This window comes from Ischnura elegans, chromosome 2 (assembly GCF_921293095.1).
Source record: "Ischnura elegans chromosome 2, ioIscEleg1.1, whole genome shotgun sequence".
Classification (NCBI taxonomy): domain Eukaryota; kingdom Metazoa; phylum Arthropoda; class Insecta; order Odonata; family Coenagrionidae; genus Ischnura; species Ischnura elegans.
This window is the reverse complement of record NC_060247.1, coordinates 35500500-35572588: the sequence shown is the minus strand read 5'-3', so window position 1 is coordinate 35572588 and position 72089 is coordinate 35500500. Positions and strand designations below refer to the sequence as shown.

At 38.3% G+C, this 72089-nt stretch overlaps 1 protein-coding gene across 1 annotated transcript; it reads right to left on the bottom strand.

Annotated features, from left to right (window-relative positions):
• Window positions 1–33551: 33551 nt before the first annotated feature.
• LOC124174205 (homeobox protein Nkx-2.5-like) lies at window positions 33552–42284 on the bottom strand. Its single transcript, XM_046553302.1, has 4 exons — window positions 41846–42284; window positions 38671–38783; window positions 36475–36724; window positions 33552–34683 (listed from the first exon to the last, which is right to left on the bottom strand). The coding sequence occupies exons 1-4, from the start codon at window positions 42282–42284 to the stop codon at window positions 34004–34006; spliced, it is 1482 nt and encodes a 493-aa protein (XP_046409258.1). The 3' UTR covers window positions 33552–34003.
• Window positions 42285–72089: the final 29805 nt, after the last annotated feature.

The following is a 72089-nucleotide window of genomic DNA, read 5'->3' as shown; positions in this document are numbered from 1 at the left end:
CGGCTACTCGAAGAAAATTTATGGTTCCGAATGTGGCAGCGTGCTGAAATTTTCAAACGCGAGGTTTCCTATCGAGGATATGGTCCAGAATTGTCCTCTTAATGGAGATGTCCTTGCTGAAAAGTGATAGAGGAAATTCGCTACATCAAGTTGCGCCCTTTTCTTGTGCCTTTTCATAAGATTCATTAATCATATCTTATTCTATTTATTAAAAATTTCGAGTTTCAAATTCATAGGTATTGGGCCTGGACGTATTTGATTTTTTTCGGACCTAATTTTATGGGATCAATTAATTATGTAAACGAAAGTCAAAATCCTTAAGTTAAGTCTTCAATGAATATTCAATATTTATACTTTTGAGTTCGCGCAAGTCTTGATTTGGACATTTTCATGTATCCTCCCGATTAAAAGAGACCTACCAACCGATCACGGCTAGTCAGTAATTGATAAACCCTAAACCGATCGCAAAAAAAATTGAAAGAAACACCGTCGTTTTAATATCAGTATATGGCAGACTTAAGAAGAAGACATCACTGCGGTTTTGTATAATTTGGAAGAAATCTATTGACAATGCTAAGGACGCGAGGCACAGTTAAGCCTTTTAAGTGAGACTAAGATATCAGCTATCTATTGTTATTATTACAATTATTATTGCGAGGAGATGAATTTCTTGGCCACCTGTTCACCTTCGAACAGCTTTGTTTCGACCCACGCACCGAGAACGAAGTATGGTTGAATGAAGTCGAACTTCTCTACATATATGTGAAATGTAATGGGAAAATATTTCCTCTTATCCCCCTCCACTCAACTTCTGGGATCGAAACTTAACTACGAGGAGCGGAGTTTCGATTAATTTAGTTTCGTTTCCGTGAATGAAGTTTCGTTCCGGGTCGAAACTAAACTCCTTGGTGATTTTTATTTCGTGCGGGAACGTAACTAAACCGAGGCCTCGTATTTTCGTTTGCCTCTTAGTCGAAACAAAACATTTTCGTTTCGTTTCAATTGCCATCGCTGGGCACAAATAAAACTTTGAATTTAACTCTTTGGCTTCTGCGGTGCAAAAATTGTTAAGTTATTTTCCGGGATGAACGGAGAATTTTTTTTATTTTTACCTAAAACAAAAATTCGCTGGACCTTTTTCAAATTCAAAATGTCATTAACAATTGGGTCGCACTCATAAGTACCTGTAGAAATAAGAGGGAGTCCGGAAGTTTAACTCATGCAACCAGAAGAAGCTGGAAAAGGTCCATATCCCGGAAAAAAACAAATAACCAAATGGCCAACTATTTTGAAGGAGCAGAATTTTGGATTTTGATATTTTGAAGGCATGGGGGTGCCTAAATTGTTTGATTACAGTGCGGAATAAGGCTAAACGCTCATTGCTTTGTTATTGGCCGAGTTACGTGTCGGAATCTCGAACAATGCAAACGCGCACCACCCCTCCGAAATGAAAACTCGAAACTTTAAAAGTGTGCCTCAAAAGCTCCATCCATTTAACTCTGTTTGGTCATCAAGAAGGGTCCTCTGAAATGGTCGATTGGAAATCCGTAAGTGGAGATATATATACGTACTACCGTGGAACGTAGAAATTCAATGATGGAGCACATTGTCACCCTTTGTTGTTCCTCAACAATCACTTTAATGACTCCCCCTAATGACCTCTTGTCCAATAAGAGTCCTCCCCTTCGGATGCTCTCAAGATCGCTTGCGGATTCCCCAACCCCCCACCAACCCCCTCTCTACTCCCTAGCAGTGCACACACAGAGCTTCCATCCCCCATCACCCTCTCCAACCAACAAAATCAATCTCCTCTCCCGAACACGCACCCTCGTGAGGCAAGACTTCGAGATTCGGTAAACGGTCGGTGACGCTCCGAATATGTTTCCCGTTCACAGTTCACTGCGACCGCATATAAAAGGGGTCGAATTTACGGCAGTTCTTGTGTATTTTCTTGACAGATTTCCTTCCCCATCATAATACCCTTTTCCATTCCCCTACCCTTCACAACTATTTTCTTTCGAAGCGGAAATTTTTTTACTGTGAAATGGTGCATCACAAAAAAGTCTCACTCTCCAACAAAAAAATAGACTGGGGAGTACCATATCAAATGCCTAGGGTTACGTCAGTTGTAGATCCCTTTAATTTTTTAATGGCTATCCATTTTCATTGCTGTAGAATGTTTGTGTTTATGCATTTCTAAAAGATGCAAGTCAATAAAAACGAGTGTGAACGCCGAAAATCGTTTTTCAAAGGTCTTTTGTTCACGTTAAGTGACTCATGCGAGGAAGGACTTAGAAAGTTTCAGTAAATATGCCTAAATGAGAGCAAAGATATCATCAAATATGATACTTTCTTGCTAAGGAATAATAACTAGTTATTAGAGGTGCTCAATCAAATCATTTTTATCATGTGTGTTAACTATTTTATTTAATCTTCCTTCCATGTTTAAGCGGAGACAGTGCTCTAATATTATTTTCTTGTATAAGCTATTAAATAACCTAGTTGATTCCCCTGTCCTACTAAGAGAAATATTCTTGAAAGTTCCTTCTTATTCCACTAGAGGTGACAACCTTTTTGACAATAGCCATCACTCACGCAACTATACCAATTTTTCCCCATTGCAGCAAATAATGCGTGACGGCAATTTATGTCTCAAAGTGGACCTATTTTTTGATTCCTTACCTTCTGTAATGAGGTACCTGAAAGGATTACCAGATAAGATGTTACTTAACACTTAATTACCTATTTAATATGTATATTATTGTCATTGTTGTGAAATCTTATAGCATTTTATAAAGAATTTTAAGCTTTGTAATTGGGCTTCAGCCCGTTAATTAATAAATTATGAAACTATTTCTTAGCAGGTGCATACATTTACAAGGGTTATTAAGGACTAAAATCGTGCAACGAAATATTACATCATATACGATCGAAAATGCTGAGTGTTCCTATGTTCTCAGTGAGCATGGGACTTTTATTGGGACACCCGTCTTCTCTATCTTCTCACATTATTCGTAACCTATCTTCACCTCCAGAGTCAGGCCACCCTTAAAGTATTCGTTTATAAACATTAATTTTTTATCACTATTAATTTTGTTTCACCTCAAGTGGTATAACAGGAAACTCATGTAAATAACTCACGTGTTAAGGTATTTCAATGTTTTATACTATTATCATTTTAGTGCATTTTTCGAAAATAATAAATGGCTGCGTTCCTATGCCTTCGTTAAAATGTTATTAAGTTTAATTCCAAAGGGTGGTTGAAAATCGATAGTAGTTAGTCTTGTGAATGAGTATCACTATGCGTGGGAAGAGCAACCACCATTTATGTTGGGAAAAGAGAAAAATATGGCAATGACAACAATAAACGTTTGATGGTTTTAATGAAAATAATTAACGGTGGTTGCTAATTAATAATATTTAGTCTTATTTGTAAGTATTAGTATGAGTAAAAAGAGGAATCACCCTTAATATTAGGAAAAAGAGAAAAATATGCCAATGCCAATAATGAACGTGTGATAGTTTTAATTAAAATAGTTGACCACTCTATCTCATCGCATTTGATGGAATCGAATGCAGAAAATTCGAATTAAGTTTATATAAAGCTTGGCAAAATTAATTTCGGAGAGAGTGAAAAACTGAAAACAAGCCTATTTTTTTTAAATTGCCTGAATCGAAAGATTATTACCTGTAGTACGTATTTCAGGCTTTAAAATTTTTAAATGACTATATCTATTTTTCGCGATTAAATGAAAAGTGAAAATTTTCAAGTGCGCGAAAACGCGACGGCTAAGTATGAATGCTGGGAAAAGCCCGTTTGACGTCATTCTGGTTACAGATGCCGCTGTGTGAGGCCACCTTGGTGCGAGGCTATGAGCGCCGCTACGATGCGGGCTGCTAGGAGATATCAGAGTATCCTGCTAGCAGGTAGCGCTTGGCTTAAGTAAGGATTATTAATGCCCTATCGAACGAAGGAAACTCCGATCATAGGCAATTTTAATAGGCGATTATTAAGACATGTTTCCCTGAGCTCTGTGCCAAATGCATGCATTGGTAATCTCAGACGATGTAAAACTCCCGACTAGTCGTATAGAATCTAGGTCCCTGTGACGTTACCTGGAGTGTCATCGTATGGGCGCCAATCGGTCCTTTTTCAAATGAGGTAAAAATTGACCGTTAACATTCGTTTAAACTGGGATTTCTAAGACCAAATAATTTGTATATTATGCATACACTAATTTTGGGCACCGACGAATCGCTATCAATACCTTTCGTTTTCTTTGATGAAGGCCGATGAAGATTGTGTCCCATTTAGCAGATTTTCCGCTTACTTCAAGTGGAAAAACCCTGTACTTCGATAGTTTGGCCTCTTCCTCATCTCCCGCCTCCATTTTCCCCCTTCGTTTCTCCCCATCTCCGACCTCTTCCGCTTGAATCCATTAACTGGAAACCACGGGGTCCATGGGGGCAGAGATGGACGGGGATAAGGGTCGTTGGATGGTGCCATTGGGCGAAGGTAAAGGGAACAGGAGTGGGAATGGGTGGGGAGAGTTCGAGTAGGAGCAGTTTGGAAAGGTTTGGAGTGGGAGAAGGGGTTCAGGAAGCAGACGTTGTGTGGACCACCCTGAAATCCAAAATCCCCGCCTCCCTCCTCAGTTTTAGGCGCACTCCATGCTCGCAAGTTTACTGAAGCCCTCGCACGTGCAACTAACAAAATTCATTTCGGAAAGAGAGTGAAAAACGCCAATGAAAGCAGTGAACATGCGAAGATTTCAATTAAACTTATCAATATCTCGATCTCTTCGATTGTTGTGGACTTCAAATTTACCGCTACCTTTCAGTATAAATAGGTGCACTTTTGTTTTGCTCATTCGAAAATGAGTCCTTAAGATTTCCATATTTTGAGGCCAAACACTCATATCCTCAGGAAAAAATGATTGATTGTGATAAATGTATTTGTCGATATGCTTTATTGGGAACTCATGATGACATTGAATATTCGTAAAATGAAATTGATTATCTTCAAGACCGATGGGATGAGACCGATGATTTTTTTCCCAATAAATATTTGCTCAGAGAATTCTTCCAAAAATTTTATCGTATACCATACTATGCTAGACAAACCGGAAAGGTAAATTTTAGTTTACACTGCCACTGAAAATACAATAAAGCCATTGCAAAATGTTTTGAAAAAATATCATTAAAAAAATATTTTTCAACTTCAAACACAGTTCTCCATGAATAACATAGTATTTCGCTTATGCAATTAAGAATATTCATTAAAGATTCGAGGAACGGTAAGTTTACTACACCAAATACTTGCAGCGAGGAGAATTTATTGTAACTTAAGCTACCGGCATATGCCTACTTTAAAGGCCTTTTTACACGATGAATAATCATGCGACTATATACGATAAAATTCAAAACTCAAATAGCAAAATTCACACTTTAATATACAACTTCACTACCAACCATGGTTTCGGCACACTGCCATTCTCTAGGTAACATTCAAAACAGTGTCAAAACCATGGTTGGGAGTGGAGTTGTACATTTAAGTGCAGAAATTATTATTTTTGTTTTATATTTTATCATGGATATACCGTATTTCCATCACGTCAAGCGATTTCGTATGATCATGCGAATAGCTATCATTCGCATGATCACTTGGAACGTCTGCTTTACACTGTGAACGATTTCAGTGCAGTTTCAAGGTACATATGAAATATATTTGCCATCATTGGAGATAACTTTCTTTCAAATAGTAATATAGACATGATGTAGCTGGTTTCCTTTATGGAATTTTCTGAAAATTTTGAATGAATAACTTAAAATTTGATTTTCCGCCGAATTGTTTAATTAAATCACGACTTTTTCGACGTTTAACATTTTATAGATTGATCGTGATATAATTAAAAAATTCTGGTACCAGAAGATGTCTTAAACCATCGAAACCATGGTCATGATTTAGTGAAAGAAATCTGCAGGGGTGCCGACTTACAAAAAATATTGGGAGGCCCAAACCGGGGATCTTGCACCGGGAAATATTATAAGTAGTGAGTTTTGAGTTTTATAAGCATTTTAGAAGAGTCATATGATCAACATTAGAGCCCTGATAACTCGAATCTCGATATCTGGACACTCCGGGGAAAATCAGCAAGCCTAACACATATTTTCCTCACACCCATAACGAATTTTTGAGGGGGCTCGGGCCCCCTCAAGCCCCATGGAGTCGGCGCCACTGGAAATCTGTGAAAAAACTAAGTCTAAGCTATTCTTTCAAAACAAAAAATGGACATGATTTTTAAAATAGTGGCTATTCACAAGATGGACGCCGCGCGCTCCTTTCATGAGATCGTCCGAAGAAAATTAGAACACGCTCTAATTTTTCTGCTCTTTTTGCTCATTTCATGCTCTTAACATGCGGAATGTCGCGTTCTTCACACTGAATGATGTCCTTGAGCATGATCATTCATCGTGAGAAACGGCATTCAGCCCCAAACTGTAAAAACAACATTCTCAGTTTTGCAGTCACGTATCTTCACACGCGCTCTCTATTCCTCTTAAGCTCGCGAATTTTTTTTTCATGTTCACTCCGCTCGCTTCATCCATAGATGCTCATATACACTCTTCTCTCTTTCGTCTTCTCAGCCAGCGAGTGCTTATGGCGAAGACGGCCTGAGGAGACCTCATTCCTCCACTTCCCTCTTAAAGCATGTCCACTCCACGCTCAACCCATCTTGTGTGCTTTTCCGCTGCGGATACCAGCACCATAGCGAAAGACACAAATATTTAGGCTTTGATGACAGCTGTGTCGTACACAGCAGGCAAAGAAGGAATGGAGATGGTTGGGGGTAGCAAAAGAGATCCTTTGCTTTCCAAGGGTCCCGGCTGTAGAGATCATGAATGAGCTCGCATATGAAAAGGAGCCATTCATTTACACATATGCACAAATAAACTCTGCGGGGCCTGCGGTGGATATGGTTTTTTTCCCGAAACCTCTCCGTTTGGTATGCATTCTGGATATCTCTTCCGGAAGCTGGACTCAACGTTTCCGTCTTTATTTTGGAGAAGTAGTTCTTGAACCAAGATTTTGGAGAGGGACTGGAAATACTCACGGCGGTGACGTTTGAACTGGAACAAGGTTGCTCTGTTCCGCATGCTATCATTTCATTCGTTTTTGATGCTTCGTAACTGCTGTTTTTCAAACTATGATATGTTAGGCTATAACCTTACCCTGAATTACACGCACTTACTTTAGCCAGGGGTGAGTTCTACCCTCGCCTAGCCATAAAAACCCTCGAGTTGAATATCTGAGGCAAACGGAAAAAGTATTTATCACAATTGATTTGATATTAATGCGAAATTCTTCAGTAATCGATCCTTATTCCTACAGTGTTCTACCCAGTACGTCGTCCAGAACGCATTATTTTTTGATAGGTATTCATCCCGTATTTCACGGAATACTATGAATGTAAACAACACTACTTAGCAGTAATACTTGAGAATACTGTCATAGTTATCATATTCCTGGAATATTCCATCACATTTTGCCGTTCCATTTCGTTCAAGTTTGAGACTCTGTCGCAGTTGATTGGTTTTAATTAGCAAAGAAATAAAATATTTTCATAGAACGTTTACCCCGTCACATAAACGCTTATCCCCAACTATATGTATATTGGTGTCAGCCATCGCCACATTAGTTGAGTTCATTCATAGCTGAATATCGGATTTACAATGGACTTACATTTCTATTGTTTATTAGAGAAAATTTCGAGAGAATGTATTTCTCGAAGAAAAATGTTTCTATATTTACCACATCGTTTGGTGTTAACGGTCACTAGATGGAATTCTCCTCGCCAAAGGACTGTTATCCTGGCCGAATAACAGACGGTGCCTGTGGCTAATTCATTCCCGAACATCACACAAAAGACATTATCAAGTATTTTTCATGAACATTTTTAGAAATTTAATGTGCTTAAAGTTTTCCTTTTACGGATGCAATCGACTTTTTGCGTAATAAATACTGAATGAATACCGAAAATACCAATGAATAAGGAAGAAATAATACTGCGTAGTATTCCTGAATATCGGAAAGAATACCCTTGAAATAAAATGAATAGGAAATGTTGGACAATACTACAAGAATGCTGTTGCCGTTTATCTCAGGGTATTCAGTGAGTGACTTGATGTTAATTGATCGAGTAAAGGTTTGCTGTAATCTACTCTTCAATGACGACGGTAGTGGCCCAACTATTGTTTCAAGCGAGATGAATTCGATCCTACATGTTAAGCGTTGTTGCACACGGCCTTCTATTTTATCGGCATGGCAATACTCTTATAATGACACCAACAAAACCTTACTCACGCACGCAAATTTTCAAGTCATTAAGGTGACAATACATAGTGGTGGAGATCAGTGGCGCAGGGATTTGTGGGGAGGGAATTACCCCCTTAAACTTAGTGTTTCCACATAATTGTTTTTACTAAAGCACGACCATGGTTTCGATGCTGCAGAAATTAACGTGTTAACTTAGATATATGTAGAGCCACCATTTTAATCAGTATTGATTTTTTCTTAAGTCAACTGTGCCTACTACGTTGATGTAAAGAATGATTCTTTTGCAAAATGAAAAAAATGTAATTACCTCGGATTCGAACCCTGTACAACTCTACCGCATCTACCGCGCACAGAGTAATCCTAATTGTGTACGGAGCCACGAATGTGTGAGACGTTAATGGTGAGACCAAATATGAATCTAAAGATAGGGAAAACCTCGCCACGGAGCCCGTAAGAAAGCACACCGACTACCCAACCTGTGCGTGGACGTGAGTTTCCTCAGTGCATTCTATCCGCTAGGGCATTTAAGCCTGTAGTTTGGCTCTTGTCTCGCTAACCCGATCGCCCCCGCGTCCGTCCTCGTCTGCTCTTGGTGGTGTACGGGTGGGGAATGCAGGCTACCTCATGCGCCAGCCTTCTAAGTTTTTACCGACCCGACCACAGCAGTTAAGTGGAGCTCATGGGTGTGTACATGCTTTTGAAAATGATAGTACATTCCTCCTGACCATCCACCACCTCACCCTTCAGTAGAGTCATCACGAAATACAACCGCTTAGCTACACTCATCCCGAGCATCCGCACCGCCTCACCGACCCCATGTTCGTCATTTATGTCCTGGTGGTCCTCCAAGTCACTTCGCGAGCAGCAATCGTCTGTTACAGTGCTTTAAAAATACTAGTGTTAAATTTATAGTTACATGTTCACTCAGTGATTTGAACACTTAAATTCTCTTTACTATTTTTAAACGGATTATTTATGCAAGCTTATTTTTATTACTGACGAGGATATGCCTGCGGCACATTATAATGGAAAGTATATAGGGAACCCCAAACGGTGAAGTTTATCAGTGCGCTTTTTACTCCGTGCACTTTTTTTCACGAAACCGGCCTCGTCACCCGTGTCCCTTGGGAGAAAGTTAACTTTAGGAAGGGATAATATTGAAGTAAATGCAACCTGAAATATTTGGTATATGTATGGAAAGCGCACATTCAGCAGCCGATTTTAAACCGCATTAGCATAGGAGAACTAAAGAAAAAGTAGATTAGCCTACCTATGGTTAGGCATTGGTTAGGTGACCATAGGTTAGTTTCACCGCGGGTTAGTAATGGATTCGTTAAACGCATGGGTAAGTTAGTCACAGCATGAACCTGAATGTATAACTAAACTTAGCTTAGCAAAGTTTATCTTAAACTATCCACAACCTAACTTGATATACAAACTAACAAATATCAACCAGTTAGTTAACCACCTTAATCGTGGTGATTAGTTAACAGGCGATTGGCAAATCGTGGTTAACTAACCTGCGGCTACCTAACCGTTGATTAACCTCACGTTTGATTATACTGTGGCTGCCTAAACGTAGAAAAACTAACCTCCGGTTAAATAACCCGCTGTTAACTAAACTTTGGTAAACTAGCCTTCTATTACCTAAACTTCTGTTAACTAACCAGCAGTTACCTAACCCGCGGTTAACTAAACTTTCGTAAACGGGCCTTAGGTTACCTAACCTTCTGTTAACTAACCCGTGGTTAACTAACCTGCAGTTAACCAACCTGCGGCTGACTAACCCGCAGTTAACTAACCAGTGGTTAAGTAACCCGCGGTTAACTAACTTGCGGTTAACTAACCTGCGAGTAAATGACCTAGGGTTAACTTACCCGTTGTTAACTAACCCGTGGTTAACTAACTCGCTGTTAAGTTACACGCGGTTAACTAACCAGCGGTTAACTAACCAGCGGGTAACTAAACCGCGCTTAACTAAACCGCGCTAAACCAACCCGTGGTTAACTAACCTGCGGTTAACTTTAGTAAACTAGCCTTCGTTTACAAAACCTTCTTTTAACAAATAGCGGTTAACTAACCTGCGGTTAGATTAATTAACCTTAGGTTAAATAATCTTTGGTTCACTTACATGCGTTTAATTAACCTTTGGTTAACTCACCAATGGTTAACTGAGCTTCGGCGGTTAACTTTCCTGTAGTAAAATAACATGAAGATAATCCCCTTAAATTTGGTTAACCTAACCTTTTTAACCTGTAGTAACTTAAACCATGATTTATTAAGATAATATCCTACGTTATCTAACCTGGGTTCTAAACCACTGGTCAATTCACAGCACGCTCCTACCTACTAACGACAGGTTAACTAACTATATGTTTACAAAATACAAAACATTTTACCGTAACCAGAATTTGACTAACCGTGTTGAAGGAGGTATATTAACCACAGGTTCGTTATACTAGTTATCCATGGATTATTTAACTGCAGGTTATTGAACCACAGGTGTGCCAACCTAATGCTAGTTACCTTGCAGTTAATTTACTAAGGTTATTTAGTTAGTGATTAGTTAAAACTTTCGTCGATTTTTGCATAATTTCAATCGTTTAGCCTTTGGTTCCCCCCCGCTTTCTGGTGCCTAGATTTGAGCCATGCAATGCGCCTCATGCGAATTGCACGGCTACGGCTAACAACATCCCTCTTCCCTCCCCCCCACCCCTTCGAACGGTTAACTAGTGAGCGGCTCACTACAAACGGGCCATCTGGCTAACTACTAACTTGCTGTAACACACAGCGAATGGATATTATTTGAGTATAATATAACAGTAAAAAATTTTTCACATTATTTTGACGTCTTCGAAAGCACATTCCGGTTATTGATGTTATAACAGTTTAAAGCTAGAGTTGACAGGTAACCTATTCTCCCCAAACAAAAATCCCCAAATTGCGAGGAGGATGCTCTGGACATCATTCGTCTCGGAGAATTTATTGAAGTCACTCGGTACATATAAGTCATCTGGTCCATACGAAATCCGTTCCCGCTTGGACAAAGAACAAGCCTCAGAAATTGCCCCCTAATTACAGCTAAAATTCAGAAAATCCATCATGCCACACGAAGTGCCTAGTGACTGGAAATTGCTAACGCCCATCTTCAAAAGTGGAGACAAAGAACAGCAATCTAATTACAGACGTCCATCCTCTTATAATTATATTTAACGTCTACCTCATGCAAAATCCTTGAACGCATTTTTGACATCTCAGCATTCAAACACCTAGGCACTCAAAACTTGTTAACAAGAACTCTATACGGATTTAGGAAAAGTAGATATAGCGAAACCAAGGTAGTGCTTCTCGCCCACGATATGTTAGTCTCCGGAGAGGACAACATTGCAGTAGAAGCGACTTTTCTTGATTTCAAAAATCGTTTGATTAAGTGTCCCACGGAAAGCCATTAATGAAACTGAAATATTTACGATGTCAATTCCTGGATAAAAGAACCTTTGAGCGATTGTGTGCAAAGAGTTGTATGTATTAGACAGCGCAGCTACTCACGAGGTTAGAGTCAGCGTCCCTAAGGGCAGTGCCATAGGCCCACTTCTTCATCTACCGTAAGAGCCGCCACCAAGGTATGTGGCACGGGATGATAACATATCAGGCATGCAGCACTTATGCTAGCCTTAATCAGAAACGCGCTCGGTCGCCCGACAAAGGCCAAGCACGCAAGACAACGACACGCGGTCAGAACAGAAACTAGGAGTGTGCTAAAGTAGCGAGCATGAACCCTTGCAAATAAAGCTATTAGTTGGTAATAGAAAACTGAGGATAAAGAGGAAATTTAGCGTAGTAGCTGATTCATGCATGAGTTATAACATGCCAAGAATTTCATGCAGGGGGCTGGTATAGAAAATTACTGCAAGTTATTAACGATACATGCAAAGCTTATTTGACCTAATCCGAATTCATACATCCTAGAGCTAAACCATCGCAGATATTATGGTCCCTTATTGTGCGCGGAAAAAGCGACATCAATCGGTTCTGCAGTCTATTTCCCTAATGTTATCCTTGCGGTCGTTTTTATCATACTAATTAGGCCATTTCGAAGTATCTTGCTCATCAGGCAAAAAGTATTCTACTTGAAGTTCCTGCGAAAGGTTTTATCTAAAATTTTTCTTTCAATCGATTAGACTTTTACATTTTTAAGTCCTGATTAATTCTGTTACACTACTATATCTATCGTAGGAATTTTTAACCTCGCCTCGGTATTCGATCTATATAAGGTGCGATCTTTAAGTAGTGCGACCAAATTTTTCCTATCGCAACGGTACGCCACAGCGTGTTCTAACCTGCTGAGCCTAATGGACGGGGGTGTTGCATTCAAAACGTGCCCGGTCTCATTCGGCTGCGAGCTGCCAGAGATTCAGGACGTGCGTTCCCGGGAACCCCAATTTGGGTTTATGTAACACGGCACAATGAACCGCTCGCATGTGGAGCGACGGTGCGCTTTCAAAGTTTGCGTTAAACTTGGAAAATCCGCCACCAAAATGTTTCCATTAAATCAAACAGGTCTTTTGAGTGATTGCTTGTCCAAATCACAAGTTTCCCGATGGAAAAAGTAGTCCATGGAGGACAGTGGCGTAGCCAGGGGGGGTCCAGTGGGTCCGGATCCCCCCGAAATATAAAAAAATACAATTATTTTTCTTTTATAAAAGAAAATAAAACATTGAAAAATTATAAATTTACATAATATTTCTTTAGCAAATGAAGTTTTTTTCAATTATGAGAAGTGTTAAAATTAGTTTAAAAACCTCTACGTAGTACCCTGTTTTTCAAAAATTTCCCCCCTAGTTTTGGACCCCTCCTCCCCCCGAACGAAATTCCTGGCTACGCCACTGATGGAGGGCCGAGAAGAGATCACCAACAAATCTCGCAGTGGACGGCCATAAACCTCAAATCCATGGATTCAACCAGGATGAAAACCATGCTCATTATTTTCTTTGACATCAGAGGCATTGTCCACCACGAATTCAAACCTACCGGAAACACAACACACTCAGCTTTCTGCTCGGAACTGCTCAAAAGACTGAAAAGAAAGATCGTACGCTGCCGAAGCGACATTCGCGTGGAAAGTACATCATGACAACGCGCCCAGTCACAGCCATGGTGCCCTAAAGCAGTTTCAATGCCCAATATGTCGGCTGTGTTCACAAATGTCCCGACGAAAGTAAACTTTATTCTAGGTGAGACGTGGTCGAATCAACTTCAGAGAATATGGGGAAGAATTCGTAGCTGGATCTTTTGCGTGTTGCCGTAATGCGCCGGATAAGATTATTTCCCCGTTATAGGGGCGAATAGCTTTCAAAATTCCCGGTTGTATGATAGCATTACGGGGAAAAATTTTGGAAGACAAGTAGCTCCTAAACTAAACCTAAACTTTCATACGTAATTGAGCTTTGCGTTAATTTTTTCCGCCACTGTATATTTTCAGTATCTACCGATTCGATCGATAGATTTTTCTTCCTCATAGGAAAATCTACTAGGATTGGTAGAATATTAATTGCGTATGCTTGGCTTCGCTTATAGTAGGGCCCGCCCGCGTTTGTGACGGTGCGGGATTCCTCGTCCCCTCCCTTCCTTTCCTGTCCTTCGCCTGGAGGTGTCGTCGGGCTCTCATCGCGGCGATGCCTCCATTCCTTTTTCCTTCCTCTGTCCTTCCCCTCTAGAGAGGCACGGGCGTATAAGTCTCGGACTTGGTTCCCGGTCCTCGAGAGCGTAACCTTTGCGGGGCCCGCCCTGGGATTCCCGAACCCACTGTATATTTTCAGTGCCGAAAGCCACTCTCAGAGACCAGGACTTTTATGAAATCCATTAAAAACCAAAGAATGCGCAGTACGAGATGGCTGAATATTTCTCGGAACTAACTCAAAAAAATACCCACTACAACAGCCATTCCAAATCAATGTAACCATATTCCGGCGGTCCACAGCCACATATATATTCCTGGCACATTTTTGAAAAATTAGATGTGATTTTCGACAAGCCTACAGCCATTGTGGGTATGCCAGTTCTCGCCTACGACCTTTTCAACTTATTGAATTTACGTTTAATATTGACAGCGTTTCTCTTGAGATAGTTAATTTCATTATTAATTAATCTTTCACTACAATTGGAGTTGGGCTATCTTTACATAGCAGATTGAGCATTCATCTTTTGGGAATAAAAAGATTGCCGGCTCACATCCTGGAAGACATTTCGTGTCGCTGGCTTATCGCGATAATTTAGAGGACATTTTTCTGAAATAAATGTAAAATTATTACTTGATAAAGTAGAGTTATATGTCCATGAAAACCATCAGCATAGAAACTTAAAAACTGTTAATATGTGACAGAAAATGTTTTCTTAAGCTCTGTTTGCTTTGTACGATGTATTTTCCATAACAATTGTAAATGTAGCCTTCTTCAAAATATTTTTCGTTTAAACTTGCCAAATATTGTTACCACATAAATAATCATCGATTAGCAAGGGCGATTATGGATGACTTTTCGTAGATAATAGCCATCAAGTGATGTTCAATTACAGCATAGGTCCGTCGCGAAATTATGTTCAATTTATGTTTTCTTTCAGAAATAATTTCATGTGGATTTTTATTTATTTGGGAATTCAAACTTTTTAGATTGGTCTTAAGATCGTATTTTTCCACAAACGGAATGCGCATATTGTATACTTTATATTTGTGTTAATAAAAATAATTTTCATGAAGAGAAAATTATTACCGGTCAGTAATCATTTAATTTTCAGAGCCCTATTTTAAAAGATTATTCCTTTGCATTTCGGTTATTCGGTTAAGATCAGTATCATCGGCAACATTCTTCTATATCAGAATTTTATTATGGGGATTAACTTCTCTCGGGATTTCCACCGGGTTAATACTCCGTTTTAGCCGAGGTTTTGTGCTCCGACTTAAGGCTCATCTCCAGGGCTGCTGAAGGTCGTTTTATTTGTTCTTTGGGAATGAAAAGGTTGCCGGCTCCCAGCCTGGAAAAAATTCGTTTCTCTGGCTGATTGCGATTATTTAGAGGACACGCTCCAGAAAAAGATAATTGGGACTCAAAAAATGAAATTAAAATCTCTAGATGAATTGATTGTAATTTTTTAATTTGCGAAAGTCGAATTTATTATCGATAAAATATTATGCTTAAGGCAAGCTGATTTGAAAGTTAGTATTCATACCAATTCACATGAAGTAAACTGGTTTATAGAATTTTAAAGTAACTTTAAAATAAAAAAACAAGCAAATAAAACGACATTAGCAGTCCCAAGGATGGGCCCCGAGTTGGAGCTCGAAACGTCGGCTAAAATTAAGTATTTAACCCGGTGGGAATCCCGAGAAAAGCTTACCCACATTATTCGCCAAGAGATAATAAAATCTCATTTCTGCATGTTATTCATTTCCCATCAGCGCCGCCGGAATTGAGGGCAGGAGGAGTCCGTGAATTAGCCATTCCATTCAAAGCCTATCGTTAATAAAAGTTAAAGTTCATGTATTTCCAACTTGCTTCTCCCCTTCTGGCACACATTCTCCCTCCATCTTATTCTCTTTTACGAAATGTCACTCTCTAACTTGATTTAAAGTAAACGGCACGGCGCTATTTACGGTTGTTATACCGACGAAAATTGCCCCGGTAAAGAAGCATTGCTCCTTACGGGAAAAGTAGTCGGGAATTTAAATTCTAATGCATTCATTCCCTTTCGCGGTGTCCACCGTGAGCGTCAAGGTAGGGGCGGGCTACGAAACTCCCCCGGTCGCACGGGTGAACCATCTAGTGGCATCTCACAGAGATTTACGGAACTACCAGAACGTAGGTAAAGCTTTCTCCACTAGGTGGCAGGGTGGAAGCAACCTAGCCCCCGCTCAAAGACCCGTAGTTTGAATACCCCGCCTTTCCCGTTGTATAGCCGTTGTAGAATAATATCACTATTTAGTTTAGTTTTGCCTCGCAACATACATACCTATTTTGGTACCCTATTGTTATATTTTAATGTAGGTATTGACCCTGATGAAGCGACCTGCAATAATGAAAGCATGAGCAAAAATAAGTCATGTGTTAAAACCTTCGCTACACTATGTGCATGGCTCATTTATGGAACATTTAATTTAATATTTTGAATCTTTTCGCAACTAATATAACTCCACAATAAGCATCCGTTTGTGGAAGTTGCTACCTTAAGCCCTAATCACACTATCATTTGAATGACGCGCGAGACCGTGTCGTCCTCTATCCATGTAAACTTGGTGGTAAATAGTTGGCGCCAGTCATTTGCTTGTGCGTTATTGTATTGCAGCCGTTACTGATTTTACAGTTAATAAACAATTTAATTCTCAGCTATGGAAATGGAGTATCAAGTGATAGCGCAAATCACAGTGAGACAATGAGCCTAATGGCTGGGAATATAATTTTCCGTATTACCGTAAAACTTCGTGACAAGTTTTACACATTTTCGCTCGTACGCTGAACAATTTTTAACTTTAACTGAAACGGATGACGTCGTATGATAGTGTCAACTTTTCTTTTAAAGATAATGTCCTAAAAGTCTGTATCTTTAATATCCACAGCTATATAAGGAGAAAACGTCGTCATAAAGTCACCCAACCCACAATTTTTTTTGGGTTACAAGGTACGCTAAATGAATAATGTCACAATTTCGACAAATAAAAAACTATATTTACTTAATTTACAAGTGTTTTATGCTTTGGCAAAGCTATAGAATTTTTGAAAGCGATGAACTGGCTGTTATCTAATTGATATTTTTCACCTCAAAGGACCCTCACTTCTCCTTCTCTTGGGGGCACGGCATCCTGTAACCTCTTCTCTATTTTTGTTTAGCTCCTCTACTTATGAAGATCTTACCAACCACTCCTGGTACTGACGGCAGGCTATCTTCCAAGAGAGCCTTCGAAAGTCTTCGGAAAAATTACATTTTTTTGAGCGGAATAATTCCAGTCTTCCTGCATCCTGACTGGAGATATTTTGACTGCAGCTTTGTCCATAATATTCTTTAACAGACTATGCAGTTCGTCTTTTGGAACGGACGTGCACCGGTTACTGGACGTTGATTGTTACCAATCCGACAAAATTGCACGCCAAATCAGTTTTAGAACTCTAAATATGGCGACATATAGTGGTTGCAGTAATTTCTCTAGACACTTGCACCCCAATTCTTTTAGTAGGTCTTCATCTTCCTCTCAGTGTTGCAAATACAAAAGAAACATGATAAAATTTTCCCAAAAATCATTGTGACGTTTTGACAAGCTTACGTGTCATAAAGTTACCACATGAAGTGCATGCATTCCAGTTTTTGTCTCATATTTTCAACAAAAATGGCTTGATTTAATTGATAGTCCAGAATAATTTGCCCAACATATTCATAAACAAATTTGCATACCTGTTTAAGATGTGTCTTTAACAAAAAGGTTTTCCCAATATAAAGTTTCCCTTCTTTTCCGAGAGTGTAAAAAATAGTATTGCTAGACAATGGCGTCAGAAAGAACTATATCAGCTAAGAAGCTCCATCTAGCTGCCGAAACATGTCGCAGCATGTCTGACAAATGAAATGCCCTTCATGAGATCTCTTTCATGAGACAAGCGGTCACGGCGCGAGATAAAAAATACGAAAAATAGACCCCTTGTCACAAAGTCACCCCACTCTACGGTATTGAAAAGTGTGGCTCTGATAATCCCTGCCCTTGTGCGAAAAAAACGATTGTGTTATTCATACCCTGGCTTTAGCGGTTGGGTTTGCGCTTGAAGAAGTCTTGGCAGAGAAACTGCTGATGGTGAAAGTTTGGCTTGCCTTAATAGTAATTGTTTGTCATAGCTGTTATGTTGATTTTACAACGATTTTTCAGCTTCATATCCGTGCCTTGAGTACCTTTTATAGTTATTCTAATAGCTTAAAACTCACATTAAAGACGTTATTGCACTGCATTTTCAAAATTTACATTTATAGTCATTCCGGGCGAAACCTCTGTTTAAGGGCTTGATTAATGAAATATCATGCTCAAGGCTGATGTGAAATTATGTATCCTTACTATGTCACACAGCGGTGCAGCGAGGGTGGGGGGTTAGGGGGTATAAACCTCCCCCCCGCCAGAGTTCTTAGAAATTTTTAAGTTTAATCCATTTAACTTAATTGGATTATTATTACTTATAGAATAGTGTAAGATTTAATAAAATATCCCTCAGAAAGCAGTCAAACTCACAATTTTGAGCAATTTATCTGCAGAATTTTCTAGGGGAGTGCCCCCGATCTTCCCGCTTACCCTGGCGGGTATTCCACACCCTGATACCCCCCAATGTTAGTTGCTTCTAAAACCCCTCTAGCCTTAATTCCTAGCTGCGCCCCTGATATCACATGCGTCTTTTGGTAATATGGAAGTGAACTGATTCAGAAAACACATGTGCATGTGCCAATAGGTTTTTAAATCGTTTTTTCAATTTTCTCATCAGTTCTTTGCTTACCCATTGCATTACTAGACTATGACTATTTTTTGAATTCTGTTTCATAAGCTACGGATCATCAATACCATCCTATAAAATCAGCGCCTTAGACTTTCGAACATATTTGATGAAAATTTGAGCCACTTACTAAGTATATGTGTAGTTCTTTGGTTTATTTCATTCTTGTGATAAGAAAAGTATCCTTCAGTTTCTTCATTTATATTTTGATAACTTTTATCCCACTAAAATAAGTAGTCGGTTAAGCCAATTGCCCTTGGTGATTACAAAGGAGCAGACTTAAGGGCTGTAATGCCGCATCTATTTGCTCTGTATCTCTCCAATGATTTTTTCTGCGAATTTAATGTACGATTAATCATACGTATTTGTTTACTTTTCTTCGGCATAGTTTTAATTTCCAATTACCTCATTGGTGAAAGTTTGTCTTGAGCTACTGATGTCAGCTGATTTTGACTCGCATGCGATACCGATATTGCACAATTAATATCTGCAAAACATATATTGAATTAGTTACGGAGGCTTCCGCGGTGATTAAATTGATTATCGATTTCCGGGATAATTCCACGTCGACTCATTTTTGGTGGGCGATAGTTAGGGTCCAAAAACATTTGGACCCGAAGACGCGAGCTGGAACCTGCCCGCAACTGTCGTCCCCCAAAAATTAGTCGACATGAAATTATTCCGGAAAACAATCATCAAAATATTGAAACATTCCTAATAATCTGTTTAGTCTTGGAGGTATTTAGAATATTTACTACCAATTTAAATAATGAGTTCCTGTTGCAACATTTATTTAGATAATTTAGCGAATCAGCTACGCATCGGTTATATAATCACTTTTTTACAGTTATATTGGTATGGTATGTGGAGGAGGCGACCGACAATTGAGGTCATTTGCGCCATGAGGGTGGGGTATGGAAGGAAAGGTGGAGAGAAACCCGGCGTCGGCATTAGCCTGCTCTTAACGAAAGGCGCCAAGGGGACCACGGCTTAACGTCCCATCCGACGGACGGAGTGTTGCGCTTGCGCACACAACATTCAAGCAGGGATCGGGCATTCTCTGAAAATTCTCTCCCACTGCCGGGATTTGAACCCGAGACCGCCGGGTGGGAAGCCAACACTCTAGCCACCACACCAACCCGATCCTCTACAGTTATATTGCTCAGAATTCACATAAATGGCGTTATTGATCTCTATTGGTCTTTTAAATTTAGAAACAATTCCGGGCAAACCTTCCGGTTGCGTCTGATGAAATATTAAGTTTAAGACGAGCCAATGTGAATTTTTAAATTTTTTATCCGTACCATAACATGTGCTTCTTATAGTCAACCCATTTTTTCATAGTAAAGTTGCTTCTTTGATAGTATTCCGAGAAAATTTCATGGGAATCCTGCATTCGGTGACAGGAAAAAGGATTTCCTCGCTTAGCATTTTCCTGTTTTCAAAGGAGAATGGATTCCTTTAAAAACGCTGTCCCACCGTTTAAAGGTAAACTAATGGTTCATTGTTATTTTACGTCCTTGGAATAATAACACCCAAGATGCTAGTCATAAATTGTAACTGAAAGAAACTACCCATCCGTCTTAACAATCAAAAGTAATTTTTTTTTCTTAATTGAATTCAAAAGTAATTCTTTTGGAGGGAGTCAGAAATCTACGAAGAGCTGAAAAAGTTGTGGTAGACATTGGATTAGTGATATCGGCTTACGATGGTGATGATAAGGCTGTTTATTTGTGAACAGACCGTATAATTTATGAGGGTGCTGTTCGCGGCATGTTTGTGAGCGGGAGTCGTGTTGTCGAAACGGCGTTCATTAGCCCCTCTCCCCCCCCTGGGGATTTGTTTGCACTGCCTTTTCTAGGGAGAGAGTGAAGGGAGTTTCAGTTTACCCTGTGCACACAGTGACACTGTACACCACAGTGAAACTCCCCTCCCGTTTACATCCGCCAATATTTCCTCTCACGATCAACGTCGCCTGTCGGTCAGAAGACGCGTGGACCGTGAATTGATTTTTCATTGATCGCCCGCACGAGAGCAGATAAATAGTTACGACCCCGGATATACATATGCTACCCTCTGTAGGTTGTATGTCTATTAGATTCCATACCTCTAGACCTCAAGTAGAACCCCTTGCCTGTGTATTATTTCTTAAAGAGGGAAGGGTACATATTCAAATTAACATGTTTATGAATAAATGCATTGCAATTTCACTTCTTATTTACCGTGTTTTGGAGTTTTAATGTTTCACATCGTTCCGAAAACAATTTAGGGATTTACTCTAATGATACGACCTGCAATTATGAAATAATTGATAAACAAAATCACTCCGTGAAAGCCTTCGTTGCTCTGTATGGATGATTCATTTATGACATACATATGGCATATATATCCTCTGTATGGATTATTCCTGTTTTGAATCTTTTCGCAATTTACATTAATCCAAAGCTATTTTGTTGAAGTATTATTACATTCAATTCATTTTATTTATTACCGTGGGCCATTCTGGACATTGAAATATTTTACAATAACTTTACAATTCAGGAAAATCAATTAATAGAGGTACAAAAAACCACAGTACAATCGGTGCGTTTAGACTTTAATTTGTGAAATTTCATTTTCTGGGTATTACTTTAAATCAGGGATCTCCAAAATACGGCACGCGAAGGGCTTTCATCCGGCCCGCGCACTCGTTTCAAGAGCGCGCGATTCTCGCTCGTTTAATTCTGTGAGACGCCGCTAGGAGCATTGCAGCGCTGTACTACACGTCAAAGTCGCCTTCAAATGTTCGTAAATAAGAAATACGCCACCGGATACTTCAGTAGACGTTCGAAAAACCGATGAAAGTGGCGAGAGAAAAATAATGTAAACCGCTGTAAGCGATTTTAATCACGAACGAAGACTAGGTTTTCTCCGATTTTACAAGGGTAGCCCAAGGAAAACATGGGGAAGAACTGTTTGGTAGGATAGCTTCGAGAGCTACAACGAAGCACAACCAATCTTTTCCAAGTATGTTTTCAGAATTTGTTCTACTGATTCCAATATCCTTCTGCTGATTTATAATGAAGTTTTTAATAGTAACTACTGCGGCTCATTTTTTTAATGTTTTGAAAATGAATTACACCAGTAATTTGAATCGTTTGCAAGTATGACTTGAAAACGTAATGTCAACCGCTCCACGGAAAATCATAGATCGTAATTTCTGTGACCGCTCTACAAACGCCATAGTTTTGATTAAAATATCGACTGCTAAATGTTGTTAGACCCCTAATTCTAAATTTACGTCAATGGATACATATCCATTGACGTAAACATACAAACAAACATGCATCCATACAGAAGGCTCCTACCTCTGTGGACACAATTCAGGAAAAAATCTAAACATAATTCCTAACTAAATTAATTTGGAATAGATACTGTAACAATCACTAAAATATCTCTTTGAGTGAATTATTTCGATGTTCTACTTCATAACTGAATCATGTATTTCCGTTCACATCAAGAAAGAATCTATAATAGAAGAAATTTATGGGATTTTTTTCATCAATGAGCTCTCTTCTGTGTGGGAAACATCACGAAGTGATTGATGAATGAATTACCATCACGTCACAATTTTCTTCCGGATAAAAACGTTGATTCAAAATCTTGAAATGTATTCATTGCGCATATTTTTATTCCTTTTTCTTGGCATATTTGCCTTTTTAATGAATATATGAAGATCATAATGTGCCATCATGTACCTAGAACTCGACTGCATTTGCAAAAAGAATTACTTACACGAGTAGAAGGGGCCAAGTGCTGTTATGGCAGTCAGAGGATTGAATTCTTTCATCTATGCATGGCATTCTTCATTCTATTTTCAAATCCTATTCATCGCGTTGGTAGTTGTACAGAAGCAGATGTTGGTGCTATCTCCTTCAGGAATGCGACCTGTAACATAAGAAATAAGTTATGACTCACCGTAGTGGACGTAGGAGTAAGTATGAATTCTATTCAGTTCGATGTTCTCGATATGAATCCTAGAATTCATGAACGACTCAGTATTTGTATACCTTCTGAGTTTTCTCTTGTTGGATTGGGTATACAAGTAATAGCCATAAGTTCGATGATCATCCTTAATATAAGTTAACAATGTTTGACGCAGCTCTCTGTTTCGTTCTCCAGTCACTTGGCCTTTTCAAAATGACTTATTTCTTTTCTTTTACATACTTTATAATCTGTCCTATGCTACTCATTTGGGGCCGTCCTTTGCCCTTCTTCTTTTTCTAGTGTCCTTCTAAGATCAGGCCACCATGTCTCATTAAAGAAGAAGTTTTTAGAAGACTTCTTCTTTCCTCTCTCTTCTTTGCACTTCCTCATAACTTGAAGCGTCTTCATCTTCTTGTCACTTAGTCATCGATGAATTGATTTTTTTGTAAGAGGAGGGCCATTACACCTGTGATGCGTGTAAAATTGTGTTGCTGAACCCTCTTTTGGCATGGACAATATCTTCAATTCTGAAGACAATAATTTCTCCTTATATAATTATTTGGTCATGATTTCAAATTATGAGTGCTGCGAAGTTTAGGTGCACATTGAAGAGTTCGGCGCGTAAAATGTTGACTTCTCTTCAATTAAACTGATACATATGAAACATTAATGCTGATATTTTTACTGTTCCATAGTGTAAAAGTGCTAAATATTTTGTTGAATAGAAAATATAAATAATGATTTTTATGATACTTCTAACTGACGCCTATTGTGGAGTGATGGAAATTGCAAAAATATTCAAAATATTAAATTTAGTCTGCCAAAGAGAGCAAAGATGGTTTTCAACACGTTATTTTGTTTTATTCATCATTTCATCATTAAAGGTCGCTTCATCAAGGGCAATCCCTAAGTTGTTCCTGGAACGACGCGAAAGCTTGAAAGAAAAAAACAACGGCGGCTCAAGAAAATGACAATTGAAATTATACATTTATTCATAAATATGATAATTTGCATAATTAGATATGTCGATAACTATTACATGTACTATGTGCGGTTACTAATTTGAATAAGATCGTACGCAACTCCGCAGGACTCCCACGATTAGCTCCCTATCCATTTATTAGTGGGTAGAATTCATTGCATCGGAACAACGGAAGGACATACCAAGGCTCGGGCACAACATATAAGTCGTGAGCAGACCTCATTCCTTAACGAAGCACTATCGGAGCAGAGGCTTCAATCGCCACCTCAAGTGGCTAACTTCGGCCGCCTCGGTATAAACAATAATAACTTGTGAGGTCACTCCATCGGTCCCCTTTCCCAACGTCAATCCTTAACTTCTTCTCAAGGAGTTTCGTGAATACGGTCCTCTTATTCCTCCTCCCCCTTTGTGAACGTCGGAAAGAATTGGTTCCCAAACTCTCTCAAAGGACTCCGACATTCCGTTCTTCCTTGGCTCATCCTTATTCCACCGCTGACAGACATTTTAACAGACCGTAGTTGTATAGAACCTAAGCTGTCTTTGAAGCGTAGTTTTTTTACTAGTTAATTTATGACCTCATTGTAATTGGTTAATTTCAAGTAATGTCATTAATTCAGGATAAATTTCCTACCCTATGGACAGTTTATCGAAAAATTAGTAGAAATAAATCCATTCCAAAAATAGTAGTGGAATATTAAAAACACTTTTAGTTTATCATGGCTTGGTAGACTCTCTACAAATTCCTGAAATGGAAAAAGTTTCTGATACACATTTGCAGTCACGCCGTATTAAAATTATGGAATGAAACCTGTCCACATGCCTTGTTTGAATCTAATTCGGTAATTATTCTACTTTAATAATGTTATGTTAATTATTATTACAGAGCTTGAGCTGAGCGAATAATGTGGGTAAATTTTTCTCGGGATTCCCACCGGGTTAATGTTTTTATATCGGCCAACGTTTCAAGTGCCGTCTCGGCACTCATCTTCAGGGCTAAAAATCTAATAAATGTATACTCATCTTTAATTCATCAGATGACTTAATACTGTGAACCCTGAGATAATAATTATATGTGGTAGTAAACCCCCGTATATTCATCTCTCTCTGCACATCAGTTGACAACTACGCAATGAAAGTGTTTTATTCAGTATAATACTGTATGCACGTCATGGAAACAATTAATTAAGTCAAAGAAGTTGGGGGTTAATTCATCACTTGCTAGCCTGTTTTATTATACTGATATTACCTTATTGATTAGGGTATGCCTATTGCTGAATCAATGTTTATGTACAAGAAAAATTCCATAATTACAAAAATATTCTTTGAAATTATATAAAGGATATGATGTAGTTAAATTTTAAATAAATAAGAAGTTTTTGTCGTGACAATTTTGATATTTACTTCATCAAAAGCTGATTTCAGTAAAAGAAACCACAAAAATTATTTTATAAAAAATCATTATTTTCATCAACCCTACTCATAACGGAATGAAAATTTGGGTGGTTTACGTATATGAATAGTAAAACCACCCGTATACAGTGGGCATTAGGTTTACATGGTGTGAGTTTTTTCTTATTGCTAGAGTTGTTGGATAATAATATATAATTCCACGTAACATATGTTACAGACGCTTTCGGTATGATTTCATTAATCATCGATTACGCAGTTGGGACTTTTCTCGCATTGAATCTAATACCATATCTTTGCCGCCGTGCAACTAGTATCTTAATTTTCACTGAAAGACAGTCTGATGCTAACCCTGGAAACAATGAATTTTACTTTATTCCGTATTACTGGATTCTCATTCATGAGACTTATCAATGCAATCAAGAATCGATACAAATTACCTCTGAATCACAAGTATTGATTTCCTTATAAGTCTTATGTATGCTTAAAAATAATGACGTTTTCTTAGAGGTAATAATAAATAAAACTGTAATTTTTTGAGAAAAGCATAGATACCTACTTATTAAATTAATTTTTTCTGCATTTTTAAACTTTTCACTATGATTTTGTTTAAAATGTATTAATATATATGAATTATTTTATGGATTGGTGAAAAGAAAATCATATATTGCTTAACTATTGTAAAAATTATGAAATTTTCCTGAAGGTTATCATTTCTTGAAAATGAAAGTGTTTTTTTAGATTCATTAACTAACAAAACATTTTATCTGTTAAATGTTATTCACGTCGTTATTTTTTCATGCCTTTCATATTTCCGTGTTATTCGGGGCCATGGGCATTTTAAGCGGCCAATACCATCTGAGAAATACTCTCGCCGTTGCTCTTGGCTGCGCGTTAATTTTCCACATCCCCAGTAGTAGTCTTCACCTTCCTTCGCCGGGGGATGTTTTTATCCTCAAGATGCCCTTCTGGACCCGGATTTCTTAATGCCTGAAGGGTTATCTCGCTGCTTGTCGGGGAACCGGCCCTGCCGAAGCTTTGAGGCTATCATGCCAGCAGCTATTCCAGGAGCTGCGGTGTCTGCTTACCTCAGGCCTCTCAAGCCGCCAGCTCCGCTCCTTCCAAGCCCTCTTGAGGAGATACATGCCCAAACCCCATCTCCTGTGGCTCTTTTCTCACAAGAGCTTCCCTCCCGTCTCTGTGCTTCAACCTACGTTGCCTCCTCCCACTCAAGTGAGCGCCACGCCATAAATAATACGAATCTCTCTTATCTTCTGAGATTCTTCTCTTGACGCACGGGTGACTAAATAGTTTAAAACAGAAGCGAGTCGAACCTTTTAGCCGAGGACGGATTCCTGTGGATCGTTTATAGTACGGCTCTATCCTAGAAAATATCCCACGGAACTTAACGGGTCTTTTAATGATGGCGATGTATTTTTTCCCAGATTTTCTGGGAATAATAAAAGTTAGAAATCAAGTGAATATTTATTGTTTCCACTCAATCCCTGCCGTGTTGAATAATGGCGTTTTTTTATTCTTGATTTTCGTTATGAATCAAAGGCCATTTTTCGGAGTGTGAGTTAATATGATGACCTCGGTATAATTCAAATTTTCCGAGTTTCTATTATGACCATTTTATTCCTGTGATAAATATTCAGCATATCAATGATTTCATAATTCATAATTATTTCATTACTTACGTAGAGCTGCGAATTTTTTAAATTCAGTATCATGAGGAAACGTTACGGTGCGCACGCATTGGCCATGAAAATGTTTCGTAGAAACAGGAGATTCCGGTTGTTTCTAGTGATATAGTTGCACAGTTAGTAATTTTATTGCTTGATAAAAAATATACGGAAAAATGGAATACAATAAGATAGAGTTGTAAATTATTTTCTACTTGGTATCGCAAATCTGACTTTTAACGTAGGATTTTGATTCAATTTACCTTATGTTTCACCTTCTCCTTCATCAGTTTGCGATCCATTGTGCTGGTATTAGTCCAAAACGTTGTGTTAGTGTCCATTAGAGTCTGAACATTTGTTTTGTGAATATATGAGCTTCTAATGAACAATATTTCTCATATCGACGTCGGTGGGTTCAACGTTCAATTTAGTATCTGAAAGAAAGCATAGGTACACGTTATTGAATTGTAGAAGCAGTATGTATAAAAGAACGTAAATTGGTGTAGTAAAATTTAAACAGACTCCTACGAGAGATTCTGAAGGTTTCCCAACTTGGGTTTCATTTAAACCTGGAAATATGATGTTTATGACAGACTCTTTCTATGCAGGTTTATATCGATTGGTATGTTCCACTATTAACTTAATAGCTGCATATAGGAAATATATATTTTTTCCACTGCTGTATTTACATATATGCATGTATTGCCTTACTGCTATCGTAACATGATTCAATTTTACTTACGATCTACCACAGTACGTCACGGTGAATAATTATTAGCCCCTATGACCATCTTACTGAACGCCCCCAATTGACTTCATAAATTGGATTTGTTAATTCGATCGATATTTTAATATCATGTATGTCTATCCTTAATTTTCTTTTAATAACGATGATATAATGTAGCCCCTCCCATTTTTTTACGAATTAGGAATGTGGCTAATGCTACCGTCATATTTTTAATTGGTCATCATCCAGTTGACGTTTGATGTTACCTCATAAAGGAGGTGGGATGAACGAACCTTAGCATATGGCAAGTGATGTTTGCGATATTTCAGCCTGATAAGAAGTCTAAATTGCAGCATGGCGCGGGAGAAGGTCTCTAAGACGATGATTTTTCAAAGATTTTCTGACAATATAGTTGATAAATTAAAAAAAATATTTTTTTAAAGTTTAGTTAAAACGTTTTAATGCTATGTTAACTGACAACTGCAGGGTGATCTATATGAAATAATAATCAATCATGGCAACAAAGGCCGCTGGTATTCGGGGTGTATATGGAGAGTAGTGATATAAAAACTGACAATGCTCAAGTGGAAATGAACACTGGATTGGTAAACTTCTTTGACTTCTTTGTCTGATGTTGTTTGTAAAGGGCAATCATCCAATCCATTTGAGTAATATGCTGTCAATTATTATCCCAAGGTAGATCTGTTCCATTTATATTAATTCAGTCCAAAGAAAATTCTCCTTGGATTCTTTGAATCGTCATAGACAGTTGAAAATTAAAGTTATGCTTAATAATATTGCATTAAAGTTCCAAGAAGTTAAATTTGTATTAGAGATGCCTGGTATTTTGTTCTTAAATATGTTACTATTTTTTTCCTCTTCTATTCTTGACCTTGTTTATTACATTTAATAATATTTCTTGGAGTTTTAGGTCAATGTAAAACAAGTTATAGCCAACGTTTCGATTTATTTAAAATTATCCTCAGGGCTATGAAAGAGAAAACATGAACAATATAACAGAGATGACAACGATATACAATATTTTTACATAAAAATGTTACGATCGCGTTTTTTATACAGTAATATAATTTAAAGAATACACATATATATACACATATATATATATATAAGAACAGAATAGAATACACAAAAAATTTTGGCATACCTCTTAACTTTGTACATATTTATTGATGTTGTGTTACTAAGGTATAGCCACACCTAGTTACCATTAATTTTGGTTGAATTTAATAAGTAAATTAATTAATTAAATATGCTGTTTTCTTAGCTGGCGTAATCCGGGTAGAACAAGACAATGAATAATAAAATGAATAGTGATATCGATAATGCTCAAAAGTAGGAGGAAAACATTTTTTCCGTTGATTGACATTAGCTCGTTTGTGGAAGAATTTTATAAATTATTCTATAAGATTCGAGGTCTATTTACTTACCCTAAACGTTTGTTGGTATATATGTGTATGCAATGTCAATGTTTATTTCTCTGAGTTCCCATGCGCATCGTTGTTTGTTATTTAAAAAAAATATCAGTTTCACTTTGTGAATCTTACAACAATACATGTGCTTTTAAGATTCAAGCTACTTATTAATTTCCATCCAGCTTGAAAACCAACCCGAGACGACAGTTTTCAACTGCTTATAGTGCTGATCTTATCTTTTTAATCTCACAGCTGTTATCCGCTATAGTTTTTTCTATTTTTTCATACATTTATTTAAAAGTTATTTTTGTTGAAATGCTATCAATTTCTCGTGCTATTGCGTACAAAACTTAAAATTAATTATTTATTTTTTTTTCATAAAACTCCAGTTTTTGGGATAATATTTTACTGTTAAATAGTTTTTTCCGGCTCCAATTTCACTGCGAAAATTTTGGTGCAAGGCTTTTCATTCAATAGATATGTAGTGATAGATATGGTAACTCTTAACAACTTCCTGTTTACGCAAGTCAATTTGTCGCAAGGATCGTTTCAGCTAATTGGTTTGGAATTGGTTGCTCGTGGCGTTTAAGTAGATCACTCGGTATAACTGCGTCCTCTTCTCCTGAAGGAGCCCTCCCTTGTATAGTAGTAAGAACTTGAAGAGAGAGAAGTCGAGATGAGTACTCGCGGTCAAGTGATGTTCTCCTCTCGGAGAGCGTTTGAAGGGCGCCTCTAGCCTCTGAGGGTCTCTGTAACACCTACTTTCCTTACCCTCTCAGCGTGCTCCTCAATGTTACTCGACCCATACTCGAGATATAATACCTTGGGAGAAGAAGTTGCCGTTGTTTGCCCCCTTGCGAGGCAATTGGCGACTCTCGAAGCTCTCGAAGGGCGCGTTGCGGAGTGGAAGGGCAAAAGTGGAGGCTCGTGCTGATTTGAGTGGGAAAGCTAAAGGTCTTGGCCCCATCCCTCTTAATCTCTCCTCTTTTCCCACTTATCTACCTACATAACTCGAAATTTTGTAACTGGAGCTCATCGAACCTTCTGCAGAATACGATTAATTAAAAATGGAGTGGGACCTGTAGTCAAAATACGTGAAAAATAGCTAAAGCTCTAATTCGCTGCCTCGGGCGTGACTACGATAATCGAATAATAAAATGAAATGCAAAAAATTGTAATTCCTGAACTATTTAATCTTTATCTTCGATGAAAATTTACCAGATGATGACGTCGTTCCTTGGTCGTACGTACAATATTAAGTTTATGTGGAATTGCAAAGTTTTTTAAAAAAATATTTCATTATAAAGCTCTTAATTATTAAGTATTAAAAATATCTAAAATAGTCGTACCTAATTCCGCTTAAATGAACGATCACCGGTTGTACATGTGTTTCAAAAATCACTTTTAGGCTAACTAATGATGCCATGAGTTCCAAAACGACCCAATTTCACCTGGCACGGATTTGAGATGATCGATTTTCATATAAATTTTGGGGGTAGTATAGCCGTTGCTTTGATATTTTCCCTGAAAATATTTTTTATTTCTGCACATCCATTCTCAGGGAGAAGCTGAGGTGATCGCTTTAGTAGGTTTGAAGGTGTGCAGAAATGTTCAGCTTAAAGCCTTTCTGAATGGACTTGTGCTATTTGGAATTCACGGCTTCAATTAAATCAAGCAGGGCCTTACTTCCTCATAGTAGGCAAGTGTAATTGGATGCGAGCTGTACAATTTCATTCCAAAATTATTTTTGGAGGATTACTTCCATCTTCCACGTTAGATTTACCCCTTTTCTGTAACCTGTGAGCTGGTGTTTCAGGATTGAATCTACTCTCTCAGAATGAAAAGTATCTTGAAAATGATGTTCCCTAGATGAATTAAATGATGTCCATATGAGAGGAAAGATTTTTCGCATTTAAATTCCAGTGTGGAGAAAGCGAGATGATAGGTTCAAGCGTGTTGACCTAAAAGTATGAACTGTTGAACTCAAAATGACTACTTTTCCACGTTCATGTGTTACATCCTTTGGATTGCTATTGGTAAGGATTCTTAAATAATCTATGAAATAAGAAATTACTCTTTATTTGCTTATAAAAAAACATTTTCTCAAAGCAAAGGTTTAACTATTTTATTCTATGGTTTAGCCGATTTTAGGATATCTCTCTCGATTTTTGCTGTTTGGTCGTCTTTCAATTTTGTCATGCTGATTTGTGAAATGAAGTCATCTAATTTCAACCGCTTGATAATGTAGTAGCAAATCTTAGCCATCATGACAAAATATATGCTCTTGAAAGCCTACCTTAGAAAGGGAGCTTTCCTGCCACCTCCTGATGTTTCGTTCCTTTACATGAGTGGAAGTAATTTTAATATGCGTGCGGGGTAATATAGGTCAGAACTAAGGGTCAAGAAAATATCAAAACGAATCCCATCTCTTTCCTTATCACCGATATTTTCATTCATTTCTTTAAAAAGTCGCATGTCCTCAATTCTTCTTTTATTCATATAGTTTTATTTTGTTTGGATTCACATTTTCCGATCCATCACCTCGATTGCTTTCCATTTTGACCAACTCATAATTCTTGGCAGCACCAGCACTGGTTCTCTGCCCCTCATCTATAAATCTCTGACCTCTCCACCAGGTGCGGATCCAGGATTTTTTTCTGGGAGGGGCACAAGCAAGGCCGTATCCAGGATTTTGTTCTGGGTGGGGCACAAGGATACCTCGTAATACAAAACGAACGCAATGATAATGGGACCGTATTAATAATCATGCATATTTTTGAGGGTCTGGGGGGGGCACGTGCCCCCGTGCCCCCCCCCTGGATCCGCCTATGCTCTCCACCCTCAAGTCGGTTCCTCTTATAATCGTCCCTCATTCATTTTACTTGCTCATTGAAGACGTTAAGGTTTTCTTCCTGAGTCTTGCGTGCCATGTTACCTTCTCTTAACAACTAGGTACCTTAGTAATTTATCAGTCATTATCCTATATCTCCAGTTACTACCCTTCTTCAAATACACCTCTGCTACGTCCAGTTAATTTTCATACGCTGCCTTGGTGGTCCATTTGATGCCAATTTCAAGGGTAACACCATTACTATCTGTAACGCCGTGTTTTTAGTGCTGTTTAACTATTTTTTGTGGTTTAGGGTTTGATAATGCCTCTCATCACCTGGGGTAGAGGGCAGTAGCTCTTCTTCGTATGTGTGATGGTGGGCGGTACAGCGTTACATTTGCGGCATTTCCCTACGGGCGTGCACGGAAATATATTCAACAGGTGAGATACCAAAGGACTTCGATAGGAACGTTACCCCAATGCACAAGCGAAAAAAAGCGAAGAACTGTGAAAATTTTAGGACCGTAAGTCTGACAGCATATGCGTCGAGGGCACTGCAAAGGATCATCTATGTAAGAATGGAACGAAAAGCAGAAGAGTACCTGGATGAGGACCGATTCGGATTCAGTAAAAAACCAAAGGAATAGAGAAACAATATCTGCCTATAGGCTGTTCCTAGAGAAGAGAATGGAAAAGAACAAGCCCACGTCCGTTGCTTTACTTGACTTGGAGGAGGCATTTGGCAACGTTGGATTAGAACACGATTCATAATCCTCAAAAGGATTGGTTTTCTTTACAATGACAGGAGAGTCATCCACAATATATACAAAAACCAAGTAGCGGTGATAAAATCAGGATCCAGCTATGAAGAAACACGACATAAGAAAAGAGTCAGACAAGGCTGTGCTTTGACATTCGTTATTTTCAACCTTTACATCGAGAAAGCCATTAATTAAATCAAAGAAAACAGGAGTGAATAATTTTACATTTTAATCTATTTCCTTCTCTACAATCGTGTAATGAATGCAATCGTCCTTTCTTTCCCCTTGTTCAATCGCAAATTACTTATTTCACTTAATTTAAGTCATTGTTAGCTTTCATCAGCTGACTTGGAAGCTGATCAGTAGGTCATAATATCAGTATCATCTTTTAATTTTTTATTGTTTTTCTCCTATTTAATTTACAATCATATACTAAATTCATCCTCCAAGATGGGTCTCCTCAGATAATTCGTGAGGTAAATTATCAGAAAAACCTATTAGTATGTGAACTAATTTTGAAAAAAGACAGAAACGGGTCGTAAAGGCATTTTACCTTGAAGCTGTATTGTGTGGTTGTACAATTATTGATCGAATGAATAAAATTTTTGTTATGTAAGCAGGAGAGGCCTAAATTACTCGAAAGGTATAAAAAAAATTTCCAATCATCTTTATCCCCAAATTATTCACACTTCACGAGATCATCCCGTTCTATAAACTGTCAACAATTCGGAGTTACATTATAGGTTTTGAGAGCTTTCCGTCGCCGTTATGTTATCGTTTACCGATCGAATATGTTGTGAATTGCTAGATGCAGTGTTCCCGCAATATCAAGTGGAATATTACAGCCAGTCATCAATTTGGGATGTGGTATCATTCAAAATGAGTCAAAGTGATATATGAAAATCATTTTAAAAATTTATTTTAATAGCCTTCATTGCATATAAATTTCAATTTTTTTAATCAATAAAGAACAATATAATTAGATAAGTCAACTTCCATTACAAAAAAGCTCCTTCTCGTACGAAGCAATTGAAACATTAGACCAACATCAATAAAATTAGAGCTATGAAAAACGTAAATATTTGGTACACTTAAAAATTAAAGAGCATGAAAATTATATCTACGTTCTCTTTTTATCACTTTTATAATTTTCACGAAGACGTTAAACCGTAAAAATGATAGTCATTTTGAAATCGACGTCGCCACTCACCTCTCTCGTAAGAAACTAGTGAAACACAACAAGAGTCCAACATTTGTTAATCAGAGTAGTCAAAAAAGTAAATACTCGGTAAATTTTAGAGTAAAAAAACCTAAAGATTATATTTTACAGTCTCTCTCTTTATTATTTTCATCACTTTGGTTGTCACCAGGCCCTCAAACCGTGAGAATGCGAGCCGTAGTGAAATTGGCGCCCGTTCGCCATCTGTTGATGATCTGCTCCAACGTAGCTCGCCGCGTCCGAATGGACCTGCTGCTGTCCCATGCCACCGTAGTTCGACCCTCCTCCGCCGCCCCCCTCGTGGAAAAACTGCGTGTGCTGTATGTGGAAGTGGTGGCCTCCGGCGTGTTGATGGTGGGTGTGATGATTCGGCAGGGGGTAGGCGTAGGCGTGGTGATGCGACATGTACGCAGGGGGAGGGGGCAGTGTGGTGCACTCCTGCATCTTCGGTTCGCTGAGTTCTTGAGGGCCGTTGGAGCACATGCTTCCCGGGGAAGAAACGGTGGATCCTCCGCCGAGGTTGTCGCCGTCGGGTTCCGCGACTCCGCCGTCTCCTCCCGCGCAGCACTCCCTCAAGGATGCGTTGGATCCCATCGACGTTGCGGACCCCCCAATCGGCGTGGATGGCGGCGAAGAGTTGTTTCCATTCCCGCACTCGTGCTGGTGGCCTCCTCCTCCGCCTCCGAGGAGCTGCGGTTGGCATGGCTTTCCGTCCATGACAAGCACGGGGACGGCGACCCTCTTCGGGGTGTGGGGCCTCGCGATCTGCGGTAAGGCGTCTGCGTGTTGCTCCTGACGATGGTGCTGCTGAATGTTTTGGTGACCTATGAGCGAGGATATTTAGAGAGATGTATAAGAATCAATTAGTCTGGAATCCCGGGAAATGTCGGAGTTAGCCCAACCAACCAGTAATGTAATTCTTAAAAGTTTCCGGCTAAATGGAAATGGAAGAAATTAAAATTTGTGTGAATGGAATAATTTTTCGGGTTATGCTTCGAATAAAGGAAATAAGATGTACTGACTGAGTAAAATATGTATCATCTAGGTTTCTCTGCAAGTTTTTTGAGAAACTCAGTATCTTCGTTGATTTCTACCGGCGCACAGTGGGCTAGAATCGAAAAAAAACTTGCCAAAGCTTAAAAATCAATTTTTTTGAGCTAGGAAGTTGAAACTTCGCATTCATATTCTAAAATAAATTGTGCATAACTTTCCAGATTATTTTTTTTCCTGTGTATTCACGTTAATAATATATATGAGGTCAAAGTTGAACAAATTTAGCGAAAAACGACCACCCTCGATTTTTACTGAAAATGTCCGACTTTATCCTCGTGCAGTGGTTTCATGAACAGTTTTATCGACAAAAATGTTATACCATCTTAATTTAAATTTTTTTTTCTTTCATTTGAAGGGTTTTTAAAGATTTTGTTTCATCAATAACCATAGATATATAACAAAATGGCGGAGCCTGTTTTCAGCCCTTTTTTTACATAAACGTAGAGAAAAAGTAAACATTACCACGGACTTTCGCCAAGTGATTGATACCACGTCGTTCTAAAAAGCCTCTACATTGTGGATCTAAAGTAAAACCTTGCATCAACTTGCAACCCCGAATTTTAAATCGTTTTTTCGAGCGTGCGGTCGACTCCGGTTCTGGCCGACGGCGGCGGAGAGTACGGCGACGCGGCAAGCGTGTGGATGCAATATGGTCTCATTCACTTTTATGTGTGGATAACAGATATAGTAGTGATAGAAAATAAACACCAGAAAGTAAAATTAATAAATATTGCTACGAATGACTCTTATTATGCAATCGCTGAGCACTGCAAGAGGTGCACTGAAAGGTTTCTTTCTTTGAGTGCATTCCTGTACTACTACGGAGAATGGACTTATTTGATCTTAAGAAATATCTTCGTGGTGAAGGGGATCTTTCTGCAGGAGATGGAGTGAAATATAATAAAAATGATGCCATGGATTAGTGACCGAAGATAAGTAGCGTTTGGTTATTGCCTCCGAATTCCAGATAATTTGGAAAACAAAACTCTCCCATTTTCCGTTCTCCTCTGTCACCAACTTGTCGCCATGAAGTGTACAGGAAGTACGCACAAGAACTGATGTGCTCTGAGGAGAAACTCGTGAGAGGAGGAAAAACGATGGTGAAAACTGAGGACACGCGATCCTTTCCAACAGCTTAATTCATAAAGATGAACTGTGAAAGTTCAAGTTAGTGTTTTAGTTTTACAGGGAATTTGTTTTTTTACATAATAATTACGATTTAAATGGACGTGTTATGGCCTTGCAAAGCCATATTTGTTTGGTAAAAATATCACTGTCTGTGGTAACTAGGACACATGCTGAAGCTTAAAACTTTTCACATAGGCAAAACAGGGGAGGCTATTGGAACTACACATCATAGATCCGTTGAAGAATGTAGTAGAGAGACGCTGGTAAAGAGAGAAGAAGCCTTATTTCTTCTAGAAAAAATGATTTGAATTTCCTTGGTGCATAGTGATGCATACCTTCAATTTAAATTGAAGAAAAATTCCTTACGTAGTGTCAATATAGTTCTTAGCTAAGAAGACATATTTCTAACACTTGAGAATTAAAAGTTCCATTACCATTGTAGTGCAGTGTAGCTGCGTGCCTCGTCTCTACAGCTTGTTGGTTTCCCCCGCCATTGTTGTTTCCCAGAGTTGCTTGTTGAAGGTTTTGGTCCAACCTCATCCGCTTGCACTTGTAGCGGCGGTTTTGAAACCAGATCTTAACCTGTGTCGAGCTCAATTTGAGCATCTGGGCCAAGTGTTCTCTCTCAGGAGCGGACAGGTACCTCTGCAGCTTGAATCTCAATTCAAGTTCGTAAACCTGTGCCTGAAATACAAATTATCTTTTGAATCCTCTGAACTGGAATGATTTAACGGAGAGGGAGGTGTGTCGTTACATTTTTGTAATTTGTGTCACCCATCGCTCACTTATGGCCTGAATAAATTTCGAGGGGTAAGATAGAGGGGTACGTTTCGTTGGAGTTCATTTAGAGGATAGTCTTAAGACTTTCTCCGGAAAACAATTCATGGGGTTTGAATCCTCTGAACAACCCCCTTACCTTTAGAAAAATCTGAAAATAGCAGCTCTTTAGACCAGTGGGTAGATGTTCAAATGTTTCATTATTTATTTTGTCTTGGCCGTGCGTTATGGCTGGACATTAAAAGAACATTATTATTGCCGTTATAAATATATTACTATCCAAGAGACTTGGAATGGCGGAGTGTTTACTTAATGAATTTAATTCCGGTGATTTGGGAGTAAGGTGTAGTATCACTCAGGGTGTAGTATCTGCACTTTTCCACCTTAAGTAGTATTTTTCTGAATTATTTGATGAGTCTCAGTTAGCCCAGTTAGAGTAAATGGACTCCCTTCCTATGATGTATGTATTTCTTGTCACTGTCTTTTTATGGTGTCACAATTACTCAACCATTAATTGCACCTCATTATTGATACATGTGAGTGTGAATGTTGTTATTTTGAAATCTGAAGTAATCAAACATTGGAAGTTAATATGACAGTTCATCAGACAGAAGCTGTCGCAAAGCATTTCGGCTGCTTTCATTAGGCTATAATTCGCTTAAGCATCCATGACAGTGAATTCTTCTATAGTGATAGAAAATATCTGCTTTCGAATTGGTAATTTATCATCACTGGAGGTGCAAATCAAAATTTTATTTGGCATTTTAAATACTGCGTTACCATCGATTATTGTTGAGATTTATTTATAGGTAGTCGTAAGTGATAAATTTGTATGCATATTCAAACTTCGTTAAAAATATGCTATTATAAGGTTTGTAACGTGAGCGTAGCAAGCAATGAAATCGGACTTCGGAATTGGAATAGATGGCCATCATGAAAATAAAATTCTCAGGAGACGAAAAGAGAAGCTATTTGTTAAAAAAATTATTCATTGTAAAACTTGTTTTCAGTGGCGTCCTAGGAATATGCTCCACATAGCCTCATCCACTTGAAATACGTCATTCGCTGACATTTCCCAGGAAAGGTTTGCTCAAAAGTAGCCTTCCATTGAGAAAGTTTAATTGTAGTGATCAGCCTGAATACCTTAATATCTAGACTAATTTTCTTGTTTGTTTTCTTGGTGAATCGATTTTTTCATACCTGTAGTGAGTTCGGTATTCGTATCTATTTTTTCTCAATAGTATAGTTTTCTCAACTCGGAATTTGTTTACCTTCACTCATGTTGTTTATCCAGGCATAGCACAACTTAAGTACCTGAGTGTCATTGCATTGTATTTTAATATTCACATTTGTATCTATTGCCACCAGTAACTAAAATGTTGGTTGTTACCATATCTAAAATACGGCATATCGGTGGTTAAGTTCTAACAACACGTATCTCAAAAATTGCAACTTTTCAGGAGAGTAAGAAAAAAAACGATTAATTTTTTCTAAATGTACGCTAAAATTAAGAACCAAAAATTCATAAAATTGAGCAAAAAAAGAAGCATACTCTTGCCAACAAAGAGTTTTTTTTTGCTTGAATTATATTTTTTAATTTTATTGCACTTTGTTTAAGATGCCTATGTCAAACCGGCCAAACGTGTTGTTAGAACTTAGCCTTCGATATATGGGTATTTTAACTATTAACGCGTTAATTATTTCGTCAGATACCCATTGTTGTGGTAAGGATTATATAATATCTAGTTTAATTACTGGCAATGATGGTACAGTGACGAGACTGTTATAGTAAATTTGCCCTGTATGCCACGCCATCATGTGCGAAAGCAAAGAAAAATGAAGGAACCCCTTACCTGGGAAAATAGAACTCTTGGTTTCCGCTTTGCTCTTGGCTTGTGTTGCGATCCCTCCTGTGAGTATCCTTTCTTCGACTCAGTTTTCGGGGAAGATATGCAAGTAGAGGTCCCTGTAAAGGAAAATATTCGATTTCTTATTGAGATATCATGTAAAAATAAATCTGCTGGAGCTATGCACTTTATTTTTACCATTGGAGATAACAGAAGCAAGCCGAAAAAATAAAATACATCAGCAACTAATATGAAGTTGCGTACGTACTTAAGATATTTAAAAAAATATATAAATCATGAAAAATCTGGCAGACTTGTTCCTTTTAAATATAATATTTATTTCTTAGGTGTTAATCACCAAATGAAGGTCTCCAAAGCACAAGAGTGCTATAAAGGTAGAAACATAAATTACAGAAAATGGTTGATGAATAGCTTAATTTTTACATATCTTCTTAGAAAAATGATCAATTTACAGGCTAGTCAAAAAATGGTTATGCAATACTGCGTGGCCGTTAAAGGAAAATTCTCGATATCGCGGTATTTCGGTGAAAAACACTCTAAAAATGTCTTTTATGGTGCTCTACAGGGAGAATTCTGAAACACTCGTACTTCCGGAACTATGACTCAGTTTTCTGGTTTGAGTAATTCAATGAGCTTGCTATAGACGCGTTGGACTTGTTGCGATCAAAGTTCTGGCGCCTTCTCTCTTCAATAATGAAAGCACTGCGAGGCTATCGATAAGTCACGTCAGATTGACTCATACTCTTTGGGGAAGTTCCTTTATCAGGCGCTACGGGGTATTTGGTTGACCATGACATTCTGAGAATACAAAACGCCAATGAAACTGATGTGGAAACATTTAAAAAATTTGCATAGAGCGTACTATGTTTTTGCTTGTGCGAAGTAGCAATTTATTCTCATATATTTTATTACGTAATATTCTATGTTTTTATATATATTCGAGGTTAAGACACTTGTCATAAATTTCTGATAATTTATGGTTATTTCTGATAATTTAGACAGTAATTAGTATCAATATGTATATTAATTAAGGTATGATTAAATATAGTATGGTATTTCCTGGAGTATAGGTTATTTAAACAGAAGTTAGCAGCCAACGTTTCGATTTATTTTCTTAAATCATCTTCAGGACTATGTTTGAAAAAGTGTGAAACAATATAAAATACAGAGAATAAGACGATACACAATATTTATACATAAAGAAGGAACAATTGGTTTTTTTTAAATAATACAATATAATTTAAAGAAACATGTATATATAAACATATATATATACATGTATATAAAAACAATTTGAAAAATTTGGTAATACCTTGAAGAACGGACTATGACCGGGGTTGTTGGCTTACCACGGCATTCTCAGAACGCAAAGGGCCCATAAATTTGATGTGGCAACATCATTTATCAAAAATGTTTTTACTTTGCATAAGTGTGTAGTTCATTTAAATGTCTAAATAAGTCGTAAAATTATATATTGTAGATAAATAAGAACTTTTACGGAAACAACAGATAAGAAGATTTTACTAGGTAGTAAAGTTTTAAATTTCCATCACATATTAATGATAATTCGTGATTTTAATAGAAATTTTAAACTTTCTGCTATTTTAAACTGAAAATAGATTTCCACAATGTTACTGAGAACAGCATTTTACGTATTTGAAAGGAATTACAACGATACCCTTGTTCACAAAGCCAATTTTTAAATAGGCATGATATAAAACGTCATACTATGTGTTCAACACACTGTAATATGGCATGCGTGGAAATAATAGTTCATACGCAGTATATGGCATGGACAATTTTACATAGATTACTAATATTTACTATATCATTTATTAACCGCCATTCAAGCAATTTCTCTTAAAGGTTATGCATATTGATCTAGTGGAAATAGTTGTAGAAATGTATGTAACATTGACACAAATTACGATTTTGGTGGAAACTCAATCCAGGAAAAATACTATTTGTGACAACTTTTAGGAAACCCATCATCATGATTCGTCAATAACCCTAAGATTAGTTTGACGCAGCATCCCATTCCTATCTCCTATCCCTTTACCCAGTAGACACAAAATATTGCTATAGTATTGATTTGTATTCATTTGTTGGCCATGTTGTTGGCCATGCATGAATTTACTTATGATACCAATGCACAATGATTATTAGAAGTTTATGATATTCCCGTGTCATATTAATTTTTTACTCTCCAGTTTTATTGATGATTATTCCCCCTGAATCCCTTCCATATTTATCTTGAAACGGCGCAGAGAGTTATTAGCATTTCAAAAATAGGATGCATGCACTCGTTTTGTAGCTATTGATAATTCACATTCATTTCGATTCGGAAAAGTATTAATTGAAGTTATTACTTGAATTAATGCTCTTGGAGTCATAGGAACTCTTCTGGATGTTACCGAGTTTTTCGAAATCCCTTTTAGTAGCATCTTAATAAATGAACGAATCTATAGCTGAATTAAATTTTAATTAAGTTAGCTTGAGCGTAAAAAAACTGACTGCCTTCTCTGACTTCTTCAGGCCCGATAATTATCATTGAGAAACTGTGATAAAATCAACCGTTGAGCGCCTCGAGCTATCACGCATAAATTATATAACAACAGCAAATTATGTTCAAAGGCTCAGCGATTGAGTTTTTTCTAGTTAACTGAAGTTTTCAGCCCTGTGGAAGACAGAAAATTGGTCGACACGTCCCCCGAGAATTTTATGTTGCGCATAATTTTTGATCGATACTCACGAGAAAATTATTACATGCAGTGCCATGCGGTCAAACAGATATATTAATTAATTAAGTGTTACTATTGACTAATAAAGATGAGGTATGTAGTTTTTGCCATTTTATCCTTATGAAAACACATTCATCGTTTAAGTTTTGCTAAAATTTGATTTTAGAAAAATGAAGACGATTAAAAAAATTAAAACTTCGATGTTATGTGCTATTACATGGTATAAAGATAATGAATGAAAAAAATTTACAACTCCACAAAAGTTTAATGCTGAAACGACATAGGTTTGCGCGTAATCATCGCGCCACATCGAAGCAGTATTAAGTTTATATGTAATTATATTATTTTTTGTATTTCAAGAAGTTAAGTCGATTGCATGAAGTCATGCCCGAAACAACGAATGGCATTAAGGTACTTACGGAACAACGACAATTCTCCGTCTCCTAGGCCATCCTCCGTTTTGACCAGTCCTTTCCCATCTGCGCCTCCCACTTCTGGAAACGGCGGGCAGAGGTGACTCAGGTGTTGAACGTGCGGCGATGTCATTGGCGGCAGCGGTTGGGGTGCGTGGAGCGCCGCCGTCGGCTGCGGTTGGGGCGCGGGAGCGGCGGGCGGTGGCATCGCAGGCGGGTACACGGCACCAAAATCGCCGGACATCGGACACTCCTTCAGGTAGGGGTCGTGCTCCCCCAAATACTGGGCCATCGTCACATTGGGCACTGTGCCTTCGATCTGGTGATAGGCGCCCGGCGTCCCTTCCAGCATGTAGCCGTCAGTGTCCTCCAAGCACAGGATGTCCTTTACGGAGAAGGGCGTGGCGGGTGCAGATATTTGACCGCTTAATTGACTGGATAGCATCACACATGTATTCGTTTTGTTTGCACTGTCTCCTCCGCCCTCTCTTGCGATTGTTTCCCGCGCCTTTTATGGCAGCAGCCAGCAATGTCTCCGCGCAGTTCTCGGTACTATTGTTGTCTTCGAATCGTAAACAGTAGATTGTTCGCGTGAAAATACCTAGTCAGATAATTTCACACAAAAATTTCCAAATGTAAATGATGGAACATGGAAATCTTCGAACAAAGGCGAGGCAGCTAATCAGTAGAGAACATTTTGAGAGAGCTTGCGAGAGAATCCTTGCAGAAAAATCGTTTAAAATTTCTGAAACTTAGTGCTTTTCTTTACAGGTAGGAAGTAGTCCACTGGTACAGCAAAAAATATAGTCGTCACTTTCTAATAACAATGCGAGAGCCTGTCTCCTGCGAGAAGTTGTCTATGATGAGCGAAAAGCAGTTGATAAAAACCCTAGATTCTAGTAGTACCCGTTAATAAATCAATATCAAATGATAAATCGCTGGTAGCGGCAGAATTTTCTCGCTTTTGCTTTCACCCGAGCAAACTCTGATCCTTTTCGTCGACCACTTCCTCCGCGCAGATCACTTCCAAGATGTCCTTAGGCGCGCGTTTTGGTCCATTCGTGAGGATGCCCCTGCGTTGACTGACTGACAGTCCTCGTCTGCCTATCCTCCTAAGGCCAGTCTCGGCTTCACGCACACGCACGTCCACGCTCAACTGTTCACTCTCTCTCCCTTAGACCATTTAAGTAAGTAGACCTGCCGTTCGGGCGGAACGCTGTGGCCAACATCGCACGGCGGGGAAGTGAGTGGGATGAGGGCGCGTGACGTCACGGTTGGGACCGCAGACGATATTCTGTATGCGCGCTTGAGATATTTTAACGCTCATCCGCTGCAAAGTCGCTGAAAAGTGACAATATTGGGCACGCAAAATGATTATACACTTAATAAATATATTTTTACGATGAACTAAGGCATTTTATAGCCTTGATTGTGCGCAAAAAGCTAAACAAATCAAGATAAAGCGAGAAGCGATCGCATTAAATAAATTGATTAAGAATGTCATATGTAAACATGGGCGTACCCAGCGAAGGGCAGGGGGAGCAGCTGTCCCCCTAGAAGCAAAAATCGCAAAAGTCTTTAAGCAAAATCAGTACTGAATTGAAACGAAAGTATTCAACAAATTTTCTTCAAACCAACGAAAAATGATATGTATTAGTATAAGATAAGTAACTGAAATAAAACTATTTTTTCAAGGAAATAATCTCATAAACTAATAAAGCGCTGTTATAATTTTCTTATAATGTTGGTTTCATTCATCTTTTCCATGCTAAAATGTCACAACTTGGCTTGCCCCCCCTCCTAGATCATGGCTTCCCCCCCTAGACCATGGCTATCCTCCCCCTAGACCATGGCTTCACCCCCTCTAGGTAAAAAGAAAGGGTCCTGGCAAGTATCACGTAATTTTTTCCGCAAAAAGCAGTTTATTGCGATCTCGGTAATCTTCAATAAAAATAATTAAACAAATCGTTTTATTTATAAACCCAACACAATGAAGCCTAGATTAACGTATTTACACTGAAAATACGTATTTTGAAAAATCCTACGTGAGATTAGAAAGAAGGCAAAATCCCACGATATCTCACAAAGGATGAAGGGAGGGGTCCATAAAAAGGCAAAATTATTTTAGAAATATTACTTATTACTAGTAGATTAACCTAACGGTGACATTCCTAGAAAATGAATATTAAGACTGTCCCAACGGTCGTGTGTCATTTTTAACCCGTAATTTTAGTAACTTTGCATCGAGCAATATTCATGAAAATTGGCACACTTATGGGGAAAGGTCCTAAGTTTTGTTGAGTGTAAGCAAAATTTTACAATTTTGACCTTTTGACCTCACAATGTGGGTCCAAACCAAAACTTTTAATTTGCCTTATGTGGTTTTAATCTAAAAAAAATCGAGATAGAAAAAAGTCTACATTTCATTGACCAAGATGTCAATTCTCAGGTTTTCAAACCCGAGAAACCCGAAAATAACACTTTCATTTACGAAAATTCAACCGTTGACCCAGTTAGGTCATCGTCAAGGTCATAAGGGTGGCAAAAAGAATAGCAAATATGATGCATTAAAACTTAAGTTTCGTATAATTTTTTCTTTGGCATATTTCTTATATTTGAGTGATTTTTTTCTTCATTTCTTTTGCGGAAAAGGTCGTGAAATTTTTCACACGAATTTGTTTAGTTATATTTCACACATTGAATTGCTTTTCTGATGCACAAACTTCATTTACAGTAGAAAAAACGAGTTCAGTCGCAGCAATTGCTTGTGGTAAGGGCAAAGAATATTTCTTAATTTTAGGGCAATATTGTATGGAATATGCTTTGTTTCAAATGATGAAATCTTTATAACCATTTGTACTCTATCAAGAATTGTGCTGAAGCCCAAGATTTTACCCTTTTTTAACCAATATATTTTTTTAAATAATGATACCTCATTAAAAAGATCGTTTTTGGAAATATTATTATATGGAAAATTTTATGCACAATGATCGAATGATTTTTGAACATCATTCCAATTAAGTTTATCTTTTAATGTAATCCAATGAAAATGTTCAATATAATTTTAATATAGCGTCCACTCTTCTAAATAATCTTTGCAGTTACGATAGAAATTTTTAACGTGATTCATGATATCTGCATGATTTATTGCACCCACTTCGAGCTCACTTATGCTCTTATCGATGGTTAATGGAAAAAAATTACTTTCTGACCGCTTTTGACTCAGATATTTTTAACTTCATTCGCTACTTCGATTACCAAAATTTTATCATCTTCAATAACTTCAATAGCATTTTGAAAAAGAGGTGATTGATTGTTTTTAAACTCTAGCTAAATTTGAGGATTCTTTTCAAAACTCTCTTCTACAATTTTAGGATATTGAACCTGATATAGATAGTAGGAATTCATAGTGTGGTATAATTTAAAAATTCTATCTACAGCTGACGAAAGAGGTAACTAGCGCGTTTTACAGTAACCAAGTATTTTCTTATACATGCGACTTCCGCAGTTTCACAAAATTCTTTCAGCATTTGAAGACGCACAGTGTAATTTAGAAATAAAAATATATTTTAATGACAATATTTTCCACATCTGCGGGCAACAAAACAGCAGCTGTTTGAACGGCGTTATGACATAAATATGTGCGCTGCAAAACCGATTTGATAAATTGTGATGTACAGGCCTTACATCTGAAGGAAAGACTATGAAAAATAGAATGGAAAGACATCCTTCTGCTGATGCTAGTTTCTTTTCTTCGTCTCCATAAATTGTTTTTACTAAAAATTTCTGTATTTTGGAGGAAGATGCAGCAGTATTTAAATATCTTTTATGCTCTTGCATCTCCAAGTGCTTCGAAATATCATACTGCCGTGAAAAATAGAAAATTATCCGTTATATTTCACACATTTGACAGAGTAATCGCTTCTGGATTTTTTAATAAAATGAGATTCACTTCTTAGATGATTTTTGAATCCGCATCCTCTTTTCTTATGTATTGTGACAAGAATATAAAAAATTAAATTATGTCGTAAATAGTTTAAAAAAATTTAATTGAAAACTCTGTAAGTACATATGTACGAATTTACGTACAACATTACATGAAAATATTTAATAAGTTATTCAATGAATTACATATAATTGATTGTTTTATAGCAAATTTATTTTAAAAATTATTTTAATCCAATCCTCTCTTTCTTTCTAATTATAAATATGTTAATAGGTATTATTTATTCCCAGAATTATCCGTAGCGAACTTAAATCGTAGGTGTCACTTGCAAAGCCGGCGCTAGACCTTTTTCCACCATCGCAAAATATAAATAACACGAGAGCTGTCTGCTAAGTAAAAAAATATGCATTTATGAAATAACTAAATTACTTACCTAAATCATAAGAATGCTGATTTGTTGACATCACTTTTTGATAGCACTAGCGCGCAGTTCAATTTGCATCGCATAATCGACCGTTTAAAAATTACTATATGCGAAGGCGTTGCCGCGTTACTTCGTGGACGACCGGCAAATTCTTTACACCATGACCCTTTTCCTCTCTAAAATTCCCCCGTTTACAACTTTTGTGCAAGATTTCATGTTTTCATAACGATGTTCCGAATGATGCTAGATCGCTAACGAGATAAGAAAAAAATCTGCGGAAGTTTACAAAGGGCTTTGTCTTCATTTTACTACCACAATATTTTTTCGTCGCTGCCAATACCGAAAAAGGCCACTGTTTATTAATTGTAAGTTCACCAATCCTACCATGGCTGAGAGAATACTTCTCGTACATAACGCAATATATATTAGTACTTTTAATTGAAAAATCGTGAAGAAAATGGTCAAAATACCGCAGTGATACAGTGAATCCCCATTCGTTGCCATGCGCTACGACGATGAGCGTCCCAACCGTTACGTCACGCCCCTTTAAAAGTGGGCGGGGAAGGAAGGGAGCGGAGGGGAGATGTTGGCCACACGGCGAGACATGGGTAGGGGTGGGGAATGGCGGGTCTAGTTCTTATATGGTCTAAGCTCTCTCCAACCCCCACCCACCCCCTCCTCCCACCCATCCCCCCACCCTCTTTGCTGTCTTGTGTCGGTCACTCTCGGAACACTGTGCGTCTACACCCCCGCATCCAAAAACTCACCCCTCCACCCCTACTCCATATTCCCACTCATCCTTCTCTTTTTTCCGGCAGAAGACAGAAAATTGGTCGACACTTCCCTGAAAATTAATTATTATTATTAAGGCATTCTACCGATTCCATGGAGTACTTAAAAAGTATCCTGGGAGCCTCCCATTCCTTCAGGCACTTCCCTCTTCAATTAAATATAAGGCCAACTCCCTTTCATTATATCTAAAAATTGTATTCTCTCTCTATAATTCCCTCGTCTACTTAACATTTTACCCTTTAACACAATTTTCAACATCCCCTCCCCGCCATGTGCTCCCTCTATCCATACTTTCTGTCTCCTTCGTATCTCATCTAAAATTTGCCTCTCCTCACCCTCCATGTACAGCACTTCGTCGTTCCTCCTCCTCTCCGTCCACTTCACCTTGTCCATTCTTCTCCACACCCACATCTCGAACGCCTCCAGTCTTCTCTCGTCCTCCTTCCAAAGTGTCTACGTTTCCACACCGTAAAGTACTACCCTCCAGATTCAACTCTTTTTTTCCCTAACCTTTAAACTCTTACGTAGCGATCCTCTCAAAAGCTCCTCTTCTGCTACCGCAATTATTTTCCTGATGCATACTTACTGCTGGTTCCGTTTATATAGTGCCTTATATTTGATCAAAACTCATGATAGAAAAATTGCATGCAGCGCTAAGTCGTCAAAGAGATACATTAATTAATTACGCGTGACGATTGATTGATGATTGGGTGCGTGGAAATGAGGACTGTATTTTATACCATTTAAGCTTTTTGAATACGACTCATCGCTTTTATTATTGCAACAATTTGTTTTTTATAAATATGTCGACAATTTTTGAAAAGTGTAACTTTGGTAAACGTCCTCGCTAGTGTACCTCCCTCGTCTACCCATATGCATACACGCGTTCATACTCTTTTCTGGATTTTTCTACTGCTATTTTCCCCTCCGCCAACACCCCCTCCCTTCTATCATGATCCCCCTGAAAACCATCCTCTCTCCCTTTCCACCGTTCCCCATCGCTGCTCCTGGAGCCTCACCCCACGTTCCCCGTCCGCACGGATCCGTCCCTCCCACGCAATCTCGGGGTCTATCTTGCGCTTTAATGGAGAGTGAGTGATGAGTGCGGTGCGTTGCGACTGTTTGCACTTCGGGGATCCGAGAAGACACTGCTGGTGTGCGAGTGGGAGGAAATAGGAGTTGGGAGGGGGGGAGAGTATATTTTAGTGTACAGTAGAGCGTGTCCTGAGAAAATTTATGGAAATGACTCCCTTGCATCTAGGGATCAGGCTTTTATAAACCATCATAAAGTGTGTGTGTTTGTACTAGCAACATTGATTCTCGCAAACATTACGTAAATTGTGAATATTTTTTTTGGAACGAAATGCCAAATGACGTTGGTGAAAAAATTGACCAAAACTTTGGCTTTTACAATCACATTTAATAATAAGAGTTATTAATATTTACTAAGCATCTTCTTCATTTTCATCACAGTCAATTTATCGGCCTGCAGCTCTTGTATTGTAACAAACCCGAATGTACTACTATCAGAGCCTGGTGAAAAAAATTACCGGTGTGGTTTTTTTGATTGAGTTTACATTTTGGGGGTTTATTTGAAGGGGTTGCCCTTAAGACATTATCCTCCAACCATTTAGAAAGTGATTTGGAACCCTTCTCTTCACCCGCTTGCTGTAGACTTTCCAACTTTCGTTTCATATCCTTAAATATTAACGAAGTTATCATCCCTCTTTTTTGTTCTCCAACTTCGATGCAATTTTTATAAGATCTTGAGATTCTAGTAATCATTTTTATACTTGAGTATTTGATTTGTAGATGGTTTTATCACCAGCTATTTATGAGCCATTCATGAGGTTGAAACTATATTCTTCTTTGCAATCTAAGAGTTTAATTTATAGGATTAAGTACGTAATTGCAGAGGAGAAGAAGTTAAAAAAATACGGGGTTGGAGAGTAGCAAGGAGGTGATGGAGCCAGCGATTAAGAAATAAAAACTTGAGAGGAATCGAGAGGATGAGTAGAAAAGTGAAAATAATGGAACGGCGTATTCATGTGAGTAAGGTTGTGCTCTTTTTCATTTAGGGATCCATAATCTTATTTTTAATTGCTTAAGGGATGTTTGCACTCGTATATTCTCCACCATTAGAAGGAAACAATAGGAATTACAACCAAGCCCTTAATTTAAGAAGAAATTCGTAAGCGGATGAAAATTTAAATTATTTTCAATGCAAAAAGTTCAAATATCATTGATTGCAAGCTTTGCAATATCTTCTGATATTTCCAATCATGACTCATTTGGTCCATTTATTAGTCGTTTCTGCGATCAATTTTAGAATTATCTCTGATATTCCGAATAAAAATGAGCTTTTCAGAGAAGCATGAGAAAGATGCGAAACTCGATGCTGATTTCGAAGGATCATTACGATGGAAGTAAAATAGGTATATTTAAAACTCTTTTCTTAAACGGCGATTAGGCATGGGAGGTTTGGTGTGCGCTATTCTATTCAGATCCGGTGTGGGAAGTCCAGGAATCCCGCTCATCCTTCTTCCCCGAGTTATATTTATGGATACGTTATCAATATACCACGTGGCCTGATGTCTTCGCTGCCTCTGTGTCTCAAGTGGGAGCGTGTGAAAGCATTGCAGCTTATATTGCCTCGCCCACTTGCCAGCTGTTGCGGCCCACTCTTATGGGATCCGTGTTCCATGTACCTCACCTTCACTTTTTAATAGCTGTGTCCTGCGGGCTCAAGTTTATGTAATATTCTATACCTACACAATACCTATCGACTAAGAAATACTATTAATTTTATAATTAGCAGGTATTTACTACGCACCGTTGACAGGACTAGTGTAATATATCTATACCTACATAATCTCCACCGACAAAGAAATAATATTGATTTTATAATAAGTAATTGCTACGTTCCGGTGACATAGTCAATGGAATATTGAAATTTTTTAGTTCCTCGATATACATAGATTTAATATTTTAAACATTGAGTGCAAATTACATTTGAACCACCGAGAGATAAATATTTTAATTTATTAATCGGTAGAATTTTTATTGGGAAGCGGAAATAATTCTATGCTCAACAGAGAAAAGAGTTTAGATTTTCGTTCCAATCACTCGTAAGAAAATTAGAAATAATTATTGAAGTTATATAAAACAATTTGGCAAAGAAAACATTTTTTCTCGGCACTAATTTTGTTTGAAAGTATTTCGTGGAAGTACTTATTTCGTGGCTAACATTGAAAAAATAAGCAAAGCTTTTGGTATCTCAGGAGAAAGAGGAAAATGCAGCAGTATTGAATAATAATAGATGTGGTGGAAATGTTTTTACTATAAATTCTGTCTCAGAATTTCACACCGGTTAAATATAACTGTAGAATAACAAGATAGCCAAGTAGTTAATGTCCTTAGTTACCCTCACTAGTCCATATCAGTGTCCTTAAACGTACTTTCTTCTCTAATCTAATGCTCAAATGTAATGTTCACCGATAGGTTATAGTACACTGTGACAATGTACTACAGCAAAGTCATATAAAAACATTTTTTGATAATTGATCGATTCTGTTGCTTGTAGCAATGACTTTCTTATTACGTTTCCCTCTTGCACTCTATTAAGACGACTTAACCTTGCCCTGTCTTTCCACAAATTGACCAGTTAGAAATTATTGACTGGAAACTGATTGTGGCTATCCCTGTACGTATTTCTTGCAGAGGTTTAAGTGGTAACAGAAGGTGGTAACCTTAAGATTAAGTCGGTTTCTGGAAGCAAAAGGATTACGGGCGAAATCTAAGGGTCTGAAACCTTTTTGGCCTTTTAAGTGGCAGGGGCAACTGGGCTTGCGATAAGTTAGTGGGTGGGCCACGTGTGAATCAAGGGATGTTTTGTGTCGAACAAATGACCTATGAGTAACTCGCGGGGATTTATTTTTGAACGTCCATGCCATTCCTTTGCTTTTGGTTTTTTAGCCCTTTTTCACCGAAAATATTACTTTAGAATGGAAAATTAACATGTTTTTAAATGCATAGGAGCACATGTGTAGAGTGATAATTGTAATTAGTTTGTAGCTAAGTTTAAAGAATGTGATAAGTATTTTAAAAAGAATCTGTTAGGAAAGTAACAATTTAAATAATTCCATATTATGCATTAATTTACAATTAATGAGTTAAGCTGATCCTCTTCTCATCGTATGAAATACTGGAATGTTGTAATTCGTGTACATGAACTCGTATGATGATAATTCAGCCATAATATCTTGTACAAAATATGCAGATCTTGTCGTATGTCATAGCAGGCCCTCATGCTTATCTTTTGATTGATAAAAATGAGGGTCGATTAGTTAAAATTATGTGCCGTTATGGCCATTTGCAAAAATGTATATTATACCCATTGGGAATTCATAATAGGTCCTATATATTCCGAAGTATACTTCCCTTAGTTCCAATAGGTTTTAATGCAAAAATGTATTTTCTAAACTTTTAGCAAATCAATTTTAGCAAATTTTTATTAACGTTAGTCTTTGATTTTGTTGTGAATTGCATGGAGCATGTTTTTCTTTGCTTTTTATGGTGGAATATTAATATTTCTAATTTTTGCGTTGATTTTTTAAATAGCTTTTTAGCTCTCCATCATGCTATCAGCATAATTCCAAGTAAATAAGTCCTAATGTTTTAGATATGACGTTATTTATTGAATTGTCTATTTGATTTTTAATGACAAATTAACGGATTTTAAATGGCAGTCACATTCGGAGTAATCTAGTTTACGGTTTTTTGCAGTGAATCTTGCATTTGGTGGAACACGACCGAAGATAATGAATGCATCAAAGTTGTTATAGTATTTTACAAGCTCTGGCGGAATTGACCGAAATAGAAGCTCATATTTCATGAAACTGATTTCGTTCGAGATGGTGAAATTGCTCGGCATGAACTCGAGGCGTGAAGGAGCAAATTTTCTGGTCGATTTGCTCCCCAACCCAAACTAATGTCTCCTTAGCATTTGGGGTGATGGGATGCGAGGCGCTCCCAACAGCAGGCCTGGCTGATGAGCCTGGAATGGTCGATGAGTCGGCGTTTGGCACGAATTATTCTCCGTTCTGGGCCTTGTAGTCAATTATGGTTAAATCCAAAAATACCCGCTAGCTATCTCTCACAACGGAATAAGTAACTTTAAATTGGATCCTTATTGTTATAAAAAACAGTTTACCCACGTTTGAAGCAATGTGGGGAGAAAAAAGTGAAGATCTCTATAGCTTTTGAGTCATGGGAATGAGCGCGTACTTATAATTTTCAACTTTTCTGATGGCGAGTTGTAGAAATTATTAAATACTACATGGTAGCTAATTTCAATTCATATTATTCTATCCTGGAGGCCACTGAAAATTGCAAATTGCGAAACAAATTAAAACGATTGTGATAAATCAGGACAGCTGGATTTGGATGTGCGTCACATTTCACATTTAGAAATTTCCTCGTTAGAAAAAAACCATTTGTCTCAGACTGGGATCGAGTGGAGAACGTCCGAAATCCCACTAACTAGCCTCTTTCACCGAGTAAGCTGCTGCGGCACACAGCAAGCGGGCCCTGGTTAGAGTTTAAGCCTTCATTGTAAGCGAATTATTTTTCAATTTCGGGATTTCCGCTGTAAAAGCGCTATTGCGGACATCTCCGTTAAGGTTAGCCGCACCTTTCTCCGTAACAGTCTCTTACAATTAGAAGAATAGAACGGTTATTGCAGTGAAAATTTTTGCTTGTGAAATGAAAGAAGAAAACACAGTGGGCAATGATTTTTTTTTCAATGGCCTTGATCATCCTCTAATTGCAGATTTCCATTAAAACTCCCCACAGGGAAGACCCACAACCTATCCCAACACGCATCGAAGCGTTACTTCCATTATCCCCATCCTGCTCTGCAAGCAACGGGGCACCGAGCATTCGTCTTGGGCCTTCTCTTCCTTGCGGACAACTCACCTCCTCCCAGACACAACGCCAGCCCGCAGTGGTTACACCCGTCCCTCTTTTTCCCCAGCATCCTTCCGAGTCGGAGATGAGAAATCTCCCACGAAACTACTCATCCTTCGCAGTTCACTTTTTTAGCGCGGACTCTGCATGGAATGGGAGGTGGGGGCAGAAGTCGGAACTCTCGCAGCAGCCACCCGCAGAAGAGTGACCTGTGGCGCCAATAGGGTTGAACCGTAGGAGACACATCTACCACTCCCCCACCACGGCCGCGCGCTCAGCGCCAAAATGCCGGCCGAAGGGAAGATGCTTCCCTTCCCCACACTCTCCAGCTCACGCTTTTAAGAAGCGAGAGGACCGTCGCCGTGCGAGGGGCAATGTGCAAGTCGGCAGACGACGAAGAGCGCATTTTGAGTTCGACTCGGAAAGGCGGCGATGCGATTTCAAGAGGGAGAGGAGACGCGCCTTACCCCGTGGGGAAAAAGTGAACATCACTCCCCCGAGGGACGAGGAGAAAAAAGCAGCAGGCGCCTCTTTTATCACCGTGTTTTTTTCGCAAAAAAAGTTGTTCTTTCCAACGTCCTGAAGCCCCAAAGATGCTGCGGGAGACGTCCGCTCTGTCAGTGGTGCATGGAAATATTGGGCCTCCAGGCTAGAGGACCAATCCATCAGTCATCATCGTCTGGCTATTAATACATGGCGTCACCGTACTGAATATTACGCGATTTGGACCGCAGAGATGCTCATGAGAATCTATAAAATCCAATCATATAACAATATTTTCGCTTTTCAAAGAAATTACACATCCGCTGGTAGGTTCACTTAATCGGTTTAAAAAAATCTCCCTAATAATTGGTATTTAGCTTCCAATTTATGGTTATCACCCAGGAGAACGAGATTCGATAGATTAAAACATCAATTTCATTATTTTGGAAAACACCTATGGATTACACTGTCAGCAGTGCGTGTTTATTCCTTAGATATATTATAATATCTTGGTATCTTAGTGTCCATCCAAGTGTTGTTTCACATTATAGTTTATAAATTATAACCAAAGATTCTTCTTGGCCACTTTTAACTTCCAAATCTTCCATGGTAAAATGAATGGAATATATCAGAAAGATAATCTGTTAATATGCAGGGGAATTTGACATTATAATTCCTGGAATTAACTGCATCGAATTGAGTGAAAAACTCAAAATAACTAATAAAAATAAAAGAAATTTGTCCGATCCAATTATTATCTGTCAATTCGGTCTTATCTATTTCTAATAGGGATCTATAAAGAATCTTATAATCATTATCTCAGTTCGTGTAGATAATTCGTAAAGTTTGAAGTCACCAGAATAATAACTCTATGTACCTGAATAAGCAATTTCGTTTCCTCTTTGTTGATATATTTTCTGACGCATAAATTTCATTCATTTTACCCATAAAATGAGATGGCTGATTTCTGTCTCCATGGGTCAGTCAGATCCTCTAAGTTACCCTTAACGTGGCACCGAGCTCAGGTCAGGTGGTCGCCTGGTAATGCTGAGATATTTCGGCGGAAATCTCTCAATATTACGACGGGGAGTTGGTGGATAACACGGTTAAGTTGACACAGAGCTAACTTATACATTTTCAGACAACGGAAGTTTGTAACGAAATATAATGATTCCGGAAATCGCCGTGCGTTCCGCCTAATGAGCTAGGCCAGAGGGTAACCCTGAAGCGCTTCAACTATTGTGATTTGTTGTGCTGACTTATAGCTACTTAATTTTAAGATGGGACTTACACTCACCATTTTTTTTTTAAATCTGTGCTGCTTTAGAATATGACGAGGAATTTCAGGGATTACAATGGGTGGAGTATTTATTAATGATTATAACCATGTACTTGATTACGAAGCAACAGATGGGAGGCGTAGCCATCGCGGGAAAACGTAAGAGCTGGGGCAAGATTTTATCTTTGTCTAGAGTGCTTTTGATTGGAGTACTTGACGTTTGACAACTTAACTCTTATGCAGTTTTGTATTTTTGTTAATTATTTGTGGTTTTAATTTCGCTTATTGTCCGCCTCACCTGAATAGGTACTAGGCAGCCCCTATCAAGTCATGAGTGTTTGTGATGGATAATTATTGAACATTACCCGTCGTAAAAGGCTACAATTATTCTATTTTCAGAGCAAGTGGATAATGCTGTAAAAAATTAAATGTCCTTGTTAAAAATGGCAAAGGTTATAGTTTTATCTCCGCCATTATTCGTTATGCTTGAAAAGAAATGCTTGAAGGGCATGTTTGTTTTGTTTCGCCAAAAAAATCTTTTTTCTAATTATTACTATCATTATTTAACCATTCTATCCTAACTCGCTTGATGTGGAAGTTCACATTATCATATCTGATATAACTTTGCATACTTGTGAATTCGCTTTATGGCGAGCCATTTTTGTCGTATTAAGCATTTCATTTTGAGTCAGTGGCTCACATATAACCACTAGACCTAGGATGTTGCTACCATCTTCATCCGTAGAGCTGCATTATCAAGAGAAAAAAATCGAAATATGATGACTACCAACTACCCTTGCCATATACCAGGGGTCGGCAAACTTTTGAGTCGGAAGAGCCAAAAATTACAATTTACAAAATTTCAAAGTTTTAAAGAGCCACAAAAATTTTTCTTGCCAACAATAAATAGCACTCGCATAAATATTTGTTTTGATAAAAAAACGAATCTATTTATTCATAAGAAAAAATCTATTTATTCTTATAAAAGTAGTGTTTTTTACAACAAATTAGGTAAGATATCAGGTGTGTAAAAGTCCTTACCGTATTTTTCGCTAAATAAAACACGTTATTTCAAGTATTTACTTAAAATTTATTTAATCAAAGTATTGACCATTCGATTCTATACATCTTACCATCTCTGAAGTAATTTATGGATAACTTTCTAAAAGAATTGTAACTCCTGTGAGTTAAACCATTAATAAACCATTTTTTAACTTCTTTGAAATTGGCAAAGTGTTGCTCTACAAGCACATGTCCTATCGATGTGAAAATAAAAACAAACATTAACATACATTTAGAAAATTTAAACTTTATTAAACAATGTAACTTGTACTTAAAAATAAAAACAAACAAATTCAATGGGAGCGTTGGCTTTGCATGGTTTTAGAAAGTTCGGATAAATTTGGCTCATAACTTGTTGTTTTAAGTTTCATACACGACTCCAAATTTTCATTTGTTAGTTGGCTTCTTACTTTACTTTTAATTATATTCATGCAAGAGAACGCTTGCTCGCACGAATATGTCGATCCGAAGATTCTCAGTACTCCAAATGCCAACTTCTTCACCTCACTGTAGCAATCTGGAAGACTATTCCATGCGTCGAATATAAGTGCCTTAACTCGCGGCAATTCTTTTAAAGCTGTCCATTAGTGTTGCGTTACGTACATATATTTCTGGACCTCCAACTCATCCAACTTGCTTTTCAACTCTGTAAATTTTCCACTCCACAAAGCTTTACTTTTCAAATCGATCAATTGCATTTCTAAAGATCCAGTGTCAACTCTAAATGGCTCAATGTGGATTTCGTCACTATTTGTGTTGAGAGGATTTACTATGAATGCTAGAGTGGTTTTGTTGGTTTTAAATTGCTGAAATCTGTCAGCAAATTCATCTTTCATTTTTTTATAACTGTGCTGAAGTAAATCGTGTCAACAGTTGCACTGGTTTTATCGCGATATTGCTTCAGAAATTGAAAATGAAGCAATTTACCGCTCTGAATATCTTCTGCAAAAATAGTTAATTTTTCTTCGAAACAAACCAATTCTTCTACCAAAACATAGACTGGGTTTCCCTTTCCTTGCAGTTTTATATTCAGCTCGTTGAATTTTGCCGAGAAATCTACCATGAAATAAAATTTTTGCAACCATTTGCCGTTCTCTAATTCAGGGTGATTAATGCCTTTTTCATTGAGGAATGTATTTATTTCATTTAAGCACAAAGCAAAACGTTTCAACACCTCACCTTTGGAAAGCCATCGCACTTTATTGTGAAGAAGGAGGTCGGAATACTGAGTCTCCATTTCATTTAAGAATTCTTTAAACTGACGATGGTAGAGTGGTTTTGACAAAATGCTGTTAACAATCTTGATTACTAAATTCATGACCTCAACTATTTCGGCCGGAAATGTTTGGACACGAAGCGCTTCTTGGTGTATTATGCAGTGAAACGTAAGAATTTCGTGATTTATTTTGCTCTGAATAATCGTTGTTGTCCCTTTATTTTTTCCTGTCATACTTTTGGCTCCATCAGTTGCTATTGAAACGATTTTATTTAAATCAATCTTATTATCTTCGAGGCATTTTTGCACGGCATTTGCTATATCTTCCCCTCTAGTTTGTCCCGAGAGCGGTAGCAATCCTAGAAGTTCTTCTTTTGGTCCTTGGGAAGACATATACCTGACAAAAAGGGCAACTTGTGCCATTTCTTTTATGCCGCAAGACTCATCTATAGCAAGTGATAAGGCAGACGCCAGTTGAATATCTTCCACCGGCAAATATGTCACATTTGAAGACATTTTAGCTATTCTATCTTGGATTGTTTTAGCAGATAGTGGAAAATCTTTGATTTTTTTCAAGATTTCTGGCTTGTTTAGGAAATCACGAAACACTTCTTCAGATGCACGTCTGAAACAATCTTTGACATACTGTGAATCTGTGAATGGTTTGCCTTTTTTGCAATTTCTAGTGATACCACGAAGCTTGCTAGATTAACATTACTTGTAGATTGCGTCCACTTACTTAACATGGAACTTGATTGCTGTGCTTTTTTTTGGAGCTCGTCGACAGCTTCTCTTCGTTCTTCGCCGGCTGGATATTTACTAGCAAACTCAGTATGTTTTGTAGTAAAGTGTGTCTCTAAATTTGATTTTTTATTGTGTGCGAGTTTTTCGAGGCAAATGAGACAAGTTGGAAGGCCAGCTGAGTTGCATATGAAAGCGAACGACGCCGTCCAATCCCGATTGAATTCTCGATGCTCTTCTTCAGTTCTTCTTCTTTTTGTAGATGCCATGCTTGCGGTGATGCTGTAATAAAGAATATAAAAAAGATAAATATCAAAATAGGTAATTTATTAAATACATACCTACACATTTTAATAAAAACACTTTCGCGGTAATATCAAACAGTAGCACTTTGTTTCTTTTTTGACAATTCTCATTGACTTAAAAAAACTACAATAGTTAGGTATCTTATTTGGAAAAAAATACAATTAAATAACTGATTCACTTGATTCAGAAAAAAAACACTTCTATTTCAAGAAGAGAGATATATTTAATAAATTGGAAAATATGACTATTGATCTATTTCTAAATTTACACTGTAGTTATAAGATTTGTTCATTCGTAAATAATATTTTATAGTGGTCGGTGTTTTACAGGTACAGCAATATATAGTAGTGTTTGGTTAAAGTAGGTAGCGAAGGTAGGTAGGTTCTTCCTTACATTTTTCAAGGAGCGATTTGTGATTTGTCTCAAAATGCGGGCAGCCGGCGAGCATGTGTCTGGCGGATGTCGACGAATGGGCGGTGTCCGTAGGTCTTGACTTTTGTCGAAAGCGTTGATCCGTGGGCGTAGCGAGTGCCTGATCGGTTGGCGATACGCGGGTCCGTGTTGCTGAGTTGGAGCGAAGTCGGTAGGAAGGCGAAGGTCGGTTTCAGTAGTGACGGGCGATGAGAGCGACAATTGCTGGCTTACGTCGTGAACCGTGGTTCGCGCCGGACTGGCCCCCACTTCTTTCGCACATCCACAGCACAGCGGCGACGGCGTCATTCGAGAGCTTGCTTCTACCATACTGACGACAGTGACAACGCGTGTCACGGGGGAGAGGTGGAGTGAAAAGCGAGTACAATGGGCTGAGAGAGAGAAATGGTGCCCAATCCTCGTTAGTCGATTCAAAATCGTTTTTAAATGTTTTTTTTAAATAAGTAATATTTGCGTATGGAACTAAGGAGCCGCAGTTTCATATCCAAAGAGCCGCATGTGGCTCGCGAGCCGCAGGTTGCCGACCCCTGCCATATACCATCTGTAAATATATATTTTTTAACTTCTGTCTAAAACGCGTAATTGTCGCTGTTAACTTTTAGATGGACAGGGACGTGAGGGGTCGACCTTTTACTCCAAACTTGATTCGCTTTTTCAACTTTACACAATGGGCCCTACAAATATCCTCTGAAATGTTGTAATCATTGAAGGGATAGGCATTGGAAAAAAGTGATAGGGCTCAGTTAAAATTACACTGACAAGTTTTTAATTAGTTAGGTACTATTACAAACTTATATTTGAAAAAGTAATCATGGGGATCACAATTGCGATTAAAATTACTTATAATTTTCCTCCTATACATGATGCAATCGCTATGATTATTTTCTCAAACAAGGAGTACTTAAATGTAAACCAACATTTAATTATTTATTAATATGATTCATGAAATAGTAATTAAAATGTTTGATTTAGGCACATTAGACATAGCTAAATATGTCTGACCAATATTTTACGCAGGTACTTACATGGGATTAATGTAGCTAGAATTGCCTTACAATCGGCGCGCATGTAATTCAAATTTATACTTTTGATCACTTAAATGTAACGATTACTTGCACAAGCTTTGGAGTGGATTAAAAGTAAAAATTACTTTCTTATAAATGTAAAACTACAAGTAACAAATGCCAAAGATGTAATAGTTAACAGAAATTCGTTTACTTTTGCTTCGTTGCATCTCAGCACTGGTTGTCACTATTCCTCCAATTGAATTATTTATGCAATGGATTTAAATCCTATTGTGGGTTCCAATATGACCTCATTTAAAGATAGTTATACGAAATATTAATACTAATTGAAATTTTAAATAGAACGACGCATATTACCTCGTCATGTATTGCTTTTTGCCAAATTTGTACTTGTTATATTGTAGGTATGTCCTTCAAGACCTGTCCTAGGTTAAACATGTTTCCATTCTTTTCTAAAAGAGAGGGAGAGGCTGGAAGAAAAGCAGTAGTTAAAGGATTAAACAATCTCCTTGTAACTTAATTTGGGTATTATCCTCAAGTAATCCTGCTGTTTATAATATTGGGGCTCAAATGTAAAATAAGTTCCTTGGTATCATATAAAGCATCCTACATTGACAGCTGTAATTAACGTAAAAGATCGTTCAAGGTGTGGTTTTGGGACCCCCATCGTCAACTGTAAACAATTAACCAACTTGTCTTTTCCTATACCGGAGATCTCGCCGGAGCTAAGTGATAATTAGCTACGTTCATGGCATGTCAACCAATTAGAGATTTTTTCCGGTTGCGGATGATAAATTGGTATTGATATTCGGAGGAGATTATCGAATGCGATAATCGGCACCACAATGGTTGGAGATTACAAATTTGGGGTCCCGAAATCAGTACATATCAGACTCCCGTTGGGACCTCAGCTCTATATCCCATGTAGGGTAAATCGTCTTGTAGGCTCTTCACGCAGCATTAAAGCGAGGATTGGGCTTACGACGTATCTGCCGCTTCGGAAGTGGACCCCGAATCTTCGATTTAAAATGTAAATTCCCTAAACCCTGTCCAACGCTATCCTTGAATCGCAAGTATTACAAAGTAACCATTGTGTCCAGAATTGATCGTTCATGGCTCACTATTAACGGTGAATGAAATTATTTCACAATTAGCGTTAGGACGTATTATTTGTTAGCTCATGTGTTGAGAATTATGATGCAAGACGACAGGTGAATCATCATCAATATCAGAAGAATCATTCTTGTACCCGACGTAAGGAGTAACCATTATTGTGTTTTCCTGTGCTTATAGAAATGGCATTATATTTCCAGTTTATCTCGAGCCAATCGAAATAATTTGGTCTTATTATTTCTAAGTACAATTCATTCGTTTATATGCAGCTATCAGGATTTTGCATCTGGTGGGTATATCTTATTCTTGGGATGAATTATTTAATGATAGATATTCTCTTAAATTTTAAGTTACTTTTTTAGTTATCAGTACATAAGTTTTACCTTTTCCCCTGAGGTTTAATTCATTGTGGTAATGCTTAAAAAATTAGAGAATTTGGTAATTTCTATTAACAAGTTTACTTTCAAATTCTTCATTGGCCGTCAGATGAGTGAACGTAATTTATTTTATTTAGTTTTATTATGATGTTCTACCGATTAAGGTAGGTTTCCATTGAGTGCTAAAGAAATGAGTCAACTCATTTTTGGCGGACGGCAGTTTCAGGTGCGTTCCAACTCCCGTCTCCTGATCCAAATGAATATACATAACATATGCACCGTATTAAGGGACACTGTGTTTTATAAAAATATGGAAATTGACCTCGATTTCATTGATTTCCAGCTATTTTATAATAAAACCATCCTTTTGAAAAATCCTGATGATTTTTTCTATGATTTTCGCAAAACACTTCAAATCATAATTTCGTTAATAATTGAAGAGGAAATCATGCATACCAATTTTCATCTGAAAGGTCAAGGGTGAACACAAATCACCAATCAATAATCTCCGCGGAAGCCTCCGTAACAATTTCGCATCTAATGTTACTTGATAACAAAATATTATGCATTTCTGCTCACTGCTCGACTATCTATCACAATTCTAATTATTAAATTATCACGATTGTTGTTAAATTAACATTTAAAAAATTATGCCCAATCATAATATAGTATACTAATATCAGGGAAAAGAATCCATAACCAGAGATCAAGAAAGACCAATGAAATGTATGAAATAAATGAGTGAATCCAATGAGAAGCTATGATTGGATCCTTTGAACTCAATCATTACTCCACATATTTAATGCGTAAGTATACTAAATTTTCAAAATATAAAATTTTAGACAATGTTAAAACATAATCTTCAACGATGCCTGCATCCCCAAAAAGAAAACAATCTACTTCATGGAATGGAATGCTTCACCGTCCTCAATCATTTACGCGGAATATGCATTCCACAGAGACATTTTTTCAATATTTTGACACATTGAAAATGTACTGCGGTTACCGTTTGAAAATTTTTAAGAACTTTTCGCGCATTTTTTTCTGATATAAGTGTAATAAATATTAATAATGACGAAGGCAATAACCTGGAAGTAAATAGAATACTTTACATCCGCCTAAAAACAATCTATTTAGCTAGATACGTAAATATCACCATTTACTTCACTGTACGGCGAATAAGCCCAGCACCCCATTCCACAGAGATAGATTAAAATAAATATGTTTACTTTCCCGATCGTCTTTCCTGGAAAGGCGTGCGCGCGGACATGATTTTAGAATATCCGGAGGGGAAAATGCCCATTCCAACGCGTTGACTGGATGACGAGTGTCTCGCGCTGGACCGAAGAAGTGGGAACAAAAGTTTGGAGAAAGAGGAAGGGTCCAGTCGTATTCTAGGGTGCTGGAGGAAAGGGCAGTCAGAGACGTTTAAAGGAATGGGGGAGTGTGGACAGATATCCAGCGAGCGCCCTGAGACGGAGTTGTCAAGGCGCCGCGACCCCCCTAAAGACGGTCACTAAACGGCGCCGGACGACCTACCGAAAACCCCTCCGGAGAGAGAACTGGAAAAATCCCCGCGTTGTTTCCAGTCCGCTTTTTTTTAAAGCCACGGACATCTCTCCCTCGTCCCACCACCATACTAGCCGCAACACTTTCCCCACCCCCTGCGCTCTGGTCTCCTCCTAAGCGCCCATATCCAACCCACTCTCTCGCCTCTCCCGACTCCAATGGTTTTTGACGCTCTCCAGACGCGATGCAGAAAGAAGCTCCCGTGGAGTCGGAGAACAATCTCGATAGCCATAACTCAAATTCCCTTTGAATAAAAAAAATCCTCCCCTCTCCCAACTAAGTAAGCGGGCTTTTTCGGGCGGTAGTGAATCCTCCGGCGGCTTTTATTAGCGATGCAGTGGGAACTCCGGTTGCGCGATTGAAGATTTTACGTTTATCTTTTCCGTACCCCAATGAATTGCGGCGGGCGCGACCTAAGCAAAAAAATGATTACATTGTCGCAAGCTAGTGGTTTGAAAGCTGTGAACGTCTCTCGGGCTTCCCACCGGGTTAGGCCCTCCATTTTTGCCAGAACCTAATGCCAGCTAATGCTAATGCGTATCAGAAATGAAGTGGCCTCTATAAACTCTTATCGAACAAAAATATTTAACAACCATACGACAGATGAAAACGCTGACCAGATGCTAAAAAGACGTACCATCGGTTCTCTCATGACTAACATAACTTTCTTATGTAGAAAGGGCAATAATTTCCAGCAACGATGAAATAATGGCCTGTAACTTGATGAAATCAAACTCCATTTGCTTCGGATTGGCACTGAAATTTGAAGTTATATAGGCTGTAACTGCAAAACTATGTCAAAAGCATACCTCTAAACTTTGTAAAGAATTACAACGAGGTTCCACTACTCGCTTTTTATCATTAATGAGATGGATTTTTTCCAAATTGGCCCGTTATAATAAAACCTAACACGTCAATAGCGTAAAATTTTACGCATATTATAAAGTACATCCTCTCCCTTTGGCTATAACCTTGTCGCGGTGGAAAGGTTTGCGAGATCCTATGACTCCTAGAGCTGCACTGGCGGGATTAATTCTAAATTATTCCCGGTAGGCCCTCCCATAGGTTGAAGGGTAGGAGCCAGACGAAAGGTAGTCCATGCGATGGTGTCACGTAAAAAACGTTGGAATGGAAGTGGGGTACCAACTATCTCTTTGAAAAAATGGAAAATGGAGTACAATCAAATGTGCCTCTGAATCTCATCGTATGGGACTCGTCCGCAAACGGCGGGTGTCGTTCACAGCAGCGAGGTGGGCAAGGTCCTCGGGTTCGTTAACATGCGAAATCCTTGCAGAGACTTTTCATCATCACCAGCAGCAGTGAAGAAAAGAAGACCAAGAAGATGGAGAAGAAGAAGTCGGCTATAAATGTAGGGACGTGGAATGTGAGGACAATGATGAGGGCGGGAAAGTTAGAAAATATCAAACGGGAAATGGATAAAGGGAGAATAGATATCTTAGGATTACGTGAAGTGAGGTCGAAGGATGGTGGGGACTATTAGAGTGATGGTTATAGGGTTATATACTGTGGTGGGGAGGAAAGCCAGCATGGGGTAGCTAAACGGGAAGATGGGTAAGCGTGTGGTAGGTATAGACCAGGTAAGCGATCGGATTATGGTGGTAGAAATTGAAGCGCAACCCACCAGCCTCGTGGTGGTTCAAGTTTACATGCCTACTAGTAATCATAGGGAGGAAGTAGATGAGGTGTACGATCAGCTCGAGGAAATAATCAGAGAAACTCCGGGTAAGAAAAATCTAGTAGTGATGGGGGACTGGAACGCCTCAGTCGGGGAAGGGAGGGATGGACTCGGAATAGGAGATTTTGGACTAGGAATGCGGAACGACAGGCGAGAGAAAGCAGCAGAATTTTGTAGGAGAAACAAATTATTCATCACAAACACGTTGTTCAATCATCATAAAGGGTGAAGGTACACATGACAAAGTCCAGGGGATGTGGGGAGATATCAAATAGACTACATAATGGTAAGACAGAGGTTTAGGAATAGTGTGAAAAACTCGCGCAGCTTCCCTGCAGCGGATGCGGATTCAGACCACAGCCTAGTGCTCATGAAATGCGACGTAAGATTCAAAATACTTACGAAAGTTAATAGGGCGAGAAAATGGAATGTAGAAGCGCTGAAGGGGGCTATGAGGAGAGAATAACCGGAACTAGAGGACATTGGTGTAAGGGGGATTGTAAGTACACATACTGTAGAGGGAAAATATTAAAGCGGGGATACTCAAAACGGCGGAGAAGTCAATTGGCTACGTAGACAGCAGAAGGATAAAGAAGCCTTGGGTTACGGGGACAATGGTAAAAGAAATGGAGGAGAGAAGGAAGTAGAAGAACGTGGACAGAGAAGAGGGCAAAAGAATATATAGGGAAATAGATAATCGATTACGTTGTGAAACTAAGATGGTCAGGGAGGCTTGGTGGGAAATGCAGTGTGAAGAAATGGAAAAGTTCCAGAAGGATGGAGAAGTGAGCGCGTTGTATGCCACATTTAAGACGCTATCGGGCGGCAAAAGAGGACAAGCCATGTCTAAAATGAAGCATAAAAATGGGAGGATGCTAACCAGGCGAGAAGAAGCACAGAGTTGATGGAAGAAAAACGTGGAGGATCTGTATGATGGAAGGAACAGACCGAAGAGATAGACTTTAAAAGAGGGGAGTGTTGTGGAAAAGGAAAATCTTGGGCCGGGAATCTTAGATTCGGAAATCGAGATAACCCTTCGTGATATGAAGGCAAGGAAAGCAGTTGGCGTGTACAATATCCCATGTGAGCTCCTTAAGAATCTAGGGAAGTATAGTAAGAAAAGGGTTTTCGAACTAGTACACAGGATTTGTGAGGAGGGATGTTGGTCGGGGGATTTCATGAAGACGGATTTAATTCCGCCACCGAAAAAGAAGAAAATGTGGAATGCGGAGATTATGAGACTTAGCCTAATACCGCAAGCGGCGAAAGTGGTACTGAGGATATTGAACAGACGAATGGAGGCGAAGGCAAACGAGTATTTAGGCTAATATCAGTTTGGTTATAGAAAAGGGTAGTCAACTCGTGATGCAATAGCAATAATGAGGTCCCTCGTGGAGAGGAAACTAGAATATGACCAGGACGTGTTCGCCTGTTTCGTGGATTCTGAAAAAGAATTCGATAGGGCTAACTGGTTAAGGTTTATGGATAGGAGGAATCTCAAGAGAATAGGTGTAGATTGGAGGGATAGACGACTCATTCGTAATCTGTATATGGCCCGGACTGCGCAAGTGAGGGTAGCGGACGGAGAATCTGGGTGGACAGGCATCGGTCGAGGAGTGAGACAAGGTTGACCTTTTTCACCGCTGCTTTTTAATGTATACGCAGAGGAGATGGTAAGAGAAGCGTGGGACGAGTTAGAAGCTGGAGTGGAAGTGGGAGGAATGATGTTAAAATCGGTAAGGTTCGCGGATGTTCAGGCGCTGATTAGCCAGTCAGCGAGGGGACTGCAGGCTGTAGTGGATGCTTTAGACGAACGGTGTGATGAGTATGGGATAAGGATTAATCACAAGAAGACGAAGGTAATGCGGTTTTGTAAAGCATCACGAGCGAGGAATGTGAGACTCAAGATAAAAGTAGGCGGGGAAACTCTCGGAAGCAGGTAGAGCAATTCAATTGTAAAGGCAGCACATTAGAGGAAAACGAATTGTGTAGTAAGGATATCAGGAAGCAATTGCATTAGCAAAGGAGGCGTTCATGAACAGGAAGGGGCTTCTAAGAGGATCATTGTGTAAGAGCTTAAAGAAAAGGTCAGTGGTGAGTTTGATCTGGAGTGTGGGTCTCTACATTTCGGAAACGTGGACTCTAAGGAAGGAGGACGAGAGAAGACTGGAGGCAGTCGAGATGTGGGTATGGAGAAGAATGGAGAGGGTGAAATGGACGGAGAGGAGGAGGAATGACGAAGTGCTGGACATGAATAGTGAGGAGAGGCAGCTTTTAGAACAGGTACGGAGGAGAAACAAGGTACGGATGGAGGGAGTACTTAGCGTGGAGGGGATGTTTAAGACGGTGTTAGAGGGTAGAATGTTAGGCAAACGGGGGAGGGGAAGGAAGAGAATAGGATTTTTAAGTCGAACGAAAGGGAGTAGGTCTTACTTGAAGAGGGCCGTGTTGGAAGGAAAGTGAGGCTCCCAGACCCAGACGCGGAATTAACCCGGAAATAAATCAACAATATTAGATGCATTTATTACACTGAAGGTTAGAATAGAAATGGGAAATAATCATTGTGATCTTGCCAGGCGTTGATTTGACAAATAAATCATACGTGAGTTTCAAATTTCTCTTCCACCAAGGAAGAATTTCGCCATGAAGAAATCATTTGACTGAGCCGGGATTCGAAGCCCGGATCTCCAGATTGCCATTGTAACTGGCTGTTGACTAGCAGCTGGAAGATCCGGGTTCAAATAGTGGCTAAGCCAAGTGCATATTTCAGGGCCAATTTATCCTCTGTGTATATTTGCACCCTTGCGGGTTACTGTGTACAAAGTTGTTTGTTTCTCTCGGTGCCTCTGCCCATTAAAGTCTCATCTAAACGTTTGACATATCATTACTCATTGTCCCCAATTTATCCCTCCAATATCCCCGAACATCTTAAAGGAAGCCTTATACCGATTTAATTATTCCTATAGAGACTTGACTGATATCTAGGATAATGCGCATGAATATATATCACAAGCGGATAAATAATATACCTAGATTGAATTTGTGAGCGCGTCGAACTACTCTCGGGGATACTTATTGACGGTAGAGGCATATGGGTCATTGCACGCCCAATCGGACTTAAGTTGACCCTTGACCTTTCAGATTTTGATGAAAATAATGCATGTTTTCCTCCTTAATTATTAACGAAATTATGATTTGAAGTGTTTTGCGAAAACCGAAGAAAAAAATCAACAGGATTTTTCAAAAGGGTGGTTTTATTATAAAATAGTTGGAAATCAATTAAATCGAGGTCAATTTACATACTTTTTATAAAAAATATTATCTCTTAATATGGTGCATATTCTTTATTTTAACCTTGTGAATTAATTACAATAGAGGAAGATATGCGAAATTGTATAGGGTTTTTCAGTCGACTTTCGCTGTTAGGAATTCGTTGGAAACATATACGTTTTGTTATCAGGGCTCCTATAACATTGCTGTGAAAATTAAAGGATTTTGCCCTGTTTCTTTCGGGTCAGGTTCCCGTGTTTTAGTGAGATTTTTCGCGTCATATTACATGGAAGCATTAACTTCGAGGGAGTTAATTGTGGATTACTTTCAAACGATCCAGATGGAATAGTGTAGGAGAAAGACTCGGGCGAAAAGCATTTGGCGAAAAACCAGCATAGAAAGTGTTTTCAATGACTGGGAAGGGGATTCCACGAAAAAGAAAAGGAGAAGGGGAACATGGTATTGGAAGTAGGTATTTAGTATTAAGGATCTATTTCAATTTGAAACAAGGAGAAGAATGTTAGGAAAACGGTAAAAAGGTGGATATAGGATATTATGGTATGATAAAGAGAAGCAGAATGTATCTAGTATGTGAAACTAACTGAGAAATCGATTGCATATAAATCGAAATGTTTGCCAAACCTTTCGTTTTTTCAAGTGTGACTGCGGCTAACGCAATTGAAAAATTATTTCGGTTTATGTAGGATGAGTGGTAGGTAGTGGATTACGTAACCATAGAATCATCTGAGTTTCTGATTTTTTTAAATTTTATGCCTAAAAAGGGGAAAATTTATTCTCGTGCAGAATGCCTTTCATTTTTTCGGGAAGGAATCAGCGCTGGAAAAGACGTCTGGCTGTCAGAAAACGCATTAAAAGTAGAGTGCATTATCAGTCATCCGGACTTAAACTTACATTTTTCTTAGCGACCACTCTCACTCTGCCTTTTTCGCCTATCCGGTCCTAACGTCTCTCATGACTGATCCGTCAGGTGGGTGTCGCACCCTCTGAAGACCACTTGGAGCACATTTTCGTTCTCGCCTTTTTGAAACCACACTGCTGCCGGAAATATAAAAGGAATGGAAAGTTTTCCCCGCATAAAAGTTTTGATTTTTTAAAAGCTGCCACTTTTTCTCCCCTTTTTTATAATATTTGTTTACCAAAAAAGACTGAACGTGGTAGCGTAGTGGTTGAAGCGTGGTACAGTGGATCGGAGGGTTATGGGTTCCAAGCTTGTAGACACCCAAGGGCCGGTTTAAGTGGTCAGCTAAGTATGCGGCCGCGTAGGGTGCCTAAGTGCTCAGTCCAATTTTCAGTACTAACCAAACAAAGAGATTAAAGGCTTAGGGTTGATTTAATACACAAAATTGTGGCAGAAGTAAGGATATATTGTGAAGTGGATACCCATACCCAAGAAAAATCTCTTTTTAGTATTGTAAGTATAAACTTCTTAAGTTTGTTTTCATTTTCGAGTAAATAAATGGTTGGGTTTCTTGAAAGCTGACTTGTCTTGTATTTATTGATTTATTTAAAGTTTTGACTCTGATTTTGTTTACATATAATTGGTTTTTAAGCACTAAAAATATCACATTCAATATGTAAGACCTTTATAAGTTCACGCTGATATTTATTTCTCGACCCTTATTCCTAAGGAATTTGTATTTATTTTAAAATGTAATGAGAGAGAATCCCTATTACCTATCAGGTTATTTTTGAGGAGGGGGGCAGAATGTTTTTTACATTCACATAAAAAATGTCTAGAAACGTACCTGATATACCCTAACCATAAGAACATACGTTGCGGTTTTGTGCTTTTCGAAATTGCGTGTAAAAACTTATGGTAAAGGGAACGAGTCCTATACCGGTTATCGAGAAATTCATACGCTAATAGCTTCGTTATGGGTGAGCTCCACCCGCACGAATCAAAACCTTCGGGTTGAAACACTGAGGGAGAGTGATAAAGAAGGACCTCGATCTATACGAGAGACATAACTCTTATCTACCCCTGTTTAATATAAGCAATTTGTCTAACATAAACGGGTATTTTTACTCTCATTGCAATGCTCTGCTCACATGGTTTTCAAGCTTGGAAAAAAATTACCTATGTTAGCTTTCTATGTCTCATAATCTGTTCACCCGTTCAAATGCCGAGCACCAGTTGATGGGATTGCTATTTTATTTCTTCAATTTTTGTAAACACTTGTCGTTTGAGTGCTCAATAAGTGTTGATTTAATAGTTCTTGTGGCAGATAGGTCCTACTCACAACGAAGATATTTGTAGTGAAAACAAGTCACTTGCTCCCTCATATCTAAAATGCGTTATGAAATCATCACCAGGAGGCCACGTTCTGCTGATAGCTTTCATAAATCTCGTTAACTTCAAGTCAACCCTTATTTATAAAGTTACTATTCATTTGTTTCGCTGTATATTTTTATCCTGAGCAATAACTATTGGTTAAAAAACTTATTGGAATCCTTCAGAATGCAGAAAAAGCAGAATCCAGTGGTTACGCATTAGTCACTGTAATTTTCGGGAGATATATTTGTACCGTATGGAACTGGCATTGCGAAATTAAGAGTGATTCCCTCTCACAGTAATTGTTCTGTATTTGATGTGTCCTAGGTATTTTATGTTACTGAATGTTAACGTTTAGAATTTACAGTACATAATATTTTATTGCACATAATTTATATGACGCAATAATACGTACTGATATTATTATGGTAAAATCAGATATAAATTATGTCATGTTTCGAAAAGTATTGATTGCTATTTTTAAGGTGCCCGATATTACAACCTTGATCTAAATTTTTAGATTTAGGATTAGACTAGGTTATTTTGCTCATTTTAGTCTCATTTTCACCTTAATGGAGAGACTTATCAATATTTCTGTCACTCTAGTAAGTAGTCTATTAAGAAATTGTGCCTCACTTGATTGGTTATACTTAAACACTAGCATGCCCGACCAATCCGTAAACTCTATTACGCCCGAGTGGGTCATTTTGACCCAATATCACCATGTTTGCATATTTTACTCAAAATACTTAATTATTTCCCATTTTATTTATTAATATTGTTTATAAAGCATTTGGAAGAGTAGTCGAAAATTTAATTGGACGAAAAATATTTAAATTGTAGTTGTTCAACAATTTCTACGGTGTTATGGGAAACTAGCTTCCACAAATTTGTGAATACCTATCACTTTTCCTCTGATGGAGTTGGGGGGTACAATGAATTTCAATGGAATCAGGTTAAAAAAATTACAGTAACAGTTTGACAAAAAAATCAGTATAAAACACACACCATTACATTGAATACAAAGGAACAGTAGAAAGGCTTCAAATGAACTGTATAGTCTGGGTAAAAATGATCCATCCAGGCATGGAGGGTAGAAGTGATGAGAAAAAATAGAAAAAAATAATGATATCAGGCCTTAATTTTGCACAGTGGTAAACCAAATTAAATAATTAAAAGCCATGAAATATGAGTCTAAAATTTGTCTTCCTTTTAAAATAATCAACATTAATATTCTCTTATGGGTCAAATTGACCCAGCCGGGCATTCTAGAGTTAAGAAGTTTTTAAGTTAAGAAGTTTAAGGGGCTCTTTTGTCCTCCGTTAAATATTGGAGTTAAGGATTATTATAGGGACAGAATATTAGGGCATTATAGGAGTATTATAAGGAATATTTGCTTTGACTTAGCAACTCCTGTTATTTCACATCAAAAATCTCAAATTGGCATTCAATAAACTCTAATTATTGAATTTAAAGGTTATTAAATGGGGTATCTAAATTTCATGAAAACATTCCATAGGACTAAAATTATCATCGGAGATAATTTGGACGGGAAATGCAAGATCCCTTCGTCGAAGTAGATGAATACGCTATCTCCTCGTATTTCAAGCCAAACATTTCGAATTTATTATTCAATAAATACTAAAAGTTATTGAATTAATGGCTCTCAAGTGGGGTATGCAACTTCCATGAAAACATTAGTTACGACTAACGTCATCATCTGAGATAATTTGGATCGAAGGGTCTCTTCGTCGAAATAGATTAACACGCTATCTCCTGGTATTTCAAATCGCTCATACAACTTGATTGGAAATCAACCGCGCTTTGGTGAAAATAATGTCTCATCATCCACGTCGTACCAGCTTGAAGTCTATTTTTTTCTCACGCACACCTTTTCAAGGGTGTCGCGGAGAGAGAGGAAGGGGAGCAATAAAGACACGACGCTTTGGACCCAGGCCCATTGCTCTTTGACCCCTGTCCCCGGCGCGGCGCCCCGGCTGCGTGTGGCTGGCTGCTCAACTGTCGCCTGCCTTGGTGATGGCTGGGAATGGGACAATGGCGGGGACTCAGCGAGTCGGAACCACTGCTTGGTGGGAGTCCAGGGCATCTGGAGAGCGTCATGCGCAGGGTCGGCCGAAAACTTTTACTGGCCGGAGCTTACGTAGACGCCGTGGGGATCTACGAGGCAGGAAGGATGGAAATGTGGGAGTAACGTGTTTTCTTAAACTGTTCTTGCTTTTCTGTGGGAAATGAGGGATG

Excerpts from the sequence above, each read along its gene's own strand:
- LOC124174205 (XM_046553302.1), bottom strand. The coding sequence starts at position 42,284 with ATGCTATCCAGTCAATTAAGCGGTCAAATATCTGCACCCGCCACGCCC. Across the intron at positions 38,784-41,845 it reads CGGAGAATTGTCGTTGTTCC|GGACCTCTACTTGCATATCT; the intron begins GTAAGTACCTTA and ends TTTCCTTTACAG. Across the intron at positions 34,684-36,474 it reads AGCTACACTGCACTACAATG|GTCACCAAAACATTCAGCAG; the intron begins GTAATGGAACTT and ends CCTCGCTCATAG.